Below are 72089 nucleotides of genomic sequence, written 5' to 3'. Positions count from 1 at the left end.
GAAGAGGACATGAATACTTGGTGATGAACAAATTTTTCCAAACCATCTTTATTTGGTTCTTTGGTGTATGGAGGTCTCACATTGTGATGCTTTTGGTAAACTTCATAGATGAAAAACTTGCAGATTGCTACATGTGGATCTTGTGTAGCTCCCTACCAAAATATGTTCTCTTCCAAGGTGTTGGCAGTGATAAGAACCTTGGTCTATTGTCCACTTATGTGATAAACTTTTTACAACACCTTTAGATTACAGGTAGAGGCATGACTCAAGCTCTTCTAAATGATGAGTGTCATGGAGTTTTTGACTTGATAGGCATGCCCAGGATGAATAACTTTTATGAGCTAGAGTTCAGAGATATGGTCACTGAAGCTCTTGAAGGTCGTAGTAGATACATCAACTTTACCCAAGAGAAAGAGCAACCTATCTTTTATGTCACATTCATAGTGGTGGAAGCAATTATGGACATCAATATGGCTACAAGTTTCTTCAACTGAATTCAATAAGTGATTCCATACTATACATCTCTCTCTGGGAAAGAAATTTCAAGATCTTTGATCTTGGGGGGTGCTTATGGAAACTTTCTTGATGGAGGAGGTTTACTCAGCCACTTAATTACATCATGTTGTTGGCTCTAGAGAGAGCCTTTCACGGCACACAAGGTTTTCTAATCATACAACAAAGGTTCTTCAAAGGTGAAAGCAGACAAAGACAGACGTTACAAGATCTACATGTTATGCGATGGGATAAATGGTACATGAATGTACCATTATCTGGGGGGGGGGGGCTAATGATAGCCATTTTTTGGCTCTCTGTAATTGCCATAGTAAACTACCTCACCCTATCAAAATCACTCAAACACTGTGGTTATCCTCACCCTTTCATTGTACATAGGTGTGTGTGAGTTAGGGACTTTCTCCATATCTCCTTAAAACCCTCAGCTAGCTAGTAATTGGGCTAGTTGAACCAAATAAATAAATAAAAATATATTATGGCCCATTTGTGTGTAAGTATTTCATTTTATATAGGGCCTAAATATAGGCAATTTCTATTATAATTATTTTGGTATTTATTTAATTTTTTTGCCTAGGTGTGTGTTAATTACCTAAGTACGCTATGAACATTTACTTACCATTATCATGATCTTTCTTACCATGTCTTCTATAAAAAATTATTTCATGCAAGCTTCTTTTATTTTTGGTGTGAATCCACTCCAAGAAAAAACCTCAAAAATACCTTTCCCCATCAGTCATTGCCACTAAAATTCTTAATTCCTACAGGTATTATTTCTTACCTCTTGTAAATAGATATACATCAATAAAAATAAATGATATCCCTCCTCATTTGATTCCCTATATTTTCATATATTTATTTTTTATATACATAGCGCACATTATTTTAAATTCTATGGATTGTTTATATATACTAGCCTGTTTTTTTTCATCATATCCATATATTGTATTTATGCATAATCCACAACCATGCATATTTTCAAACCCCTAAGAATCTATTAGGTCATGCTCTAATGCAAGGGGAGGGGCTCACTTTGTAGTCTTATGAAAATTCAACAAAAACGGGCCCACTGAAGACTTTTTATGCATTTTGGTGAGATTTTTTACGTCCACTTGCACTTTGAATTTGAGGAAGTGACCAAAAAGGAAAATTTAGCTCACAAGCTGAATAATCACCTCAAACTTTTTCTTAATTTTTGGAGTTGCCACCGGTGAGATATGATTATTTGGGTGGACCCCAGTTTGCCCACTTTTTCTCACAAGTCACCCATACTGTGAGAAAACGATCGCAATTTTGGACATAGTTTTGACTTTTCCCTAACCAAAGTACTTCAACATATTGGTCCAACTCTTCTTACATAAAGCTAGAGTTATTAAGCCCAGAGATTATGTTCTCTTTAGAGTTAAACTCAGCTTATATAAGCTTCAGGATCCTAGCAATAGAGGAGCATCCACCTATAATGGATCTTCCAAACTTGAAGTTGATAAAGACCAAGCTTGTTGAGAGATTTTGGATAACATGTCATGAGAGTGAAGGATTGTATAGATACATTGACGACAGTGAGGTCAACCTATACAGGTGCTTAGAGCCATACCCAGAAGAGCTGATAGATTACAAGTTCTTGTATGTCTATACATACGGAGGCGACTATCAATGGAAGTCTATAATTTATTGACAAGTATGGACAAGAGTAGAGAGATGTAGAAAGCACAAAACCATGGATTTCATTAGACATAGGTGGATATTTGGTCAATGAAAAACCACAGATACCTCCACCAAACATGAGAATTCCTACAAGATTTTCAAAAAGGGAGCCACATGGATTCTCTTCTAGATTGATAACGAGAGATGAAATGATCACAGAGATGGCAGACATGCCTTCTCAAGGACCAATCTCCAACAGAATGACTATAATCCATTCGAGTAAGAACCTTGCATAGCAGAAGGCTTGCAGCGTGAGAAGGATCGGGAGAGTCTATGGTTAGACTTGTAGACAATTGGCGAGTTAGACCATCCCAGATCTAGAAATGGGTAAACAAGAAATACGACGGAGATAAAGATCCGAGAGATCACGTAGAGATTTTCAGAAGAGTAATTAAAGCAGAGGAAGTTTTGGATTTTGCAACACAGTTTGCGGGATTTGGACTAACCCTGGAAGATGATGCGGCTATGTGGTTCGACTCAGCGGGGAAAGATGTGATTTTGAGACTTTAGATGAGCTGTTTGAGGAATTCATCGAAGGATTCTCGTAGAAAGGCATAGCTCACAACACGGTCTCACAAATCCACAAGTTCAAATAGAAAGAGGGTGAATTGGTACACAAAGCCACATTACGGCTCAAGAGATATGTCAAGTTCTGTCCGAGCGAAACTTCCTACGCAAGCACGGTTAATGTTAATCTTTATTCAAGGAACGAGACATGCGAGCCTTCAAAAGGATCTGCATATGATAAGGAGCCTGACGCTAAACAAATTGATCAAAGAAGCTCTTTATCTGGTGGATAACTGTGATAAATATAAAGAAAATGATTGTAAGAGTCAAGAGGACGACACATCCTCTCAGCACACCTATCGATCAACATTTATTAACAAAATGGTCAAGAGGTTAGCTCCTCTTGTAAATTCTAATTTGAGGGAGCCTAAGTGGTGTGAAATTGAGAGAAAATGGACAAACCATACAAGAGAAGAGTGTTACTATGGCATGGAATATGCTAGGGAAAGATATGTACAACATGTACCAATAGCACCTACTCCACTTAGATACATTACGGGGAATGCATCGGGTCCATTAGGAGTTTCAATGCCACAACCTGTCTTAGGACAACAACCTACACTGCTAGGTGCTAGTATACCTGTAGACATGAGATATACACCGATAATGGAAGCATCCAGAAAACAAGCGCTAGTACCAGATACAATGTATTATAACAACCAAAGTGGGTATGGCCCTTCGAAGCAAGAGAAGATGAGAGAAACACATGGAGTGGTGAGGCTAGTATAACCTCCACCTCCTGCATTTTGACCTGAAGAAAGACGGTATGAGATGGATGAAAGGACATTGCGGTTCATTGTGAATAGAGGCTTAGCTAGGTCAAAGCCTGCTTACAGCCAAGAGGAATTGCAAGATGAAGCTCCTCAATCAGAGGTAGATTGTCACAAAAGCCGTGACAACCACTGGGTCAAACAATGTCCTCAGACGGAGATCACACAAGTAAATGCCTATTGTCTTGACTGTGGTGTCACTCACTTGATCCCCGATTGTCCAAAAAACCCGAATCGAGTCAAAAAGATCACAACGAACGTCTCAGGAATCGTTTAGCTACCTAATAGCTCAAAAAATGAGAACATCGTACCATTTCAAGCAGTTACGAGAGCGCAAGCTCAAAAGGAAGCTGATGAGAATCCAGAGACAAAGAAAGCAAAAACTGACACGAGTCCAAAGACAAGTGAGCCAAAGATCGACGCACCTAGTCAAAAAACCAAGAGCAAACAGAATAGATGGAAAGCTAGAAAGGCTAGGATGAAAGCACATAGGAAACGAGAGCAGAAATACCTAGCTGAGGAGCTTACCCAAGATAAAGAGAAGATAAGAAAATATGAGGAAATGGTTGCACCTTCTCTTACGCAGATGTCTCAACCTCCAAAAGAACCATCAACAAAAAGTGAGGGCAAAAGTGCTAGCTCAGGAGGATCAATATTGGTAGAGAAGGTTAATGAGCCATTAGATGCCCACTTGAAAGCCTATGAAACATGGCTCAAAACTAACTAAACCCAAGAACACAGATGGATGACATATCCATACACGAAACTAGAAAAGGACAGGCTTGAAAGGTGCAAGAAAATCATTCAAGCAACCTAAGCTTTACTAGAACCACCAGTTGGAAAACCTGAAGGTGTGATCTTTGTCCCACCTACACCACTAATCCCACCAAGCCAGGAACAAAAAGAGCCAAATTCCAGTAACGAGCATGGACAAAAGCTCAAGGACTCCTCATCGTATCCAAGGATAGTGTTGAATATTACAGATAACTCTTCCGAGGGATTTCACATACCTATACTTGAGAGTTGTAAATAAATAGATGGTCTTAACGAATTGTGGAAACAAGTCAGAGAGGCCAATGAATTGAGTGAGCTAAGTAGACGAGTAAACCAAACGGGTGATGGAAGAGGAGTGTCTCTTCCACCAATAGAGGAATTTTAGGTTGGATCTCAAATCAATCTAGAAGTGGAATCGTACTAGGGAGCAAAGGATATGTACAGTCTATGGATAGTCAACCCCATTCGCTAAGAACACTACCGTCCTATACGGAAGAGTAGGAGGCCAATTCAGATTTTGTTGCAGTCCCATCACAGAGACTGTCTTCCAACAAGGTCATCGATTCAAAAGGATTGATAGAAATTTTGTCGACACCAATCACATGTACGATAAAGTTAGCCGAGTTGCTCACAATACGACCAAACATGTGGGTTGTTGTGGGAAAATGCCTAGAGAAATTTGGTGTAAAAAAACCAATGACTCAAATCGGGGAAGGGAACAAAGAGCTAGAAATGCCTCAGCTAAACACTCGGCCAGTGCCACTAAACAAGGTAGGCGAGTACTATAAGGGAGAAGATGGGAACACCACTCTTCCTATGGAATTCCAAGGTATAAAGACCATGGCAATCCTTGATAGTGGAGCTGGAGTTGCCATTGGAACAAAATAAGTCTAGAAAAAATGGAAAAACCAACGAATGAGGGCTACCAAGATGAAACTAGATCTTTCAGACGAACACATGGAAAGGCATGGCCGTAGGACTGCTAGAAAAAACGGTTTTTACTTCTTGTGGCATTGAATATGAGCAAACATTTTCTATTGTCGATTTTGGCAAGAAGAACAACTATGATATCATTCTAGGAAAACCATTTATGCGACAATTGAAAATGGTCCAAGACTGGGGTTATGACTATATCTAACTGAGACATATGGAAACCACAATAAGGATAAATCTGAAGGACATAGTTACAAGGATGTGATGAGAACACCTATGGAGGAGTTTGATTCCGCTATTGTAGCAAGATCAGAACTTCCAGCATGGTTGGGTAAGCCTAAAGAACCGTGGATGTGTGGAGCTTTGCAATGTGGAAGCTTAAAGCAAGAGGAAGGCATCCTAGAAAGGACAATTGAAGATAAGGATTATGTCCCAGAACCCTTTCTTGAAGAAGCTTTAGAGCCACTTGAATGGGAACACATATTAGCTACTCTGGATGCGTGCACTATTCAAGACGATCCAACAACAAAATTTTGTGATGAAAATGGCTATAATGTCGTTCCTTATTTTGCAGTGAGTGTAATCCTTACTTTGCAGTGAGTGTAATCCAAGGAAACAAAGACGAAGAAGAAGACAAATTCTATGACTCCATAGAACACTTGGAGCTTCAAGAAGATACCGACAACAGAAATCCAGACAACCCAGCACGTGACATGAACAACACTTTAACAAATGCACGATTTTATGATTGTCTAGATCAAAAACCGAGGAACCAATGTCATCGCTACAAGAATAAAGTGCATCAGAAGTGGATTCTAAAATCTTTGATGGTGAAAATGAAAACGCAACAAGCATTCTCATATGTGGCTCCCATACATGAAGAAAAGACTCAGCCAAGAAGAACACAAGCCATGTCAACAAGGTACCAATGCTCTAATCAAGTGGATAGAAATTCCCTCCCGGATACAACAACCCAAGAGCAAGCAAATAGTAACTTTCCATAACCAATCAAACCACGAAGGGAAAGTGCTAGAATGCAACCTTAGCTGAGGATAGTAGTGACAGTGATAATTCTTTTGACATCCCCTACCAAATACTCAGGTCATCACGATCACTAGTAGCTTCCGTGACAACCAAGGAAAGCCAAAAGAAAAGAATGAGTCAGAACCAAAAAGTTCGACAAATATGGATACCAAAGAGCCAGATTGGCCAAAAGCAGGTATGGATCAAGAAGACGAAGATCTCTAATGAAAAATCACAAGATCCAACACACACAAAAAAATCAGTCGTTGTGTATGCATAATAGGGCTACATTACAAGGCCTGCATAGGCACATTTTTTTATTGCCCAAGCACAACACATACCCTTGGCGATACCCTGTTGTCAAGGAGGAATCCAAATAAGAGGGGGGAGGCATTCTAAATGCGAACCTAATATATGAATATTAGAGGGCAATGTTTTGTGAGTTGTATTGAATTTTTGCATTTAATTGTGACATTTTTTGACAAAATTCAGAGTATATGCCCTCATAATAGCGTTACAAGAGGAGTACGGGAACAAAAGCCATTTATGAGCCCCTAGGGACATGTGTATAGTGTACATAGCGTTCAGAATTCTATTAGAATGATTTTGCTTTTTGTTCACTTGATTTTGGTTTTATTTTGTTATTTTTGTGATTTTAAAAAAAAGGGAAAAAAATCCATAATTCATATGAAGAAAAGACTAAAGAGATGCCCCGCCATACAAAACGAAGAAGGTCCAAGAAAATGATAACACTTCACGAAGCATGTTTCAAAAGCCATACGCACACTAGGTAATGTCAGAGGGAAGAAAAGAACGTCGGTCAACCTCGACTATATTAGAATGGTCATAAAACTCCGGGATGGACTACAAGGACAAAGAAAGTTGGTGATGCGACTAAACGAAAGCACCCATCGTGTAAAGTTGCCTATCAAAAATTTCATGCAACTACAAGGCCGTATACAGGAAGCAGATCTTTATACTATAAATCTTCTATCTTGTATGTGACTTAATGAAGCTTAGCAAACAAAAAGGGACTAATAGTAGTGACAAGAACAAAAGGGGCAGAGATGACAGTTCAATCATCTTTCGTAATAAATGTCTGCAGGAGCAACCAATTGTCAAGTCAAGTTTTGATCATCATCATTGGTTCTACATGTGTTTGGTAGGCAGAAGGTGCCAGAGATGTCCATCAGTCATTTTCAAGACTAAATTCCAAAAAGTTAAGCCAAATACAAGTCAAAATCAAGCCAAACTTTGTTAGGAGGCTATGCATAGAGAGTACAAGCTAAGGGTTTCAAAAAAAAAAAAAAAAGGTAGTCTAACCCCTAGCCAAAGCTGCAATGTTTTCAAATATGAATCCATGATAGACATCTACATACCATGTACATCATGTATATGAGTTTTGGGGATAAATGGACAACAATGATAGCTCATAGATGGTCATCTATCACCCATGATGTCGAAAAAGCCCTTTTTTGAAGCAAGTTACTAACCTGGGGAATTAATTGGGGTTTGTCAGGCTTTGATTAAGTCATGTATCGAGTAGAAGCAGTATAATGATTTACACGACACACAAAAGCTAACAATGGCAAATGCGGCTTTGATCACCTTGATGCAGGAACAAAGAAGTCCCCAATGAAGAAGAGCAGACATAGACGTAATCAGAGGATCTCAAAAGATTGCCCTTGATGAGGCGGATTGAATGCTAGACATGGGTTTTGAACCTCAAGTCAAAAAAAATCATCTCCCAGATTCGGCCTGACATAAAGACTTTGCATTGGAATGCAACTTGGCCTAAATTAGTTGAAGATTTAGCCATATAAATTCTACACAATCCTTACAAAGTTTTCATTGGCTCACAAGATCTGAAAGCCAATCACTCAATTCTACAGATTGTAGAAGTTGTTTCTGGGAATCACAAATACTTAGAATTGACAGATTTTTTGGAGCAAGTGATGGATGGAGCTTTCTCTATCCATGATGATAAGAGTCAAGCTGAATGACATTGGGTTCTTTTTGAATTTAGATAGACCTATAATGACAAAAACAGATGCTGCAACTCGGAGCATGGATGTAAAGGACAAAAGTTCGTCATCCATTATGATTTTCATGGATCATAGTTCTTGTTATGGTTTGACAAAAGTACAAGCAATGGAGCACAAAAAAGCAAAACGACAACAAAGACCACACCGACATTGACAACCAGGTCATGTCAGGGATGACCTAAATTCGGAGAGGGGAAGTCCTAGGTAAACAACACGACATAACTCAACAAAGCCTTATTCTTTGAGAGTAATGAAATGTTGCGGATTATGGTTAGAAACTTCATTTGTAATAAGTAGTTAGTCTAGTTGTAGAAGTCGGGATACAATGGCACTTCCAGATTGTACATACAAAGCCATTTTACCCCTAGAACTCTATTTTAGGTTTAACATATAGTATACTGCCTTAGTATATAAGGTACCTAGGTCATTTTGTAAAGGAAACTTTTATCATAATCAAGTCTTAAGATGCCGTCAACTGTGTGTGATAGAGAAAGAGAGAGAGCGTGAGCTTCATCCTGGCGCTACTCCCTGCTCGTTCATCATGTTGGAGATCCGAAAACACCATTGTGCTAGGCTCGGTGAGAGCTACGCGACAACGCCAAGCATTCCACGCGAGACGGAGCACGCGGGCTAACAGATCTACAAGCCATTTGTGGTCGTAAGTGTATCCAACGATATCTATTTTCTACTTGCAAGTAGTCATTAGAATCGTGGCGACAAGCTACCCATAGGTACTCATAGATTTCAGATTCGGGCTCTTCCAAAATACTGCTCTATCTTCATACGCGTTTTCCGCAGATGGGTTTAGAGTTAGGATTTTGAGTGTAGAGGCTTAGGGACAAGTGTATCCTAGTGAGGGGATGGTGTTCCTTGAGTTTCATACAATTCTGGTATGATTTAGTGAGTTTCCTTTCATTTATGTGCATGTGGGTTGGGTGGCGTAGTTGAGAGCAGTGAGATTCTAGATCGTGGTTTAGTTAGCCTTCCAGAGTGTTGTATGTGTGGGATGGTCTCATCCTGACAAGCTAAAGAGATTTCCTCGGTGCGCCTATCGTGTCATCTATGTCCTCGATTGATGTGCTCCTTGCCGCACTGTCGAAGCAAGGGACTTGCCGATACACCGTGTGCGAGCCGCAGACAGCTCCAAGCACACAACAAGCCTAAACTAGCAAGCTCAAGAGAGAAAAGGGTGTGTCACTCACCGCTCTACGCTCGCCTTCGTGGTGGATTCCTCGCCGCGATGAAGAAGAATCTGCAGTCGTGCCGCGCTCAACCGCTTCGCCGCCGGCGTGCCTTCGCAATGCTTGATCGCACACACACTCTCCCTCTCTCTCTCTCACACACACACACACACACACACACAAGGAGGTGAAGAAGAAGAAGATGGAGATGGAGATGGAGCAAGAGCACTCTTCTATTGCACAAATGAGAGAATGAGTGAATTTTAGGTTTAGTTGGCTTTTATATGAGCTCACCCCATTCACACTTGGGCGCCCATGCTTAGCCAACTAATCCCTTGAATGTCCCAGTTAGAGTGCGCCTCTCATCGGCGATCACTCTTACCCTTTTCCTATTGGACCGACAAGCCCGGTACCTGACTCTAAATAATACAACGTTTATAGATCATAGGGTGTCCGTGTGCCGTGAGGGTTAACATGCCCCCCTTCCTTATGTAGATTCCGTCCTCGGAAGCTATTGAGTTGAAGCTGGTTCGTCGAGGTGGAAGAGCATTTGAGATGAATGTCCTTAGCCTTCTTCAGTCACTGCAAAATCAAACAACATTGGCACAGTAATTGCATTCTCTTAAAAAGCATATGCAGTTTTAGGTAGACAAATTGATTGGTAAAAGAATTTCAAACAATTTGTTAGCAATGAACATTAAATTGCAATGTAATCAAATGCATAAACAGATGTAAAGGTAAAAAATTAAACAAGTCTGGGGTCGCTAATTTGATGGTCGAAAAGCACTAGAGATCGAATATTAATACCATGGGTAAGCTTCTTAATTTTCAGTGGTCAATTAAGTTGTTTAATCGCGAGAGCCAAGTATTCATGTTCGAGGGCTGACTAGAGGCTATATCTAGAAGACCTTGTAGTTAAGCTACCATAAAAGGAATTTCTCATGAAATCATCGCTTGACTGATTACTTTTTCTTTGACCCCCCAAAGTCTTTTCACATTGATTCAATTATGATGTGTGTGCTTATTTTGTATGCCTTGGGTTTTTTGCTTTTCAAGGAAAAGCGCCCACACTGGGAACCTCTAGGGCTCTAGTACCATAGGCGATACATGTGAGTGAAGTACCAATTTAAGCAGGGATTTCTCTTCCAGCTTAAAATTTTACATTGTGGCACTTTGATTTTTTGTTTGTTCATTTTCAGCATTTTAATTTTGTAACTTTGGGGGGTCATATAACACTGTTACCCTCCCCAGGCTCATCACATTAGTAAACTCCCTTTATAATACTTAAGCTAAAGGTCACTAGGGTTAAGCCCACTAGAAAGCCCTAGTACATTTCATACAATGCTGCCTAAATCGGATTAAGAACCTAAGTAACCATTGCTTATTAGGAAGGCATTCCCCATGGTATTAAGAGAAGATTTCTAACACCTAACTTGGTCAAACTAGCTTAGTCGGACCGCTTGAGTTTTAAACCTAGACAAGTGATTATGACAAAACATTACATTGAATTAAATGTTTGATACTAAGCCAATGCGCTGAATATTATGCTACCAATCACAATCAAAGCAGACAAACATGGATGCAAAAAGATAAGGGCAATGCTAATGGACATAAAACACCTGTTTGTGTCGATGGTCGCGCTTGATTTGAAGAGTGAGTCGAGATAAAGATTCCATGAAGGTCCAAATCCTATCAATAACAACACGTTCCTGTGCACACTAGGAAACAAAAGGAATACCTCCAAGAGGCACATTAGTGGGAAAAGAGAACTTTGCTAATCTCTCAACTCTAAAACAGAAACACTCCTATCATACTAATCTTACCTACCCTCCATCACTCAAGTGATGAGGATCAAAGGTGTTTTATGGCATAGGTTTCTGTTTCACTGTACCAGATGTGACATGTGTAGGTCTGGGTCAATGTTTTGACTTTTAATGTGCATACTCGTTTGCTAATTGCTCTTGCTCTTTATTATTTTTTTGTTTTTTGTGAGTATAAAGCTTTATATGTACATTCCCTAAGATCGGAGATTAAGAGGTCAGGGAAAAAGGTTGAGAGGGAAACAAATGAATGAGGACTGTCAGCAAACACTCCCCCCTTCCTTGGGTAGATCATACCGTTTGAAATGATCTTGCCACCCTTTGAAACCAATTGTTCGAGTTGGTAATAGGTGAGGATTTTTGCCAGTAGTTTTCTATTACCCTAGGTGCCTCGTCAAGCTGCAAGGGTGGTAAGGTACTCTCCCAGGATCGAACTTGAAGTGGTTCATCAGGTGATTCTTGAACACTCGAAGGTGTGGATTCTTTTGTAGCTTCATGGAGGTCCACTACTATAGATGGAGGCTGTGTAGAAGCTTTTACCTCTATGGATGTATTACATGAGGAGCTAGAAGCTTCATGGGACTCCCCCCTTCCTGAGCTAGGTGGACCAAATCGTTCTTTCTTTGGTACCCAAACTAGCTCGGGAGCGGGTGTGTAGCATTCTGTGATTTTTTTCTTTCCACGATCATTGATTCGTTTTGGAGATACGGGATTGGGCTCACTTGGGTCAGGTGATAGGTAAGAGCACAATCTACGTTTTGGCACCCAGATTTAATCATTTCCTTGATAGTAGCCTTGGGCTTCCAATAGTCGTTTAGGGATCCATCACAACATTTTCTTATTTTTCTTGGAGCGAGTGGTACGTTTCTTACAAGGCTTCTATTTTTTTGCACTAGCTATAGTCACTAAGGAAGCTTTAGGGACCCACTTGTATGTTTTCTTTGTTACCTTAGGATGAGTCTTGTCGGAAGCGATATGCATTGCTTGTAGCATATTTAAGGGTAAAGGCATTTCATCCCCCTCAGGTGTTACCCAGGTCGTCCCCCTATTTCCCCAAGTGTCTATGGTTGCTGCTAGGTGGACCCAATTCACATTGTCCGACTCAGTCATCCCAGGTAGGATATCCATATAAGGAGAATCTTGGCCAATGTCTGTATCCTTCTTACAAGTGTAACAATATTGTAGTGGGGCCGAGTGAACTGTGGTGTCAGAGCGATGATCAATAATGGTTTTACTCCCTAAGGGGTGTACCTTACCAGTCACCAAATCCACTCTAAGGACAGAGTCTTGGAATTGCAAATAGACATGATTTTTAGACCAATCATGAACCATTTGTGCTTCCCTCATGAATGGTCGTCCTAAAATCATTTCATATGACATAAGGTGTTTAGAGAAATCCATTACAATGAACGTATGTCGTACCTTGTGTCCTAGAACTTTGATCTTAAGATCCTTGAGCATCCCCATAGGTTTGGCTATGGTACCATTTGCCATCTTTACCACAATGTTAGTAACACTGAGGCGGGGTTTTCCCATGGATTCCCAAAAATCTTTTGTAACGATGCTAACTCTTGCACCACCATCAAGAATTCCCTTTATAGTTAATCCCTTGGTAGTGATGGGAAGGGTCGCATTAGACTCGTCGCCTTCAAAATACTGCCCTAATTCGTTAATGGGTACCTCGATCACGGACTCGTGTCCATCTAAGTCAAGTGATTGCACATGATTCTCCTCATCAATCATAATCGAGTCAGGCCTATTTGGTTGCGCAAACTGCGGTAATCCCGTTCGTAGCTCTCCATTAAGGAATGCTCGAAGTGCAAGGAATAACTCAGGATCTCCATACAGCTTTGCTATGATCGTGGTTCGAACCTCAGAAGACATGAAGTCCACTAGTTTGGCAACATTCATTGGCATTTTACAGGGTGTAGGTCCTTGACTAGGAACTGGTGAGGATGGAATCTCATATTCCTCAATGGGATCAGGTATTCCTTCGTTAAACATCCTTTCCAACAAGAAAGGTGTATGCTCACTTTCTGATGCCCCGTCCTCACTCCCTTCTTGGATGATACTAGATATGGCTAACGGTCTATGGTTCATGTGGGGTGGATGAACTTGCGTGGGAAACACTGTGTCATGAATTTTGACATGCATGGGTTCTGGTTCTAGTTTCCTTTGAGTCTCCTCCACTAAACCTCTTAGATGTTTCACCTGCTCAATCTCGTCTACTGGGTTTGGGTACGTCCCAATCTTCTTTTTACGATTCTTCCCTTTTTGCCCCTGCGGTTTATCTTGGGGGTCTTGGATTGGATTTGGAAACACTTGTGGTGTTTTCAGAGGCTCTTTATGGTTTTCTCTTATTCGGTTTTCATTTGGTTCCATGTTACGGTTTTCTTTGTCGGTCTTTCCCTTTGTGGTATTGGTTCTAGTCTCCATTCTCTCGATTGAATCTGAATCATCCTCGAGGTCATTCATATACACGGGGTCATCTCCTGTTCCTATGTTTGTTTTGGAACTTGGCTTTGAATTTCCCGTATTCTGCGACCTCGTCCTTCGTGTCTTCTTTTTCTTTGCTTGGATAACTGACGCGGTATCTCTCTCTTCGAGGATATGGCCTGGCCCTTGAAGCATGGACCGTGTAATCGCATAAGCGGGTGCGACGGGTGGTATTGGCGATGTCACACTAGCAATTTTGACCAAATTTAGGGGTGTGATTTTAGGCGCATTTGGGTCATTGGGCAATCAAGTGATCTATGCCACAATGATTACATGTGAGTATTGGCATTGCAGACGTGCTCCCTGGATTCATTTGCATCTGTGTAGCATTCTTTTGCAGCCTAATAGGGCACTCCGGTGCCCGATGTGGTCCACCACACTCGTAGCATTGAAGAGGTGGCCTCCTAGCCTGGGTGTTGATATTTTGACCTCTGGATGCGAGAGCAGCAGCTTGATAAACCGGCTTGACTTGTCCCCAACAATCTTCCATGTAGTATATAGGACACTCTTCCAATGTATCAAGTCCGTAGGCAATACTAGTGTCTATTTCCTCCTCACAGCCATCTGCATAAGCATTAGATGGCTCGCAACCCACTTGGTTCATAGGGGCGACTCTTGGATGCGGGGGCTGCGGTCCTAGCACAGGAGGTGGTAGCGGTGTAGCTTGTACAACATTTTGAGATCTAGGGACCATGTGTTGCGGTAGTTGCTCAACAGGTGGAGCAGGCATCAATACAGGAGCTCGAGGTGCATCCGTCCAGGCTACAGGTGGTCTATTTGCCATCATACGTTTGATCATTAAACAATCCTTAGCTTGGTGACCATACCTACCACATGCGTTGCAAGTTCCATTAAATTTTACTCTAAACGTAGGGCACTCACTAGTGCTATGTGGACCTAAGCAAATGGAACACCATTGTTGCTCCCTTCTTGGATACATGTGACTATTTTGAGGGGGTCGATTATCCTTAAGAGACTCTTGGATTGCCTTGGTGAGGTCTGTCAAGAATGTCTCAAATACCTTTGGCTCATTGGCAATGGGCTTTGCAGTCATGGGTTCATACTCAATGGCTTGTGAGCTAGTGGATCTCGTGTCAGTAGACACCCTCATGCCTGCTATCATCAAGTTGTCCTCTAATTGGATTGCATTGGCAGTGACATCTTCCTAGGTTGTGATACCTCTAATCACTAGTCCATTATGGATTCCTTCATTCCTCAACCCTCGGATGAATCGATCAAGCAGTTGGTTATTGTTGAAGCGCTCATTTACAGGGCAGTGAGAGTTTAAGTGCTTTAGACGACTAATGAAGTCCCTTACTGACTCTCCTTCCTTACGTTCGGCCTTCTGTAGCTGAGATGCTACACCCCAAAGCACACCTTCTCGTATGTACTCCTTTAGAAACAACCTTCGAAGGGTAGGGTAGATTGTTTTCTCGTCCACCCTTAGGGTCCTACACCAATCTCCAGCCTTCCCACTTAAGGTCAAGCTTAAGGCATTGCACTTATGTAGTTCGTTGCGTTCCCCTAAGGAATCACATACTTGTTCAAACACTTCAATGTGTTTTCTAGCATCTTTGTCCCCATTGAATTTTTGCGTGAGTTTGGCAATTTGTACTGCCTTACTTCTAGGCTCTCTATCAGATGCATGACGCATATTTTCCGCGATAGATCGACCTATGGTTTGAGCAAACGCTGCCAAGTCACCTATGTGAGGAGGTAGGGCCGGTGGAGGTACTCTTGGAATCATATGTGGGAGAGGGATGGGTACCGGTCTTGGCATATGTGTGGATGATACAGGATATGGAACATAACCGGGCATAGGTCCACTCGGATAAGGGCTAGGGAGCGGCACTCGAGGAGCATAAGCAAGTGGTACAATTGGAGGTGTGGGGGCCATGTGTGCATAAGGGACTAGAGGCACATACGGTCGAGGCCCCATATTAGGTACTACGACACTAGGTAGTGGCACTGCGCTAATCGTAGATGTCATCGGTACATTCTCTGTCAGGCTTATCCCTGGAGTGAGCACTGTGTTTTCCTTAATAGAGGGTTGAGCCAAGTTAGGGAAGCTAAAGTTGTCGCTCGGAGGCTCAGATTGCATAGAGACCCCAGGTGAAATGACGTAAGATGGGTCCATGGGACTCATTAGAGGAGTCTCCATTTGTGATAGAGTGGGCTGTTGAGCCTTGCTCGTATCCAGAAATCTCATGGGGCCAGTTGAGAGTATATTTACCCCTCGGTTTTGCCTTTCTGATTGAATAATGCCATGGATAACATTACAGATCATTTTCTGTTGATCTTCGATGCTCGTGGCACTAGAGGTGGATTGTACAATCTCTATCCATCCTACATGGTAGGCGTGGCCAGAGTGTAGATCCGTCAACACCTCAGTGTGGAGGTCGTATGTCCAATGATCATTAATGAACAATCCTTCTAGAGTCGACGTGTTAACGGTTTCTTGTGAGGTAGAAGCAATGTTGCTCCCCGTGGTTTTACTTGTCAGCAACGGTACTCTAGAGGGAACTTCTGAAGGAGGTAGCTCAACAGGGCCTTCTTGGTAAGAAGTTGGCAGGATATCCACATGGACACTCTTTGGGGGTGTGGGGTCCACGTGCGATGTGAAAGGAGAGTCCACTTCCCCACCCCCTTCGTGTGCTTCATTTGCATCAGGTTCCGAGCGAGTAGCTCTACCTAATGTTTCCATGAAACGGCTAAACATACTAATACTAGGCTGTGGAGCTTCGGGAGGTGCATGGCCTTCTCTCTCAGTGTTTTGGGTAGGGTATGCTTCCATGATTTCTAAGTCGGAGGAGGAGTCACTAGCGGCTATTTTAGGGTCTTGGGTGGTGCTACCTTGTGTCCCCGCTGAGGGTCTAGAGCCTATCGTGGATGGGTAATGGGTGTCCGTATGAACAGAGGCACCCTCAATATGCTCGTGTTCTAGCACCCGCCCGGAGCGTAAGTGCATGTGCTTTTGATACCCTAAGGTGTCAGTGAGTGCCCGTGAAGGCTGCTCACCTAGTATTTTTGGGTGTTTTGCAACCCAAGTCTTTCCTTAATTTGACTTTTTGGTCCTTTTTTTCTGACCCGGCTATAGAATAGAGCGTATGATAGCTCAAAACGAGCGTCTCGGTCAGAGGGTCGTGCCGTGCTTTACAGCCCTCCGTTTGGTCACTCTATGCCCTCGGAATCCCTAACTAAAACTGTCAATTTCCAGTAGGGAACTAGGCCCAAACTAGAAAGTCTAAGGGTGCAAGTGGAAAGAGAAGGGAGGAGAGTGGAGGACTTGTCCCACATGCTCTCATTCTCTCTTGAGGGAATAGGGTATACATATAAGAGTGAGTCTAGTATATATCATAGGACTGAGGCCTGGGCCTGGGCTTGGGCTTGGGCTTGGGCTTGGGCTTGGGGAAATGATCCCGATCCTGATCTATCTTTTATACAAACCAACCCGTCCGTTTTTAAACTCACGTTTTTTTATTTTCGAAAATTTAACCGCCCACTCACTCGCGTTTTTATTTTTCGGATTTTTTTTATTTTATTTTTTTTAAAATTTGATGCAGAAAATGCAGAAATTGAAAATGCAGAAATGCAGAAATTGAAAAAACGCAAGAAATGCAGAAATTTGAAAAAGCACAAAAAATGCAGAAAATTGCAGAAATTGGAACTTGACAGAAAATTTAACACAGAAAACGCAAAAAATGCAGAAAATGCAGAAATTGAAACTTGACAGAACCAGAAAATGCAGAAAATGCAAAAACGCAAGAAATGCTAACTGTGCAGTGTAAACCAGAAAACGTAGAAAACGCAAAAAACAGAAATCTCCACACAACTACACACACTCATTCCCTGCCTTTCCTATGATAGAAATTGCACCACAAGAAAGCGTAAAGTGCTAACCGAGCTTAGTGTAGGGCATATCCCCGGCAACGGCGCCAAAAATGTGCGCTCCTTGCCGCACTGTCGAAGCAAGGGACTTGCCGATACACCGTGTGCGAGCCGCAGACGGCTCTAAGTACACAACAAGCCTAAACTAGCAAGCTCAAGAGAGCAAAGGGTGTGTCACTCACCGCTCTACGCTCGCCTTCGTGGTGGATTCCTCGTCGCGATGAAGAAGAAGCTGTAGTCGTGCCGCGCTCAACCGCTTCGCCGCCGTCGTGCCTTCGCAATGCTCGATCGCACACACACTCTCCCTCTCTCTCTCTCTCTCTCTCTCTCTCTCTCTCTCACACACACACACACACACACACACACACACACACACAAGGAGGTGAAGAAGAAGAAGATGGAGATGGAGATGGAGCAAGAGCACTCTTCTATTGCACAAATGAGAGAATGAGTGAATTTTAGGTTTAGTTGGCTTTTATATGAGCTCACCCCATTCACACTTGGGCGCCCGTGCTTAGCCAACTAATCCCTTGAATGTCCCAGTTAGAGTGCGCCTCTCATCGGCGATCACTCTTACCCTTTTCCTATTGGACCGACAAGCCCGGTACCTGACTCTAAATAATACAACGTTTATAGATCATAGGGTGTCCGTGTGCCGTGAGGGTTAACAATTGACATTATGCTGTTCTAGGTTGTGTTGCATGCACTTTATGGGTGGTGTGATTCGCTCCCGCAACACCTAGGTTATCTCAAAATCATATTTCTTTGGAGAAATTAGTCGTTCAACACAATCACATTTTGCTAGAGACCTTATCTTGGAGTTTAGCATGACATATTTTTCTCAGGAAAATGTAGTCTCTAAACCATGCTTTATTGAAGACAATCATGTTCAATTCCTTCTCTAAACCATGCTTTGTTGAAGACATTCAAGTTTCAGTTCCTTTTAATTGTCGATTCGTATTAGATTCATTATTTATATCATGTGAAACCTAAAAATATTTTTGTTGCAAATAATAAGAAACAATTTCCAAAGATATTATTCCTTGTTCTCTTTAATTGTCAAGTCCTACTAGATCCATTATTTATAGCATGTGAAACATAGAAACTTTTTTGCTGCAAATAATAAGAAATAATTTCCAAATATATTATTTCTTCAAAATTTAGTTTGCCACCTTTGATATTTTATACAAATATCAAGTAAATTTCACATATAGAGTCCCAACTTGTTAGCTCAAGGGTTTTAGCTCGGGAAATGGCAACCCCCCCCCCCCCCCCCCCCCCCAAAAGGAAATAGAATGAAGGCCAAATGCATCTAGAAACCCACAATAGTTCACCTTTATACTTATATGCAAAGTTCAAATTTCTCATATATTAAGGCTTGGCAAATTCAGTATATTCCGAGAAAAACGGTAATGAAAATACTCATCAGGAAAGAAATGAACCTTTATGATTGCATAAGTTACATGATAAATGAAAATTTGATGTTTTATGTATTATCAAGTGTTTGGTTGCCTAAAAAGGATTGGGGCCCAAGGAGTAAGTAAGAGACGTGGTCTCACTTCTATTTAGCGACATTAGTCAGATTTGGGTCACCTTAGGGACAGTGGGGGTAAAGTGGGGATAAAAAGCTAGTAGTTTAATTTACTGTAAAAGTTTCTTTTAAAAATTTATATTGCTTTTCAAGAACTCCTAGTACTCGTGAAACTGGAGGAGTTAGGCATACTTTCCTACTCTTTAGCACATTTTATTTTTCCCTACAATATAGCAAGAATTTTTCTCCCATAGAATGGGTTTTTCTTCCTTCTAATTCCCCCCATTGGCCTTCAGTCTGACACAAACTTAATTTTGATGTATAAATTCATTTGTGTGTCTGATCACTTGTTGAATAATAAATGCCATTGGTCGCATGTTTCATTTTTAGGTGTTTCCTCCATTTCTGCATGTTTCTTTTCTAATTTATTTTTTTTCCTTTGCAGAAGAATTGTATAGCTGTTTTTTATTTGTTTTAACTCCCATGTAAAAGTAATGCAAAGAAAAAGCTGCGTACGAAGGTTATTACCAAGTTTAAGAGCCTATCCACTCAAAATTGTTTGGCATATATGTCAAAATTTGGTGACAAACATGACTTATATACACTACATGTAAGCAAGCAAGTAGCAAAAGTGAATAACTAGTCTCGTCTTTCACTTGTCGATTTATCAAGGGAGTAACATTGCAAAGGAAGAACCACATTCAATGTGAGAGATTTGGCAAGCCTCATCCCGAGTACCTTATAGTTGTAATGATCTTTCCTCGTGTCTCCCCATTCTATGAAGCTTGGATTGATCTAGTAGTTTATGGTAGCAATAAGATCATGGTTTATTAATAACTAGAGGATGAGTAACAGAATGTGTGACCCACTACTGAACAGGAAAACAAAAGTAAAAATCGTCGTCAACTCTCACTCACACTCGCCCCCATATATATATAAGACTATGCTCAAGAAAAAAGAAGACAATAGGTTTGCCATCATAAACTTGCCCAGTGGCACTAATCGACAAGCTTTATCAAACGGTCCACAATTTCTCCTAAGAGTTCCATGCTTTATCAATGCCCTCTACAGCCAAAAAAATACAAACCATCACTGTATATACTACTAAGGACATCCCCAATTAGAAGTTTGAATGTCATTCCTAAGTCGTAAAGTCTTGAAACAAGACAAATAGTCAGTATTCAAAAACACAACAAGATCCTGAAGACAAACCACTTGGCACATAGAAAAGAGGATTATTGGCATGGTGATACAAATGTAAGACGATAGCTAGAAAGATACGCAGAACATTTACAAAACTGCAGCATCTTGATTTGTTAGCACTTTGTAAAACAAGCTATGTATACATGTGTGAACAAAGACGCATTAAGGGCTTGCAGTGGTTGATAGCACCTCATCAAGTAACGCTTTGAGCTTTTTCGCATTCATAGCGCCTTCCTTCCGGCTATTCGGAACTTCTTTGCCATCCTTGAACACAATAAGAGTAGGCAATCCATACACGTCATACTCTTTCACTAAATTTGGGCTTGTATCTACATCAATCTTCACAGCTTTCAAAGACCCATTGAAATCCTGTGGCAAAAAAGGGTTGTTAAAATCTCTGATTGAAAGCTAATCTTTAACATACGCAAAATAAAACAGCATGCCGGCACTGATCATGATAAATGAAATGACAAGTTTGAAGATTTAATGGAGTGGCTGCTCACATATGCATAGCACATAAGTATAACTCTACAGTGTCAATGAGCAAGCAGTGGCAGGGAAAAACTGTGAGCAGGTCATCTCATATGAGTTACAGCCGAGGCTGGATAGGCTGGCACGTCTCCCATGGGAGGGTGCCCACTGCCTATTTTCTGGGAATTTACTGAGTCACCTAATTTGGTCACAAGAAAATTTCTCTCTCGTGGTTGGAAGTTTGGTAGCTAGCCCAAATCCCCCCCCGCCCCCCCCCCCAAAAAAAAAACCACCACCACCACCAAACACACACACACAAAGATTGATAAATCCTATAATTGGGCACACGGACACACACATTAGAGCATGGGGTCATGGCATAGTGGGAGCCTCCTCTTAGAATTTTAAAAGATCAAGCTGATAATCAATCGAGCCAAGTGCCGTGATGCTTGGTCTATTACCCATGCAGTCTAGCGGCAGCGTCTCATCACCCTTGAGTAGGGGTTTGGAGAAGCGTGTGTGTGTGTGTGTGTGTGTGTGTGTGTGTGTGTGTGTGTGTGTGTGTGTGTGAAATGAAATGAAATGTTATATTAAACGTCTTCAAAGGCCAAAATCACCTATGAGACCAAACTGATACAATCTTGGTGGATCTACAATGTCTGGGTACAAAAATAAAACGAAGTAAAGTGAAAAACTAAAATCTTAAACTACTAGATGTGAACTAAGCAGCTAGCTGGAACTGTGTAGGATATGAGTAGGGGGGTGAAAGTAGTGAGTGGGGGATTACAGCACAATGTGGGTGTGGGTGTGGGAATATAATGGGTGAGAGTTGATACAAAGGCTGATACAAGATGAGCAGGGTGTACAATCCTCAAAAGAGCTAAATCACAGGAGATCCATCATCGGATGCTGGCGGATCTCATTAATCTCCTCCATGGTCAGTAGTTTGACCGGGCGTCATGCATGTCGAGCCAAAGTGATCCGAATCCTTTGATGCAACCTCCGTTGATGCTGTGTAGTCCTCCGCAGTCGTGGGCATTTGGATCTCCCTACCTCGGTCGCTCGATCGATCAACGTGCCTCTGGTGTGAGGAGAATGTGACTCTAAACAAGTCTGTGATCCGTCTCTAAGACTGGCTAGACTCTCCTCTCATCAAGCTCTCTCTGTGTCTGTGCATCTCAACAAAAAACAGACCCAGACATCTCTGGTCCTCATACCCCATGACTCTAGAGAGTGGTCCAAATCCCTCTCTTAACAGGCAGAGAAAGCTGCCCCATCTCTCATAGTAAACTGGGCAGGTGGCATGTGTAGTGCAACTCTGTCTCAGGCTCCATGTGACATAGGGGACATGTCCTGGCCTCTGCTGGTACTCCGTTGTATCTACCAGTCTCGATCCGAAGCTGGTGTGAAGATGTGCATATCTAGCAAATAGCACATCGTATCCCACGAGATAAGTGGGTGTCCATGATCTGGGCCTCGTCACAAAACCATCCTCAGTAAGCTGGAGAAGATGCTCTCTATAGAAAAGTGATCTCGGAATGTGTAATAGTCAAAGGGGGTACATCCAATGAGTACTGCAAGGGGGGCAATCTGTCCATGCTGAACCCATGTACCTGAAACCATGATGTCATCCCCCCATACCAGAATGTTGTATCTCCTTGCATAGCTAACTATCGAGAGGACTCAAGTGCTAGGCGGGCATATCTATCTATGCGGAGGTCCCACAAGCGGTGTATAAAGGAGACTGATTTGGTAAGCGCCTCAACCTGTCACAAGGCGGGCACCACGTGCCAATAGAAAAGAACAAACTGAGCAGACTTTTAGCACTTCAAATAACAACTGAACTGAAATGGAGAGAGAGAGACGACACACGACACGGAGTGGCGGAATTCCACCCCAGAGAGTATTGGCCCCAAACCTTGGCGCCCCTTTCGATATTTCTTTATATTGCATCAACACAGTACAAGCCGGTACTCCAGACTCTGCACCTTCGTACTGAAGCACGCCAGAGAATGAGCCCTAGCCTCATATTTAAAGGCCCTTGGCCTGAAAAGCAGTTCTAGTAAAAAGCCTTTAAAACTCAAAAGCTTCCGGTTCAAAAGCAAAGCCAGAAAGCTGCCAGCGCAATTTACGAAAATCCGTACAGCCTGCCACGTCATCAGCCAGCACAAAACGCGGAAATCCGTACAACCTACCACGTCATCATGTCAACGCAATTTTCGGAATTTGTCTGCTGCCTTAGGGTTAGGGTTAGGGTTTCTGGCAGAAATTAGGGTTTGCAGGTTTTAGGGTTAGGGTTTTCAGAATTAGGGTTTAGGCAGTTAGGGTTTCTGGCAGACATTAGGGTTTAGGCCCCTCGGCCACATCTGTACGTTGCCTCCATTCTTTAGGCTTTGACACGTCAACAGTTTGTTACATCTCCCCTTCTTGAAAGAGAGTAATCGTCCGCGATTACAGCATACCTACAAAACAACTCAAGTTAGCTCAAAAATTTACGAGGGTCATTCCAAGGAACAATCAGTTTGCTCTTTTTATTAAGGAGTTAGCTTCTCCTTTTTGCTCTTTTGATCAAGGAGTTAGCTGCTCCTATCGGCTGTTTTGATCAAGGAGTTAGCTTCTCCTTTCGTCTAGACCGGAACTCTTGATATTCCGGCGTAGTAAAATTAGCCATCACACCCAAATCGTACTGATCTTCCTCGGGTGTCTTGATGCACTAAAATTACATACCCAGGCAATCTCATCCAATTAGGAATATTCAGTGGTTGGCACATCACAATGCAACACAAATGCTCACATATGCATGTTACAAGACATAGAAACATAACGCCGCCGATGAACACTCCTCCCGCATAACCTAACAAGGTCCGGGCCGGGAGATATTCAACGACTCCCTCATCACTCCTCCCGCATAACCTAAAAAGGTCCGGGCCGGGAGATATAGAGGCCTTTTACAACCAAACGCCCCCCAGACCGCAGCCTGCGTCGTTTGGAAATGCTGAGATTAACCACTGCTCAAACTTCTTAATACTCCTCCCGCATAACCATCCAGGTCCGGGCCGGGAGTCACAACAACAATTATTTTACAAGCATACAACCAAACGCTCCCCAGGCATCGGCCTGCGTCGTTCGGAGGTTCAAACAATACCAAAACAGTATTTATCACTTCTCCACCCGGGAGTAAAATCACCAATCATTGAAACCGGTATCAAACCAAAGTCAAACAATTCAAATCGGCACCAAAACAGGTTCAAAACAGATACCATCCATTTCAAACACATTCCAAACAGGATCACCAAACAAGCTCAAACAGAACTCAAACTAAAAAAGCAATCTCGACATCAGTCGAGCTCGAAAAGTCGAATGACTTTCCATCCTGAAACCTGCACCAAAAATGTAGGGTTAGGTTTCTTCCATAAGGTCGTAGCCGAGCACAGCATGGTCCATCAGCTCTTCGACAAACAGTGTTTCTTTGGCGGCGATGGTAGTCCCAAGATAGCAATCGCACTCGGTCTCCAAGTTCATCTGCTCATGAAGAGACATCTACTGGGAGATGTCGAGAAACTTCAACTTATAATCTCCTAGGGTTTCCATGGCAAGCATTTCAGGATACCCCACTCTGCCAGAAGTTGCACTCCGAAGGAAGATGTCAGAAACCATATAACTTCGGACAAAAATTTTCTTGAAAGCTTGCCAAGTACTTGGAGTATGCTGCTTGGTAGCTATAGACATCAACATCTGCATAGCACTGCTTCTGAGAAACACAGTGACTTGAAACAAATCTGGATCCTTCTCTTGCAAGTGATCTTAATTGGCTTATGCCCTGTAAGGCACTGCGGTGAAGACGGGAGCACGTCCGATGCACGATGAAGTAAGGGTGGGAGTGGCTAATAAGTCCGGGTTGGAGGGCGAAGATATGTCGAATCAAATTCCAATAGCTCTGTCTACTCTTTTGTAGGACCGGTATGTTTTTAGAAAAGCACACACCTGATGCTCTGATACCACTGTCACAAGGCAGGCACCACGTGCCAATAGAAAAGAACCAATTGAGCAGACTTTTAGCACTTCAAATAACAACTGAACTGAAATGGAGAGAGAGACGACACGCGACACGGAGTGGCGGAATTCCACCCCAGAGAGTATTGGCCCCAAACCTTGGCGCCCCTATCGGTATTTCTTTATATTGCATCAACACAGTACAAGCCGGTACTCCAGACTCTGCACCTTCATACTGAAGCATGCCAGAGAATGAGCCCTAGCCTCAAAAGCAGTTATAGTAAAAAGCCTTAAAAACACAAAAGCTTCCGGTTCAAAAGCAAAGCCAAAAAGCTGCCAGCGCAATTTAGGGAAATCTGTACAGCCTGCCACGTCATCAGCCAACGCAAAACGCGAAAATCCGTACAACCTGCCACGTCATCATGTCAGCGCAATTTTCGGAATTTGTCTGCTGCCTTAGGGTTAGGGTTAGGGTTTTTGGCAAAAATTAGGGTTTGCACGTTTTAGGGTTAGGGTTTTCAGAATTAGGGTTTCAGCAATTAGGGTTTTTGGCAGACATTAGGGTTTAGGCCCCTCGGCCACATCTGTACGTTGCCTCCATTCTTTAGGCTTTGACACGTCAACAGTTTGTTACATCTCCCCTTCTTGAAAGAGAGTAATCGTCCGCAATTAGAGCATACCTACAAAACAACTCAAGTTAGCTCAAAAATTTACGAGGGTCATTCCGAGGGACAATCAGTTTGCTCTTTTTATTAAGGAGTTAGCTTCTCCTTTTTGCTCTTTTGATCAAGGAGTTAGCTGCTCCTATCGACTGTTTTGATCAAGGAGTTAGCTTCTCCTTTCGTCCAGATCGGAACTCTTGATATTCCGGCGTAGTAAAATTAGCCATCACACCCAGATCGTACTAATCTTCCTCGGGTGTCTTGATGCACTAAAATTACATACCCAGGCAATCTCATCCAATTAGGAATATTCAGTGGTTGGCACATCACAATGCAACACATGCTCACATATGCATGTTACAAGACATAGAAACATAACGCCACCGATGAACACTCCTCCCGCATAACCTAACAAGGTCCGGGCCGGGAGATATTCAACGACTCCCTCATCACTCCTCCCACATAACCTAAAAAGTTCCGGGCCGGGAGATATAGAGGCCTTTTACAACCAAACGCCCCCAAGATCGCATCCTGCGTCGTTTGGAGGTGCTGAGAGTAACCACTGCTCAGACTTCTTAATACTCCTCCCGCATAACCATCCAGGTCCGGGCCAGGAGTCACAACAACAATTATTTTACAAGCATACAACCAAACACTCCCCAGGCATCGACCTGCATCGTTCGGAGGTTCTAACAATACCAAAACAGTATTTATCACTTCTCCACCCGGGAGTAAAATCACCAATCATTGAAACCGGTATCAAACCAGAGTCACACAATTCAAATCGGCACCAAAACAGGTTCAAAACAGATACCATCCATTTCAAACAAATTGCAAACAGGATCACCAAACAAGCTCAAACAGAACTCAAACTTAAAAAGCAATCTCGACATCAATCGAGCTCGAAAAGTCGACTGACTTTCCATCCTGAAACCTGCACCAAAAATGTAGGGTTAGGTTTCTTCCATAAGGTCGTAGCCGAGCACAGCATGGTCCATCAGCTCTTCGACAAACAGTGTTTCTTTGGCGGCGATGGTAGTCCCAAGATAGCAATCACACTCGTCTCCAAGTTCATCTGCTCGTGAAGAGACATCTACTGGGAGATGTCGAGAAACTTCAAGTTCTAATCTGCTAGGGTTTCCATGGCAAGCATTTCAGGATACCCCACTCTGCCAAAAGTTGCACTCCGAAGGAAGATGTCAGAAACCATATATAACTTCGGGAAAAAAATTTCATGAAAGCTTGCCAAGTACTTGGAATATACTGCTTGGTAGCTATAGACATCAACATCTGCATAGCAGTGCTTCTGAGAAAAACAGTGACTTGAAACAAATCTGGATCCTTCTCTTGCAAGTGATATTAATTGGCTTATGCCCTGTAAGACACTGGGGTGAAGACGGGAGCGCGCCCAATGCGCGATGAAGTAAGGGTGGGAGTGGCTAATAAGTCCGGGTTGGAGGGCATAGATACCTCGAATCAAATTCTAATAGCTCTGTCTGCCCTTTTGTAGGACCGGTATGCTTTTAGAAAAGCACACGTCTGATGCTCTGATACCACTGTCACAAGGCGGGCACCACGTGCCAATAGAAAAGAACAAAGTGAGCAGACTTTTAGCACTTCAAATAACAACTGAACTGAAATGGAGAGAGAGAGAGAGACGACACGCGACACGGAGTGGCGGAATTTCACCCTAGAGAGTATTGGCCCCAAACCTTGGCGCCTCTTTCGGTAGTTCTTTATATTGCATCAACACAGTACAAGTCGGTACTCCAGACTCTGCACCTTGTTACTGAAGCATGCCAGAGAATGAGCCCTAGCCTCATATTTAAAGGCCCTTTGCCTGAAAGCAGTTCTAGTAAAAAGCCTTTAAAACTCAAAAGCTTCTGGTTCAAAAGCAAAGCCAAAAAGCTGCCAGCGCAATTTACGAAAATCCGTACAGCCTGCCACGTCATCATGTCAACGCAAGTTTCGGAATTTGTCTGCTGCCTTAGGGTTAGGGTTAGGGTTTCTGGCAGAAATTAGGGTTTGCAGATTTTAGGGTTAGGGTTTTCAAAATTAGGGTTTCTGGCAGACATTAGGGTTTAGGCCCCTCGGCCACATCTGTACGTTGACTCCATTCTTTAGGCTTTGACACGTCAACAGTTTGTTACATCTCCCCTTCTTGAAAGAGAGTAATTGTCCGCGATTACAGCATACCTACAAAACAACTCAAGTTAGCTCAAAAATTTACGAGGGTCATTCTGAGGGACAATCAGTTTGCTCTTTTTATTAAGGAGTTAGCTTCTCCTTTCTGCTCTTTTGATCAAGGAGTTAGCTGCTCCTATCGGCTGTTTTGATCAAGGAGTTAGCTTCTCCTTTCGTCTAGATCGGAACTCTTGATATTCCGACCTAGTAAAATTAGCCATCACACCCAGACCGTACTGATCTTCCTCGGCTGTCTTGATGCACTAAAATTACATACCCAGGCAATCTCATCCAATTAGGAATATTCAGTGGTTGGCACATCACAATGCAACACAAATGCTCACATATGCATGTTACAAGACATAGAAACATAACGCCGCCGATGAACACTCCTCCCGCATAACCTAACAAGGTCCGGGCCGGGAGATATTCAACGACTCCCTCGTCACTCCTCCCGCATAACCTAAAAAGGTCCGGGCCGGGAGATATAGAGGCCTTTTACAACCAAACGCCCCCTAGACCGCAGCCTGCATCGTTTGGAGGTGCTGAGAGTAACCACTGCTCAGACTTCTTAATACTCCTCCTGCATAACCATCTAGGTCCGGGCCGGGAGTCACAACAACAATTATTTTACAAGCATACAACCAAACGCTCCCCAGGCATCGGCCTGCGTCGTTCGGAGGTTCAAACAATACCAAAACAGTATTTATCACTTCTCCACCCGGGAGTAAAATCACCAATCATTGAAACCGGTATCAAACCAGAGTCAAACAATTCAAATCGGCACCAAAACAGGTTCAAAACAGATACCATCCATTTCAAACAAATTCCAAACAAGATCACCAAACAAGCTCAAACAGAACTCAAACTTAAAAAGCAATCTCGACATGAGTCGAGCTCGAAAAGTCGACTGACTTTCCATCCTGAAACCTGCACCAAAAATGTAGGGTTATGTTTCTTCCATAAGGTCGTAGCCGAGCACAGCATGGTCCATCAGCTCTTCGACAAACAGTGTTTCTTTGGCGGCGATAGTAGTCCCAAGATAGCAATCGCACTCGGTCACCAAGTTCATCTGCTCGTGAAGAGACATCTACTGGGAGATGTCGAGAAACTTCAACTTATAATCTCCTAGAGTTTCCATGGCAAGCATTTCAGGATACCCCACTCTGCCAGAAGTTGCACTCTGAAGGAAGATGTCAGAAACCATATAACTTCGGACAAAAATTTTCTTGAAAGTTTGCGAAGTACTTGGAGTATGCTGCTTGCTAGCTATAGACATCAACATCTGCATAGCACTGCTTCTGAGAAACACAGTGACTTGAAACAAATCTGGATCCTTCTCTTGCAAGTGATCTTAATTGGCTTATGCCCTATAAGACACTGCGGTGAAGACGGGAGCGCGCCCGATGCGCGATGAAGTAAGGGTGGGAGTGGCTAATAAGTCTGGGTTGGAGGGCGAAGATATGTCGAATCAAATTCCAATAGCTCTGTCTGCTCTTTTGTATGACCGGTATGCTTTTAGAAAAGCACACGCCTAATGCTCTGATACCACTGTCACAAGGCGGGCACCACGTGCCAATAGAAAAGAACAAACTGAGCAGACTTTTAGCACTTCAAATAACAACTGAACTGAAATGGAGAGAGAGACGACACGCGACACGGAGTGGCGGAATTCCACCCCAGAGAGTATTGGCCCCAAACCTTGGCGCCCCTTTCGGTATTTCTTTATATTGCATCAACACAATACAAGCCGGTACTCCAGACTCTGTACCTTCGTATTGAAGCATGCCAGAGAATGAGCCCTAGCCTCATATTTAAAGGCCCTTGGCCTGAAAAGCAGTTATAGTAAAAAGCCTTTAAAACTCAAAAGCTTCCGGTTCAAAAGCAAAGCCAAAAAGCTGCCAACGCAATTTACGGAAATCCGTACAGCTTGCCACGTCATCATGTCAGCACAATTTTTGGAATTTGTTTGCTGCCTTAGGGTTAGGGTTAGGGTTTCTGGCAAAAATTAGGGTTTGCAAGGTTTAGGGTTAGGTTTATTAGAATTAGGGTTTCAGCAGTTAGGGTTTTTGGCAGACATTAGGGTTTAGGCCCCTCGGCCACATCTGTACGTTGACTCCATTCTTTAGGCTTTGACACGTCAGCAGTTTGTTACACAACCGATAGTGGGGGGGGGAGGGGGGGCAGCTAGATTTACTCAAATAATGGCATGTGGTACTTAAGCTTTGGCTCTAATAAGCAGCGAGATTATAGAGACTAGAGGCTTCTCCATGTCTCCCCATCCATCAGTGCGACCCAACGTCCTGCGATGGTCCAATGAAGGCCCCCATATCTGAACTCCATAGAGCAATGTGGAAGTCACGAGAGTGTCAAAGAGCCTGAGTTTCATCCGAGGCTCCCGAAACTGAATCAGTGAACACATCCTCTCCAATCCACCCAATGCTGCATGTGCTCTTGTCAGTCCAATGTCTGCTCCTCAATGAAAATGTTGGTCCACTAAAGACCACCCCAAGGTAGGTGTAAGCATCTGTATACTCCACCGTCTCATGGCCGTATGTGAATGTAGGTCCATTGTGGGGTGGTGTTAAACACCATAATCTTGGTTTTACCAAGATTGACACACAAACCACTGCCGTGGGCAAACCTATGCAAAGCATCCAAGTGACGTTGCATCCGATTCGGAGAGTCGAAGATCAACACAATATCATCAGCATATTACAATAGTGGAATCCATGTCATTGCAAGCTATGCACCTGTATCACCCTCTCTCTCAAAATAGTCGGAAACCTCATCCACATACATACCAAATAGAGTAGGAGAGAGCGGGCAGCCCTGTTTCACCCTGATAGTGGAGTGAACTAATGTAGATAACCCCTAAGGAGTGCGTACATGACCCACTACTGACTTGTATAATGCCATAATCCCCCAAATCAGCTCTGTGGGTACTCCCATCTCTTGTAGTCTGTACATCAATCTAGCTCTGGGCACTGTGTCAAATGCTTTGCGGAAGTCCACAAAGCTACAATAGATCCGTCTCATATGTGATCTGCCCTTCCTCAATAATGGCTCTGAGTGTTACAATGTGGTCAAGAGTAGAAAAACCCCTCCTGAACCCTGCCTGCCCGCCTGCGCGTATACCCTCCCTCTCTACCCATCTACTCAGCTGCTGCTCAAGAATGGATGCATACAACCGTGCCAATGTGTGTCCAATCACGATAGTGAGATAATTCCCAAGCTCAATAGTGTCCTTGACTTGAAGATGGTACAATAGTAGATAAACTCCAAGTATCAGGCAAACCCTCACACATGGCACGGTTGGACATCACTGCAAGAAGCTCTATGAGCAAATCCCTAGCATGTATAAAATGCTCAGCCACTAAGCCATCATGATTCATGATCATAGGCTCTCCTAGTCCTCATCCTATCAATGGCCTTCTTCACTATCTCAGCGGTGAAACAAGCACATGTGTGTGGGCATGGCTCGGGGGGGTCGGGAAGAGGCGACTATCCAGGAAATGTGTACAGAGATGACTCATACTTGCCCCAGGCCTCTGTAGAAGTAATGGCAAGAGGGGGGGGAGTGCTCATAAATAGTCGCCATGCTGCACCTAAGTCCTGAATCAAGAATAGCTGATATGGATCCTACTCTAGTCGAGCCAAAAATGCCCTCTTCTTCCGCCGCACTAGGCGTCAGAAGGCAATTTGTGATTTGTCTATGAGTGATGTCCCCTAAAAGCACCTCCCTCTGAAGGCTAGCTCTCGTCTAGCGGCACTCCTCATCATACCAGCCGTTTAGGGCATGCTCCCAGAACGCAGTCTCTGCTCAAGCTGGGTGTGTGGGCATGCCTCTGCTACTGCATCATGCAATGTTTGTGTCAGTATAGTCGTAAGCTCCTCCAGAGGTCACCTTGGCTCCTCACTGCAAGGGCGTCTGTAGATCCCATCTATGTAGAAAAAGTCTGTCTCCCGTGTAAAGGTGTAGCGAGTAGGGGCTGCTATTCGTGGTATGTGTGCTACACTAAACTAGAAAGAGATGGTCATTGACACAAGGGCATGATCTACTGCCACACCAACACGTCTAGGTCCAACTATGAGGTCCTGGATACTAGAGATAAAGCTTGGTTGTGCCATGACATAATCTACTGTGCTGGCTCCATGTCTGTGTGGAAAGCATGTAAAACCTCCCACAGCATGAGAGAGAGAGAGAGAGAGAGAGAGAGAGAGAGAGAGCTTGAGCCTCTGCAGGAGTGTAAAGAGCATGAGACTCTCAGCAACGTCATGTATCACTAATATCAGAGACAACAGCAGAGCTACCGTTTCGTATACTGAGGCCATTGTTCCCCTATGGCTAGTGCCGATTCATCTATACCTTAAGGCTCCCACTAAGCCATGACCCCATGCTCAAATGTGTGCGTCCATGTGCCCATTTATAGAATATATCACATGCCAATGTGTGCGTGCCCGTGTGCCCAATTATAGGACATCAATTTTCATGTTACTAAAGCTTACGAAAAAACTGGAAAATTCCGATAATTTGGTCCAAGATAGTCAAATTGTAGAGCTCATTGATACTCAATCTCTTCCTCATGAGCCTCACAAAATACTAGACACTCGAGAAAAGAGAACCAAACATGCCATATACAAGGCGTGTTTGGTTAAGTAGAAAGATTCTTCTGAAGAGAGCTCTATATGGGAGTAAGAAAGCACTCTTCAAAAAAGATTTCCCAACTTTAGGACTGTTCTTTTTAAAAAAAACTCAAGGACGAAAACTCTCTTTGAGGGGGAAAGAATACAATATATCCTTTAACAAGGCACACGGATGCACACACATTGGACCATGGGCGTGCGCACTGCACTTGCGCCACGTGGACAACCTTTTGCTACAGTCTAGCGCCAATCTTAGCTTAGGACCTACCTTGGCACCCTTATGAGCCTCTAGCAGGACATGCATGTAAAAGCCGGTCATGGTTGCATACTCTCTTGCACAATACCACATTTCAGCATTTAGGCAATTTAACGCGTGTGAACCACCTCTTAGCCTGGTTCCAGGGTCTTGGGGGCTGATTTGAGCTTGCTCGACCCAATTGATTGCCACCTATAAAGGCAGCCTATGGGCGCTAGTAGCCCTTGGCGTTTTCTCACCAGCGTTTTCAGCCTAGAAGGACCAGCGTTTTCAGCCAGAACAGCCAGCAGATTTCAGCCCGTCGTCGTCCTCAGCGATGGCATTCAGCCCTTAGCCTCGTCATGGTTACAGATTCCACCATCGACTTCACTACCATCTTCGGAATTCAGCCGTAGCTTCGTCGTCATCGTCGTCGACACAGTACCCGAGCACCTAGTATCCCTTGTGTTCGCCTTGGCTCCTGCCTAGCTCAGCATAGGGACCATCAATACCATCAGTACCTCATCGTCCTCGTCGTCGTAGAACCCATCAGTACCTCGTCGTCGATTGTCCTCTCGACACAGAACCCATCAGTACCTCAACACCTCTCAGTACCCCGCAGTACTCTTCAGTATCTCGATAGTACCCAGCATCAGTAGCATCATTATCCATTAGCATCAACATCTCACATTTAGTCATTGTATCAGCATTGTGCAAGAAATAAAGAAAGTACTTACTTTGGCAACAGAGCAAGGGGACCCTTGAGGGTTTAGGACCCAACATTCGGTGTCGTCTCTTTTCTCTCTCTTTCATTCAATTCAATTCAGTTTAGTTCCTTCAAGTGAAGTAAAGTGTCCCTTGTGTTTCTACGGAGTACTAGATCCAGGGTAAATCTTTAAACACTTCCATTGCACCTGACATTGGTATCGGAGCTCTGTGTGTGCTTCGGTTTTGCGAACTCAAGGGAAGAACCCCAAGTACCTAAGTATCCCAAGGACACCAAGAACAAAGAACCCAAGAACCAAGAACCTGAAAAATCTCTCCTTGTTTTTTTTTCCTTGAAAGAATCTTGGAGTCCCGATTCCAAACTTAGTAGCTTCCGTCTTCATCGCCATGTCCTTGAACGAAGATCCACATTGGATACACGAAAATCCAAATCTTACTTGCCAGCGCGTTTTGCAGGATTCCGTACTACTGACAGCTAGCCTGTCCGTACAGCTCTTTGCCACGTCATCAAGTCTGCTCGGATGGTCATGCCACATCATCACTTTGTGACATACCCCCCTCTTGAAAGAATTGTAATCGCCCTCGATTACGCCTGCAAAATCAGATATAAGCCATAAACCAGTTCAGTAGACACTGACTCTACGTACCGACGCACTAGAAGACACAAATCCAGCACTTGTACAAAGACGACAGTCACGTCACATCACATTCAGATCACAGTCATATCTCATTCAAATCGCATCACAAGACATCTCATGACACATCAAATCAATCACAAAAAAATTCATTCCAAATCTCAGACCATGATTGCCAGCAACATATTTAGTAATCGCATCTACAACCATCCCGGACCTCACTGATGTCGAATTAACTAATCCTTATTGCGATCATGTCTATAAAGATTTCACTGTCTAAGCGAGTAATCATTTGCCTCAAGCACTATCGTGTACGAGCAATCATTCGCCTCAAGCACTGTCACGTGTGATTAATCATTTCCGGGGATCCCAATCCATCACTAAGTTCATACTAAACAGAGTGGTTCAATCATTCAGTTCTAGCTGTGTGGCCATCTCATCCCGCAGGAACTCTTGATGCGCTCACTTCATGATTCGCTATCAGGTTCATTTGGGAGTTGTCACTACTCCAAATTCATCATCATCTCATTCTTAATTCTGCTATAGCTCACAAATAGCACGTTCTTTCAAAAAATATTAGTTTCATTCAAAATTCAAAATCATGTTCCAAAAATCCTTATTTCATAAATTCATGAAGCAAAAACAATGTTAATTCATCCATTATTTTTTATCTAAAATCTGTTCTGGAACGAGTATCGCCTTGTCTTGTTGTCCTTTCAATCTGTCAATTGTCCTAATTCTTGTGTCGATATGTCCTTGTTCTCCACATTCAAAACACTTTCCCGCTTTGAAATATTCATCTCTCTGGTCTTCTGTCAATGGAGGTCGTCTATCCCTCCGCCGTTTGTTTTTGTTATGACTTGTTGAAGGTTCATCTGATGGGTGAGTCAAGTTACCCGAATGTATAGCAAATCCCCGCTTCGCATGTCCCATCGCCTGTTGTATAGACTCGGACTACTTTTCAAGACAGTAGTCTCGAGTCTCTTTACGAAGTCCACAGCAGAACCGTTCAGTCTGTTCCTTACAATTGATCTTCTTAAAGGATGATCAGGTAGAAAAGTATCCCAAAATCTTTCATAATAGGTATCCAAAGATTCGGCCTTGACCATCCGAATATGATTCCAGTCAGTAATCACGTCTCGTTCGTATTCTTGAGTGAGCCATGAAGAATTAAAGAGTTTCTAAAATTTTAGCCCGCTTGTCGGTGCTTCTTTTCTTAACAAGAGAGTGGACCACCATGTCCGTGCATTGCCTTTTCAAAAGGATGATACCCGTCTTATCTTGGAGTGCTCGGCATAGCAGCCTCCCAAAAATGCGATGTCAAACTGCTGATAAAGGCTATCTCTAAACCCTGAAAAGTACTCAAACTTTACTACTTGTCCTCCCTCTTTGAATTCTTTGGCCTTTTTGCACTTGTCGTCGAGGTACTGATTGGCTCTGTAAAAGTGCTTCCTCTTTGCATAAAGCATATGATCTTTTTGTCGTTTCTTCTCATCACTCGAGTCAAAAGAAGATGAATTGTCCGAGCTATTAGAAGAAGATGAGGACGAACTGGGCAATCCTTTGAAGCATTCACGCTTCTTTTGTTTTCTGGCGTTTTCAAAAGAGGATTTTTGGCCCAAGTAACTAGGAAAAACAATTCCCTTGTTACGTTTCTTCAATTGCTTTTCTGTTGACCCCAATAGTTGGTTGACTCGTTTTTCAACAATGTCCTAGAGTTCGTCTTCAGTAAACATCCGTCGACCAGGAGGCTACTTGAGGGCTGACTTGAATGGGGAATCGATGGCTTTCTACCAATGAGTGTGCACCTCGTCAATCGGGTGCCGCGTCAAAAACTTGGCATTACCTGTATTCGTGTTCTACTAATCCATTCAAATTTTCGGTACCGCCTCTCGTTTCAAAAATGTCAGCAGGGTTTGTTTGATGCTTGCGGGATTGTCATTGAATCTATGTGTCGCAGTAAGAGGATCAGATTTCCCGGTAGAAGAGAAATCGGCCGTGCTTTGATACCACTGTCACAAACTTGGTCACCCTCAAGACGAGATCGGACATGACACATGAGAGAATCACTTAAAAATACTTCAGAAATTCAAAATCACAGTTCAATTTGGTCGACACGACTCGGCGTAGTTCCGTGCCCAGAGAGAATGGCCCCAAAGACTGGCGCCCCTTTTAAAATTTCTTCTATATAAATCCTTGATCAAAGTACAACTCCCGCAGGTCCTCGGCTCTCAAACTCTGCGTCTAGATGCTCTGAGGAGCGAAGGCAATGTCGGCCATTGCCGAATCTCTTACAAAGGACCTTTCTCCAGCCATTCAGACTTTGAAGACTGCCAACGATATGGTGGTTCAAGCTCGGAGGAGTGTTTGATAGGGATTCTACGATGCGAGCAGCCACCCTTCTTGGACATTTATTTGTCATCGAGTTGCCACGAGGAAGTTCCATGCAATCATTTCTTATGAAGGCTAAAGTTATTCATGATCGACTATCGGCTATGAAAAGAGCCATGACGGGTACTCAATTAGCTGCTTTGGTTCTCACGAAGTTGCCTAAGGAGTATGAAACGGTGTCTAGGACACTTTGGCTACAAGTCACGAAGGAAAAGATGGAATTTGATGATCTCAGCTCTTTTCTCATTGAGAAGGAAGCAGTGTTGATTACTCAAGGCAAAATTCAGATTTTGAGACAGGTGGAGAAGCACTTGCTGCTTTGGATTCCAGAAAGAGGACCAAGAACCGTTGTTACAATTGTGGAAAACGTATACAGTTGGCCAAGGATTGCAGATCCAAAGGCAAAGACAGAGATTTTACAAAGGACAAAGGTAAAAGCAAGCATCAGGAGGAAAGAAGTGATAGTGACTCGGGGAAGGACAGCAAAGAGGCTACTGGTGTGGTGGCGACTAGGAAAAAGCAAGCATGAGGAGAAAAGCAGTGATAGTGACTTAAGGAAGGACAGCAAAGAGGCTAATGTTGTGGTGGTGACTCCATTGGCAAGATCTCCCATCTTCTAGTCTGTAAAACAGACTTGGACACTCCAAGTCAAGAATCAATCACGACAGCACCAAATAACCACTTCAAAACAATTCACAGATCACAATAGATTTGCACTAGCCCGGCGGAGTTCCGTGCCTAGAGATATTGGCCCCAAAGACTGGCGCCCCTTTCGGTTTTCTTTATGTATTAAATCAATGTCAAAGTACAAGAGAGCGGTTAGGGTTTCACTCTCAGACTCTGCGTCCAGATGCTCTGCAGAGTGAGCCCTCACCGCTTATTTAAAGTTTACAAGGGATGCCCAAAAGCAGAGCCCCAAAAGCTTCCAAAACAAAAGCAGAATCTCTATCACATAAGCTCTCTTGAGCTCTTAACCAAAAATAAGGCAAAATCTTTTTCTCTCTCTCTCACACAGTTTGCGTGGAGAAAAAGCTGAAATCTGCGTCGATTATGCTGAAAATCAACGTTCGTACAACCTGCCGCAAAACCTGGAAATCGTACTATTGCCACGTGGCATTTTTGCCGCCAGTTCTAGGGTTTCAACCACCTTTAGGGTTTCAGCCAGCAGTTAGGGTTAGGGTTTCCAAAAATTAGGGTTTGTGGCAAAAATTAGGGTTTGCAGGAATTAGGGTTTCTGGCAGAAATTAGGGTTTATGTTCTCGATAGCCACGTCATCACTTTGTGACATACCCCTCTCTTGAAAGCATTATAATCGCCCTCGATTACGCCTGCAAAACAAACAGAAGCCATACACCGTCTTAGCAGACACTGACTGTTAGTACCTACGTACTAGGAACACACATCTAGCACACGTACCAATCGACAGTCACATCACACGACATCACAGGACATCACTAGACATCACATGACATTCAACATTCATTCGGATCTTGGACCATGATTTATCGGCAATGTAGCTAGCAATCGCATCTAGATCCAATCGAGACCTCATAGATGTCCGATTGACTAACCCCTATTGCAACCATGTCTATTCGAGATCAATCAGACCAAAATACTGCAATCATTTCGTCTATCAGTTCCTGCACTTAAGAGAAGTCAAGAACAAATCAGTATCATAATCAGGAATTCCATTTCATAAAGTCATACAACAAAATACTGTCAACTTTTAGTATCCCTGAAGCTCAAAGTGACATCAGTGCCTCTAGTATCTAAATCAAGGCATCTGTTGACAAAGGAGCGGAGTGACTCCCCTCTTGTGCATCCCACTGCACCAGATCTCCGGCCAAGCTGAATTTTGGGTTCCATTTGGAGTAGACTATGCTAAACCAAGAGCATTGAGGTAAAGTTTCACAATCTGAGGAGTATCTGCTAGGTCCTCCTCCTCCATCCACTTCGCATCCAATGCAGGATAGTTCTTGAACTTCAGCAAGAACCGCCTTCGGACTCTACCTTTATTCTTCGTATCCTTATGTGCCAAAATCTGCTCAGGAACGAGGATCTCCTCGTTTTCTTCCACTTCGGGTTGCTCATCAGGCTCCCCATCATCAAGCACATCACCCTTAAAAGGTTTCAAGAGACTCACATGAAATGCATTGTGAATCCTCCAAGTATCTGGCAGTTTCAATCGGAAGGAGATATCATTTATCTTTTCAGTGATCTGGAAAGGTCCGTAGTATCACATACTAAGCTTTGGAAAAAGCCTCTCCTTTCCCTTTTTCTTTCTCAGGCGTGCTCTACGTTCTTACCGTTCTTACTGTTATGTGTGTTCTGAGAATTCTGAGATGTCCCTTGAGAAGAATTCTCCTTAGGCTTTCCCTTGTTGTGCTTCATCTCTTGGGCGAGAGCGATTGCTACCGCCTTGTTGAGATCCGCGGGGTCAAAGACTTCAACATCAAACTTGATGTATTCGTCTAACCCAAAGAGAAAAGCCTCTTTGCGCTCATCATCCGACTTACGTAGTTGAGTGCCTACCTGCAAAACACGGTTAGAAAAAGACATGACTGGCATACCGTGTTGCTTGAGATTACGCCAATCCTCTTCCAAACGTGCAAGATACTAAGGTGGCATAAACCGCGCCTTGAGCTTGTCTTGGAAATCAACCCAACTAAAAGAGGGGCGTGAAATCGTCAGCTGCCTCTAGGTGCGCGGCTAGCTGTGCCTCTTGCCATGCATGGTACCAATTGATGACATCACCGGCAAGGTACATAGCTGCCGTCAAAACTTTGCTATTTCCTGTTTTCTTAGTTGTCGCAAAATAAGCATTAAATTGATGCAACCAAGAATGAATAACTGTAGCATCCATCTTACCGTCATACTTACTAAAAGTTAACTTTTATGTGATAGGATGATTAGAATCCGCGTCGTGGCTTGCGCCACTCGACGAACTTCCCCGATCTTTGGGTGGATCGGTCTTCGAGGCTAGGACTAGGGCAAGAAATTCTTGATTGCGAAGCTCCCTTTGAGCTTCACGATCGGCCTCCATAGCCAATCTATGCGCAGCACGATCGGCCTCCAATGCTGCGTTTCTTGTTGCGGCTTCTTCCTTCCTTAGTTCCTTTCTTTCTTTTCTTGCGTCGCGTCCGCGTTCCAAAGCAAGGCGCTTGTCGTCCTATCGATCCATCATGGCTATCATTTGCTTCATCATTGCCTCCATAAGGTCTGGCGTAGATGGCGAAGGGGGAGGGTTGGGAAAACCTCCTGGTGGGGAGAATCCTTCGTCGCCTCTCTCATGCTCATCACCTGAAGGCAAAGTATCCATGCCACTTCGGGTGACGACCATGCACTATGATCTTGGGGTCTTAAGCTCGCGAGGAACTTGGTTCTTGAGGGTCTTGAGGTTCTTGAGGTCCTTCATTCGTGAGAATCTTGGGTTCTTGAGGTTCTTGAGGGTTTCTTTTGCTTGCAAATCGTGTTGGAGAAGGATCTTCTCTTCACCCGAGTTTTACCCTTTTCTGCGGGCGCACCCCTTGGCGGCCTTGCGCTCACACCAAGGTTGCTTTTTCCCACCTCACGTCGATTGGCCGGCCGCTAAGTGCACGGTCCGCTCTCAATGAGTGAAAAGAGACACAAGGGGAGGCTAGACAAGCCCTTCTTTCTTGGGATTCCTGTCACTCTTCAACAAAACACAATTAGGAATCGCCACGCCCAAGTAAACTTGGGTTCGTGCGATCGCAACAAGCAAAAAAATTCTTGTGGTTCTTGTGGTTCTTTCCTTGAGTAATGCAGAACACTTCCAAAGCTTTGATACCAATGTTAGGTGCAGCGGAATGAATGTTGTATTTTCTCAAGATTAGTGATCTTTACTGCTCAAGGTTCCTTTTAGTTCTTAGGGAAAGAGAGAGCTTTCCGTCTTATAGAGAGTGTGGTGATCACGAACAAAGTGAGTGGATTTAGTGCATGCAAATGAATGAGACTGAGAGAAGGAGAGAAGAGATACGACACCGAGGGGTTGTAAAACCCTCCTCCAAAGGCCCCACTCTCGTTGGCGACAGTGGTCTACTTGATTGCACGAAAGAGTACAATGCGAATGCAAAGGACTGATGCTGTTGGACTATGCCGATGACGACGATGGTTACGACGACGGCTTCGTGGCTGGAACTGGGACTCTTTTGTGGCTGATCTGGACTGTTTCCTATTGCTGAACTGATGAAGAATTCGCTGGTATAGCTGCTGACAGAAAACGCTAGTTTTTAGGGTTTGCTGCGTTTTTAGGGTTTTCTGTAAATCTGAGTTCTGCTGCGTTTCAGGGCTGGTTCTGGCTGTCGACAGACTGGCTGGAAACGCTGCCACAACAGGTTATATGGGCTGAAAAAACCCTGTCAAGGTTGCTGATTCTCTGGCGTTAGTGAATGGCAAAACGCTGATGCTGTCACTGAAAAACGCTGACCTTTTTGCTACCTGCTGGCGATCTTTGCATGTGAGGAAAACGCTATGGGCAGCCAAGAAGATGGCAATTGCAGATCTTGTAAACACCGGCAAGGAGAAGATGCTCTATGCTGAAAACGCTATGCTTGATGGTCTAGCCTCGCCAAGGGAATGGGGAGGTTCTTGCTGAGAGGGAGGGAACACCTGCTGCTTGGGGAAGCCTGTTGTGCTCTCTGCTCATCTGCCAATTTGTGCTAACTTGGGTTTGCTTATAATTTAACTTACCCAATTTGCCCTACTGACTACCCAACAAAAGTCACTTAATAAATAAGTGAAAAATGTCAAAAAATAGAGAATAATGGGATAAAGTCCTCTGAAAAATCCCCAAACTGACTCTGATGGAATCTGATGGAAATGCTTATGCTTGTGCTTATGCAATCAGAGGATATGCACCTACACTGAGTGACTGGGCATGCACGGTCTACGAATAGACTCACAAAAGTGCCAGTTCACTCCTAATCTAACTTGACTAGACTTTGACGAAAACCCTGCTATGGTGTAGCTTGTCCACGGACACATAGGGTTGGGATGTGTCACGTGACAGGTGGTGTGCTTCCAAGTATCAGATCAATGGTATGATCTTCAGGACGAGCGGTGGTAACTCGCCTGGTAGTCCTTCTAAGAAGCAATCGGCGTGAGAGTGGAGAAAATCTTGGCGTTCTTTATCAAGTTTAGACATATTTGTCCTATCCTTATCGCTCAATTCTTTCATAAAAAAAAAGTAAACAAACAGACTGGATTTCATTAATTTTGAAATGGCCGAAGCCGATACAATAGGGACAAACTCGCCCTTCAGTTTAATATCAAGTACAATGGTTCTGCCCTTCTCTGTAGTCAATGTCGCTCTCCTCGCCTGATAATCGACCACAGCGTTGTTCTTGTGGTACCAGAGAATCACATCACAACCCTCCAAAGGCATTATGAAGAAGTCCTCATGCCCCAAATACCCCTGACAATGCAGCCAAAGTTTGCCAATGACAGGTGTAATGGCTACGTCTTTGCCAGGTGCCGCTAGAACTGCCTCCGCAAGTGGTCCCATCCGATCGGGAGTGATCTCGAGCCGCGCCGCCAATTCCGGTGAAATGAAGTTGGCCTTGGCTCCTCCGTCAAAGAAGATCAGGGCCTCTTGAACTTTCACTTTGCCCCAAGCTCGACAAAGTTCTGTACTCTCGTCCATGGTGTTGGGATCAGTATCCACACAATCTGAAACCAATCCTGTTTTCATCTTGCCTTTTCGTCCACGTTCCTCAGCTGCTCTCAAACTCTCAGGCCTGTCATCGTCCTTATCATTCTGTTCTTTCTGTGCCTTTTTAGGACACTTCGCGGAGATATGTCCATGTTCCCCGCATCCAAAGCACTTCCCCTCCTTGATGAAGCGAGCTCGCTCCTGAGGAGTAAGCTTGGGTCGTGCATCCTTCTTCTCTGGGTTGCTCTTTCTCTTTCTACTTTCATTCCCAGAAGTCTGTTCGGCTCGTTGTGTCATGGCCTCAACGGTGGGTTAGGTCAGACTGCCAAAAGAATGGCAGAGCCCCGCTTCGCATGACTCATCAACTCCTAAATAAAAGCTGACTTCTGCTCCAAGCAGTGATCTCGGATCTCTGTAGGTAGACCCAAGGTGAACCGCTCAATCTGTTCTCTGAATGAGATCTTCTTGAATGAAGAGGCGGGTAGGAAAGAGCTCCAGAATCTCTCACAGTAAGCATTTATTGTATCTCTCTTGGTCATCCGAAGATGGTTCCAAGCAGCTCGTATATCGCGTTCATACTCTTGCGTCAACCAAGAAGAAATAAAAAGCTTCTTAAATTTCAGCCACTTAATTGGCGCAGTCTTGTTTAAAAGAAGCGTAGACCACCAAGTGCGAGCATTCCCCTTAAAGTAAGAGGTAACTCTCCGAATCTTGGAGTGCTCTAAGTAGCGTCCTCCCGCGAAAGCGATGTCAAACCTATATAAAAGACAAAGCCTTCGAAGCATCTGAGTGTCCTGAAAATGTGTCAAATTTGATCGAGTGTCCACCTTCCTTAAACTCTCCGACTTTCTTGCTTTTATCTTCCAAAAAGCCATACTGGTTGGCTTTATAAAAATTCTCCTCGTTCGCATAAAAGTTTCCGTCATCGGAGTCTGAATCGTCTATAGACAAGTCCTCACTAGAACTGTCAGTCACTGGGCGAGATTTAGGCTTCTTTGCCTTTTCCTTGCCCTTTTCGAAGCGTTGTTTCTTGCTTCGCTTTTTGCCTTTTCTGTCTTCTTCGCTCGAATCTGAAGAGCTAGAAGAACTATCAGAAGAAGAAGAAGAAGAAGAATTGAGTACTCCTTCAAAGTGAACACGCTTCTTTTGTTTCTTTGCTTTGTCAAATGTCGACTGACGACCCAAATAACCCGAGAAGTCAGTGCCTGTCTTCTGCTTTTTGCCGTGCTTTTTAGCTTTCTTTTGTGCGTCAAAAAGCTGAGCAATCCGTGCATCAACCACCTCTTCTAGTTCCTTCTCTGAATACTGTTTGCGATCTGAAGGTTTCTTGAGAGCGGGTTTCAGGGGTGGTGTAGTGGTTTTCTGCCACTGCGCAAGCACTTCCTGAAAAGAAGCCTCGCTCATATATTTTGCCAGTTTGGAATCCTTCGCAAAACTGAGCATCATCTTTGTTGCATCGCCGATCAATTGACGACGCTTCATCTCTCTTTGCTCCGCCTGAGTTGGTCGAGGCGACCATACTCTTTGCCGGAATCTTCGTTGTGATCCCTACCCGCATCTCCACATGCAGAGGGAGTCGACTAATCCTTGCGTGAAGCCATAGGTGCCGCGGAAAAAAAAATTGGAGATCGGATTTCCCGTAGAAGAGAAATCGGTCGTGCTCTGATACCACTGTAACAGACTTGGACACTCAAGTCAAGAATCAATCACGACAGTACCAAATAACCACTTCAAAACAATTCACAGATCACAATAGATTTGCACTGGCCCAATGGAGTTCCGTGCCTAGAGATATTGGCCCCAAAGACTAGTGCCCCTTTCCGTATTTCTTTATGTATTAAATCAATGTCAAAGTACAAGAGAGCCGTTAGGGTTTCACTCTCAGACTCTGCGTCTAGATGCTCTGTAGAGTGAGCCCTCACCACTTATTTAAAGTTTACTACAAGGGATGCCCAAAAGCAGAGCCCCAAAAGCCATAGTTACCAGGAACGGGAAACCGGAACGGGAACGGGGAACGAGATCGCGGAACAAAATGCCATTCCCTGTTACGGGTACTCACGTTTGAAACACGGAACGGGGATTCGGAACGGGAACTTGGAATGGGAACGGGGAACGGAGACCTGAAAACGGCCATTCCCTGTTACTATGCCAAAAGCTCCTCTCTCTCTCTCTCTCTCTCTCTCTCTCTCTCTCTCTCTCTCTCTCTCTCTCTCTCTCTCTCTCTCTCTAATGTCCTGTCTCTTTCTACCTCAATGATCTCTCTACTCCACGAGTGCATTGTTCATGTGTCTGGCATTGCAGGTGTTCTAGATCGGAATCAAGGTGTCCACCGGATCACGAGCCAGTTCTTGTCTTCATTGCATCTTCTTCTCCCACCTCTGACAAAGAAGTCTCGATCTTGGTGCTTTGAACCCCTCCTTTCCAAACCGTTGAGGCTTCTATGAAATTGCCTCCAAAAAAGGCAATATCAAACTGTTGTATGAAAGACAGAACTTGATGGGTATCCTTATGACCAGAAAAAGTGTCAAACTTGACGATTTGACCCATCCTTGAATTCCTTATTTCCCCTTCTCCGTGCAATTTCGTACATAGGTTCTTGAATCATGGGATTCCTCTTCTGTCAAAGACATCTCCAAAAATGTAGGAATCAAAATCATTAAAGAGGTAGTGTCAATGTCTGAGCTTCGGAAACTCTTCCTGCCCCAACTGGATCTGGACTTCTGATATTTCCACTTCCTCGACTCCTGCTGATCTAGCCCCAAAATACTATTTCTATTTTAATCACAAGCACTAAGTGTGCAGATTACAAGAATTCACCCAAAAGTGTGAGGGTTGAGCTTTGAACACAAAGACTATGTGTTCATATTGAGGCGCATTGCTAGTTCAAAGAATCTAAAAGCAAGGGATCCCAATCATCACCCACTTGGAGTGTTTTGAGTGAGCGAGTCCTGGTAGAAAGCTGCACTTTTCCCCGGAATTCAAACGCTTTTGCTTTGACTGAAAAGTCCGTCCTTGCTTTTGTTTTGACTCACTCCTGGAGCTTGGACATGCTGCGATTTGCTGCTTTTTGGATGCTCTGCTGGCTGCCAGTGCTGGCACATCAGTATGACGCAAGGCATGTCAGCAGCTGACCCACTACAGGATTGCAACTAATGACACCCACACATGCACATGAAAGAGTCAGGTAGGAAATGCAAGCAAAATAGAATCAGAAACTCGAGCCTGCAAAAAAAAAATGCCAAAAACGAAAAAAAGGGGCAAGGCATGCATTAAGGCCGCACCTGCAGACACCTCCCCGATGCCAACCGTTGACAATGACATGGATGACATGAGGCCTGCAGTAGGAACTTGACTTAGCTGGATACTAGGAGGACTTGGATACAGCCGGCACAGGAGTTGGGCATGAAGACGCCCATGATGGGAGACTTCAGGGAGGGGAGGCTGGTGTGTGTATGTGTGCTGCGCATGCACATGCGTGACATGAATGTACTCTGTGAGGGTAGTGGTGCTCTGTGGAGCCAGAAAGGAAGAAAGAAAAACGACATACCTTGGCAACAGAATCGATGACAGGGCCAATGAGCTTGCAGGGACCACACCAATCAGCACAGAAGCCAACAAGAACGGGGCATTCAGATTTGAGAACTTCATCAGGAAAACTATCCTGGGTAATGTTGGGAACCTTGCAGACAACAGCGGGAGAGGCACGGCACGCGGAAAATTTCTGCCAAGAAAAAGACAAACACGATGACTTGCTTGCGCTGAAAAGCCATTCGCTACGCCGGCATATCCTCGATGGCGAGCTCGAAGGTCGTCTTTTGCACAACGATGAGGGAAATGCTCTTGCCACTGTTGTCGTAGTAGTAGCTGTTGAGGACGATGGCGATGGATATAGCGAGGCCTGCATCATGGCCTGCTTGGGTTGAACAATGCGCGATCACTGACCGGATGTCAAAAGAGAGGAGAGGGAAGCTTCATCTTGCTATTACAATTGTGTCCTTACATTTGCGTGTGTATTGATTAAATTCGGTTTTTCTCGCAATCTAGTGCACCACGGCGGGGAAAAAAAAAAAACCGACACTCTGCAGCTTGCACCTAGAGAATGCTGCGCTTTGATTGGCAGAGAGAGAGAGAGAGAAGAAGAAGAAGAGAGTTTTAACCTCTTAGGAAACTATCGAGAGAGAGAGAGAGAGAGAGAGAGAGAGAGAGAGAGCGATCTCTTGATGCTTTGGCAGTGCTGATGAGAGAGAGAGAGAGATAGAGAGAAAGATACGCTATTTTTATTAGTAAACCTAAAAGAATGCCTAAAAATGTGTACACGACTTGGCTGCAAGCAGACAGTGCCAACAAACATAGATTCCTAGCTAGATTCTCTCTCCGGAAGGTAAATCGGTTCTTTCTCTCTCTCTCTCTCTCTCTCTCTCTCTCTCTCTCTCTCTCTCTCTCTCTCTCTCTCTCTAAGCTAAGGCAACCTTAGATTGAGGAGTTGTTGCGGTTATTTACGAACGTCTGGTTAGTGTGGAGGGAGTCGAGTGGGGGGGGTGGACGCACAGGCGCATAGAGTGTAGAGGGGGAGCAGGGTGTGGCGTGCAGCGACATTTACAGGGGGGGAATATAAAGCAACACATTTCAGGAGGGGGGAGTAATTAATGAATTTATTTTCGCGTGAGCCATTATGTGTCCTATATCACTAGTGTAGGGGTACTAGCTTTTGAAAATTCAAAAAATCGAGCATTAGTAGAATAGATTCTCTTTGTTGGTACTGCCTTTCGACGAAAGGGAGGGTAAATGCGAGGGAATTTCAATCTGTGTACAACGGAGCACCCTTTTTGGACGGTTATTTTTCTCCTCTTTAATTTATAGTCTCTCTTCTTCTTCTTTTCCTTCTCTCTTTCGTGCCCTCTCCTTCTTTCTCTCTTTCTTCAATCGTAGTGAAAGGCAGTGCTAATGTCTACCTCCTTAGATACTACAGTCATAGTCACACTTTTTATTCTTGGCTATCCAGTTGTGAAGACCATCGCCAGTTGAGATTCGAGAGAGTTCAAGAGGAAAGTATTCCTTTGGAAGACAAGGGGCGTGGATGCAAGGTAGATGTAGTTTAGGATTTTGAGGCATGCACATGCACACACCCAATGGCACCGACTTTAGATGGAGTTGCTTGGATGCAAACCAATAGTTGAGTAGTCTAGAATGTGGAAGGTGGAGAACAACCTAGGGAGAGAATTTGTGAGGACAAGGGTGAGAGAATTTCATAAAATAGGCCTTGCGCAGGACATCCACATGTGAGAGAATGCTAGACAAAGGCTCGTGTAGGGAGGGGAGATTGCTCGATGCAATCGGCGATTTTCATCAGGGAGTTGACGCAAAAGAGAGATGTTGAGGGAGACCGGCTAGCACGGGGTGGGGAGTTGAGTCGCTAGCATAGGGTGGAGAGCTCATCGGCTGATAGGGGGTGGGGGAGCAAATTGGGGGATGTTGAGGGAGAGGAGGGGCCTTGAGAAGGGTGGGAGGCAAAGGCACACGCATGGGGGGTATATAGGGAATATGTGAACTAATGCATTTTATTTTATATCCTCCCAGTAGGCACCATTATCCTCTTGGTAGTATGTAGGTACCCGTTTAGAAAATAGAAAAGAGAGGAAAATCTGTGTATATTCGAGCCCCTCCCTCTATTATTGAAGCTCTCTTTCTCTCTCTGTGTATGGACTATGTGTCTTTGTATGCTACTCTCTCTCTCTCTCTCTCTCTCTCTCTCTCTCTCTCTCTATATATATATATATATATATATATATATATATATATATATATATATATATATATATATATATATATATATATATATATATATATATATATATATATATATATATATATATATATATATGTATATGTATATATAGGTCCCCCATGTATCTCCACATTCGAAAGTGGCGTTCAAGGTTGTGGCTACAAGGCATGACTTTTGACAAGGAAGGTGGGGGAGCGGCAGCCAATCATGGGCAAGGGTCTACAACACCTATGCTTGGGAGTGTTACCATATACATGTGGTAGTGATGTGTGTGAACACACTAGGACCGCCGGGGCATTTTTTCCCTCTTTATGAGGTTTTTTCCCCCGTGCATTGTATATAGGCCCATCACTCTAGGGCTATCTATCTTTCCATTGCACACTAAGTAATACAATCTCTATTGTGTGCCTTGAGCTTCCTTCGTCTTCTCCAAACTGTGTGTGTTTCTCTGCAACCCTAATTCCAACAGGGAGTACACGGCAAGGGCAGGTCAGAGGGCGAGAAATAACAGAGAGGACCATGAGCAAGTTCTAAGATGGGTAGCCATGGCATAGGCGGTGGCCTTGTGCGCAGGAGAGGTAGGTGGAGAGAGGGCAGAGGGGGCAAGCAGGTGGAGAGGGGCGAAGGAAGGATTCTTTCATTATAATGATTTCTTTTAAAGTTGACCCAATAATCACTATTGTTAATTGTTGAAAGTAAATCACAATTTTAGCGGCTTCAAATTTGGCAAAAAACCTGTTTATTTTGCATGTATGCATGCCTCCCATTTTTTGTGCCTCTCTCTCTCTCTCTCTCTCTCTCTCTCTCTCTCTCTCTCTCTCTTTGTCAAATTTGGTGTTCTTTTTGCATGCATGCATGCCTCCATTTTTTGTGCCTCTCTTGCAGTGCACACATGAGTCGTTCTCGGTGCTATCGTTGGCACCATGAACGTTGTCGAGAAGTTTGCGGTCTTCTAGGAAAGCTCTGGGCTTCTTACTGTGAGAATTTGTGAGGTAACTCCAAAAACTATATGAAGGAGTTATGCCATAGACTCCATGAAATCTAGAATTTGATAGGGAGTGCAATCAAAGAAGTCCCATTCTCTCTCTCTCTCGCACTCACACACACAAAGAAAGAACACAAAAGAGAGAATCAAAACAACACAAAGATGAAAAAGGTCAAGGCTTTGGTCATATCTTATTAGGGGTAGGATGAAAAGGTTAATAGATGAGTTAATGGAATTCAACCTTTGCCGACCAAACAAGCTACGACTTGTTCTTTGGAACTGTACTTTTGTGCTTACTATGATATATATGTTTTGTTTAGTGATTGGGATTAATTGTGTATACAAATCCTCTTGGTTCATATCAAAATAACTACACTTAAATCAAAAGAGAAATTATAGTCTAAAAGGGGTAGAATGATGGGATCCGGTGAAAGAAGTATTTCATTGAGTCTTTCTGGGCCAAAGAGAAACACTATACATTGTTGGAAGTGTATTTTATGGATAATCCATACGTTAATTGTAATAGATCGCACAAAGTAAAAACGATAGAAATTCACATCATGTGGATTATTCATCTAAGATAATTCTAGTATGTGTAAAATGTAGATATGAAAAAAGTGAAGAGAATAAAATTTTCCCTCCCAAACCCTATTCTTGCCCGTAGGCAATAATGATATTCTTGGGAGAGATGTACATGTAGCAAGGAGAACTTAGAGTTTGTAGAGAGAATAAGATTCTAAGAGTGAGAGAGATTTGTAAGAGTGTAAAGATATGGCTACTCACCTTGTGCACATTAGCATAGCTCTCCAAGAAGGTTGATCATAGATTTGGCGGAATGTTGTAGCTTGAAAACCTTCAGTAATTAGGACACAAGAGAGATGGAAATAGGGATAGAGATAGATGTAGAGATAGAGGTAAGGTTGGGCTAGAGATTCTAAGAGTGAGAGAGATGTCATGGTCTAATGGTCAAACCGAAGTCACTGATCGCACCATCATTGACTTGTTAAAAGCTTATGTTTCTTCTCAACCCAAGAAATGGAATGATTACTTTCATATTCTATAGTTTGCATATAACAACACCACTCACACTGCCACAGGTAAATCTGCATTTGAAATTGTTTATGGTCATTCTCTGTCTACTCCTGCTTCACATCTTTCCAATATTGTGCATGCAGCTGATGATTTTACTGCTAATTTTCATGATATTTATGCAAGTGTTCATTCTTCCATTCAATACTCACAAGAACTTTACACTAAGCATGCTAACAAGCACCACAAGGCACACCAATTCAAAGAAGGTGATTATGTTATGCTTCGCATTGAAAAAAGAAGTATCAAAAGTGTTGATACTAATGTTTTTGTTAAACTTGCTCCTCGTTTTTACGATCTGTTCAAAATTTTTGTTGTGATTAATGATGTTTCCTTCCGTTTAGACCTACCTTCACATTGTCACATTCACAATGCTTTCCACATTAGTCTTTTAAGACCTTTCAGAGGACCTCTACCTACACATCACATTTATGAGGATCCACCTTCACTTGTGGACCAAGAAGAACAACTCATCCCTGCACAAATAGTTGATCATGAGACCACCACCACGCACTGGCATGGTTTATAACCACTATCTTTTGACCTTCAAAGGCCACCCTCAAGAGGATGCCAAATGGATGCTTGAATTTTTTTTCCTCACCTTCACAGATCTTCTCCACACTTTCCATCGTTCACGGTCCAGTTGATTCTTTAGTGAGCAACTGGGGACACTTGCTATCCCTGGTGGGAGGGATGTTACGAGACTGAGCACCCTCCTATTGCATGTGGTTAACTGCAATTGGGATAGCTGGCTTAATGGTTAATTATGTGCTGTCTATTTGAATTTTACTAACAATGAGTGCATGATGGTTTGTGGATCAGAACTCTGAGAGTTGAGGAGGAGACGTCGGCAAATAATAATTCTCTCAGTTGTTTTATCCTAGCACAATATTTTAGAAATAAGCTACTATGGCTCCTTTGTAAATAGGATAGTGAGAACTCACCCTAAGAGGGCCATGCAATAAGTAGTGTGCACCACTCATAACTAAAGTGGGACTAAAGTGTAAAAGAGGGGCCTCTAATTTTTAGGACCAATAATAGATCAAAATATCAAATACCAAACTCCACAAGAGGTGCCGTGGAGTTTGGGGCTATGATTTTTAGGCCTTTCTTGTGTAGATGCTCTCAATTTCCTATTTCCCCTCTCTTAAGCTATTCTGTGTTTGTTGTGTGCTCCCTAATTAAGTCTACATCTTCTCTTCATGTTCTTACACCCTCTTACAGCTTGTCTCTGTCAATTCTATGCTCTTAGTGTGTGTAGGTGTGTGTGTGTGCGTGCGCATGCACACGCTTGGAAATTGGAGAAAGAGGTTGAAAGATTTTGATGGTGATGTCTGTGAGCAAGTGTTGAATTGTTCTAAGCAACCGGTCTCCCCCTTCTCCCAACAGCCGACTGGGAGTTTTTGGGTTTTGACCAGGTTTTGGAATGCGGTGCACTTAATAGGGCAATAAGTAGTCAAGGAGCATTTCATCCGGAATGTCATCTCATGCAATGCTTGGTTGGCAGTAATGGAGCTTGACGGCAATGTCTTGGTTGATATGTACATAAAAAATTATGTCTGGTAGTATTTGGGGTTGAAATGTATGCTAAGTGAAGCTTTTACGAAGCTCGGACAATTCTGAAGGGCTCCCATTGGATTGTTGACATTTGGAATGCATTGCTAGCGAAGATGGTCAGGGGAATGCCGAAGGAAGAAACAGTGTTTGGTAGTGCTTTGGTCTAATTTGTATGAGCGGAAACTCTATTGGCAAAGCATGTTATGCTTGACGAGGTTTAGCCAATGTGCAAGCCATGGGGTACTTTCAAGATAGCTGCCCATAAGGGCCACAATAAAGAGCGCCCAATTGATTAGGAGGGGGACGATTAGAGAAAGATATCATGCTTGGCAGTGCTTTAGTTGAATTTGCTTGCGGACTGGCTGATGGGACACAAATGCCATGCTTAATACTACCTTGGTCGGCATGTCAACCAAATGTGGTGCCCTTAAGAAATCAAAGGAGGGCCGCCCATGACCTCAAGGGCATTGGCCACCCATTAGGTAAAACAAGGATTTATGAAGTATGAAGGGAAACGGGTAAAAGACGAGGGCGATGGAACAAGCAGTGAGCAAGGAGGGAAGGAGAAGATTGTGAGACTTGTGGAGACTAGGGTGGACATCAAACGGGGCCAAGCAAGAAGCGAAGACGAACCGGCATGTTGGGGTGCCTATTTCGGTGCTATTCTCAAGCAATTTGGCACTGCTCCTCCCAAGCCGGCTGCCATGTCATCAACTTGTTACACACGCCCATAGCAATGATGGTGCCATCATTGCTTAGGGAGAGGGGAGCATTTTTTCAAAAATGGATAAGGAAGGAAAATAGTGGGATACGAAGTGTGAGGGAGAATGGGCGTGAAGGTAGCTCGAGTCCAATCTCTCAAGCTCTCTCTTGATCTCTCTCTTGAGTAAGCTCATTCTCTCTCTCTCTCTCTCTCTCTCTCTCTCTCTCTCTCTCTCTCTCTCTCTCTCTCTCTCTCTCTCTCTCTCTCTCTCTCTCGGATTAGGATGCAGGCTAAGGAGAAGGGGTGCACCCTCTCAAGATCCCTAGCTCTTGACTACGGGAAACCATGAGCAGGAAAAGGGGATAACAAAGGGAAACAAAGCTGGAAAGGAGAAGCGAAGGGCGAAGCTGGAGCTCGACTCCAATCTCTTGCTCTCACCATTAATAAGAGCATCAAGAATGTCGTGAAGCAAGGGTACAAGGATGAGGAGGTGAAAGGGATCAAAGGAGGAATGCAGAGGAGGAAGGAGAAGAGCTTGGCAATACGAAGTGGGAGCTCAGAAGCTCGCTCTTTTTCTCTCGATTAAGGCCGGAAGCTTTCTCTTTCTCTCACTCAAACTTGACAAAGGGGTAGGGAGAGCTCGGCTTCGAGGTCATGTGCTCTCACTCACTTGAATTAAGAAGCAATTAAAGGATAAAAATCTCGAGGTGGAGATTGCTCTTGCTCTCTATTGCATAGGCTATGGGCAATGGAAGTCTTGGCTTCTTTCTATTTGACCTAAGCAGAGTGCATCTGGCCTATTATTTTTCCCACAGCGAGAAGCCATGTGCTGATCTCGCTCACCTCGCGAACCCATTATCCCCGACATGGCCATGGCGAGTGGAGCTAGTGGTGAGTCTCTAAGCCTATCTAGAGCATGCATGTATATGCAAAACACTAACACACTAACCAAGAACGGGGTCTAGACACCGCAATTAGAGACAAGGTCACTACCATCACATGGGACCACCAAAATAAACATACATAACATCAAAATGACTAGTAGGGAGTGAGATTACACAAATACTAGCCAATCATGCCCAATTACTAGGTGTTAGCTACCACGGTTGCTGCCACCTAGGCCTAAATCATGCATCAATGGAATCCAAAGGTGCATTTCATCGAAAGGAACCTAGGGATTCCAACCCCATCCAAACTGGACCACCAAACACTTCCAGACATGTAAAAGTGCAATAGACAACCAAAAAATAGATCCATTGACCAATTGCAGGTCCATATAAGAGGTCATAGCCTACAATAGACAACCAAAAACTAGATCCATTGACATTGCAAGTCCATATAACAGGTCATAGCCTACAATGACCATCGAGTCATGGGGAAGGCACCTATATAATTTCATGAAAAACAGGCATAGAAGGCAGCTACCACGGTTGCTGCCACCCCACCCCAATCTGGCAAGAAAAGTTCCCAACAGGTTCCCCTAGCCAAAATAAGCCCCTAGGTACAAAGCATGGTGAAACTAACCACCAGATCCTCACACAAAGACAAGTTTGGGGCATATCAATCTGAAAGGTCGAAAAAGGGCTATAAATTGGCAAGGATTAGTGCAAAGTCGGGAATTTTGACACTAAAATCTCAAGCACCCTTAGTGACACCTAGTGTAACCTAAAATCGGGCAAAAAGATGGCCAAAATTCAGGATAAGGAAAAATGTGTGTTTTTTGTGCGTTTCTCACCAAACAAGTCACGATCGACTAGATCATGAGCCCATGGACAAAAATTCCTTCATGGGAAGACCCAAGGAACATGTATACAAGAGTTGAAGTTGATTAGAAAACCCAAGGCTACCATAACCAGGCCAAAAAGCCTTCAAGAAGAGGAAAAATTAGGTAAGGGACCAAGACCCAACTCACAAAGATGGTGCATAGCATAAGAATCTACACATCAAGAGGAATCAACAGAGACCGATTTTACGTGGATTGGACACAAATGGCAGCTATTGCGATTGTTGCCACATGAGGATTTCAGGAAATCTGGGAATACCAATGTGATGAACAACCTCGAGGTAGTCCAAAAATGCTATGTAGACATGATTGCAAAGTACATAACTAGAGAAACCAAATGGTACCACTCTTGCCCAGTTTGGACACAGATGTCAGCTATCGTGGTTGCTACCCCATGAGACCTGTTTTGGGAAACAGAAGCACCAATTGATCTTAGAAACATATCGAGTGTGTAGTTCAGAGAACCAAAAAGACAAGACAAAGTCGGATACTATTACAGGTTCACACAACCTATTGGGTGAAAGATGATAGTGATGGCCACCAAGGATGCTACCAGACTGACAAATAGTGACAATGGAAAGGATCATTGGGTAGTGCTCAATCAAGGGACTCCAGGGATACCTAGATTGCACAAATTTGACCTTCTAACACACAGGAACTTGACATAACTCACTAAGAGGGAAAAATTGACCCTAACCAGACTTACCCTGAATCAAAGTCTTGCACTAAACTGTGAAATTTTTCTTTTGACTCGTAGGTTCAAGCAATCTTAAGAAGATGAGGCATCGAAGCATACACAAACTAGAAGAGAAAGACACTTACCAAGTGGATATGGAGAACATCTCTGGTTCGATGGCATGTTTTGTCGACGAATCCATCTAGCAACAACATGGCCATAGAGTGTTCGATCATCATGAACAAGGAAGAGGATGGGAGGCACCTCAAATGCCTAAAGACTCCAACACCATTGCATATGCGCCACAAAATGCAGACAGGGCTATCACATAATAGGTGTCAATGACTTCCTTGCAAAGCCCATAGTCAGAGTATAGACTATAAACAAGCCCATGAGCTCATCACGACACTACAAAAGGTAGATGAATAAAAAGTGACATATACACTAACAAATACCAAGGGGGAAAAGAATACAACAGATATAACCCTGGATACATTGGCGGAGATCACCAAGTTGCCGAGAGGGGAGCCAGTGAAACCTCAAGGATATGCAGACAAAGATATTAGCACAGTGAAACTCGCAACCTTTAGCAGCATCAAAGAAAAGAGGACCTCACATCTCATGAGGGTCCTACATGAGCACATGCACTTTGACCGGCAAACCAGGTATACAAGGCCTGAAAGAAATCTAGTGTCTACACTACACAAGCTAGTACCCCAACACAGGAATGTGCCAATTGATTTGGCTAAGTGGGGGTTCAACCGACTGGTAGTAGTGGTGGCCTAGAAGAAATAGTGGGAAAAACAGTCAGGCATCCCACACTTGGGAGGCACACAGTTCCTAGCTAAGATAGCAGCTTGCCTTGTCAAAGGAAGAGATGCATTAAAGGATGCTCCCAATCAAACAAGTGGGTGGAATGATTAGGCAACCCAAGGGAAGAAAACGGACCGGATCTTCTACACCAACAAGGCCCACCAAGGCAAAAAAGAAAACGCAACCTGAATATGTCAGAGATCAAGGGGCCACTAGCTATGAATGTGTTGGATCAGAGACGTATGAAGAATAAGTGTAACTCCAATAGGTGGACCCGATCATTCAAGATAGGAAGCCAGCATTTGTATATGCCCAAAGAATAGAACAAAGGGAGAGGAGGATTAAGGAAGAGCATGAGCGAAAGCAACGGGCCGAGGAAGAACGATTGTAGAAGCAAAGGGAGACCGCCCAAGAAAGAAGGAATATGTAACGACTTAGGAAAGAAGAAAAAGCTCAAAGCTTGCTAGAGATTATGAGGGAAAGATCAGAGAGCAAACTGGTTTGACATCAAAGAGACCAGTTGAAGAAAAAGCACAAAGAGAGGAGGCAAAAAGGACTAAGATCCAAGAGCACCATGAAGAGAGTTCCTCCTCCAAGGAATTAAGGACCAAAAGAAGACTTGATCGTCAACAGAATACCACTACTATAGATGAGGAATCTCTTGACAAATCACAGGAAGACAACGTGATCGAGATGATGGAAAGGATCTACCAACAAGAGAAGCAGGCAAAGCAAGAGAAAGGACAACAATAAGAAACACATATTGAAGAAATCAAAATACCAAGTCCAGTACATAGCTCCTTGATCCACATGGAATACGAGGCCTTTGAAGCAAAAATACATCTTGAGAAAACAAGCTAGTGCATGGAGGAAATTAAGAGGAATGAGATCACAACCTCACAACTCACAATGAGGAGATGGCTAAGAAGTTAATCAAGGACCTAAGGCCACCGGATACAGTCTGGAGGAGGCCCATGCTGCGGCGGAATTGCCAATGTCATTCATAAAAGAGCCCAGCCATGAGCCAAAAACACAAGGACAGCCCGTAGATCCAAATGATCAGTCAAAGGACTTGCCAAAAACGCAAGAAAACCCCATGACGGCTAATCAAGAACAAAAAGATGATATAGAACATGTACCGAGAGAAATAGACCATCTTGAAGGCTTGATAAGAATGCAAGAAAACCTCAGGATGATTGGTGTACCTCTCTCGTCAGAATCACCAGATCAACAAATCTTATCAGCATTGTCAAAAATACAAGAAATGTGGAGGATATATCAGAAGGTGGGATTAAAATCCTTGCCCAGGCAGTCTCAAAAAGATGCTCCACACAAGGAAAAATCAGAACAAAGATCTACAATGCCTTCTGAACTGGCTATCACACTTACTAAAATAGAGGATATCAAAGAAACCAACTCAAGCAGCCACAAAAAAGGCTACAACAGAAGCGGCCCAAGGACCAACCATTCAAGAACCAATGTCAAATTTGGTGAGGGAAGCTATTATATGAAGGTTAGCTGAGGAGATGAACATAGAGATTACGAAGATAACACTCAAGTACGAACAAGAGCAACAAAATAATGTAGACCTAAGTCTAACAATGGTAAGTATCAAGCAGGAGATGAACAAGACAAAGGCTGAGAACAAGGAATTGAACACAACCAACACCACCCTAGTGGAGGATCTACAACGGAGAGATGCTTAAATAGAGCACATTAGTGGAGAGCTTACAAAGTAGAGACAACTCTATGAGAAAGAAGTAATGGCCAGGCAGGTGCAAGAAAGCATAGTCCAAAGTAGCAAGTTGGACTTAGAACAAAAAGAAAAGAAGTATCAACATGCTCATCAAAGTGCCAAAGAGTCAGCCACACTCGCTCAAAAGCAAAGGGTGTCTATTGAGGTACTCAACGACCGGATAGCTAATCAAAATCGATAGCTGCAGGCATTCATTGAGGACCCCATGCTTATTCCTGCAAGTAACTTTAAACAAATGACGCATATAAGAAGCAAATTGCTGACTTGCAGGCCCTCAAAGTTTTGCAACAGACAACAAGGACAAATTTAGAAGAGGCACTTCAAAATAAAAGCAAAGCCATGACAGATGAAGGTTATAATAAAGATGACATTATCAGAATGCTCATGAAGGAGGTAAAGGAGTTGAGAACTTAGCTCTCAAAGATAGAAAAAATTCAGAACCTCCTCCTAGAGAGCAAGGACCCTTAGAGATAGAATCCAATGCAAGTGTTGTTTACCCTTGTCAATCGTGTTTGCCGTTGCTGGCTTTGTTCTTGTTACTTTAGTTAATGGAACTATTTGACTCTCGTTTACATTCCAAATTCGCACCAGATCGAACTTTCAATCGATTTGAACATTGCACTTCCTTTGCCATGGTTATCCTAGCAATAATTGGTGTTGATCTTGTTGATCTTCTACCACATAAAAGCAGTGTGGGTAAACATATTGATTGATTTGAAAAAATAAGGTTACCCACCCTAGTGTTTTGATTTGATGGTCAATATAGCTATGTAGTTCTTGTTGTGTGGTTTGAAGTTTTGCTCCTTGACCAAGCTATGTATATAAGCTGAGGGAAATGAAATTTCCTTGGGCTCATGTATCGTGTAGAGTGGTGGTTTCTACTTGATTGTTGCCGATCTTGACCTTGATCACTGGTTCCATCCTATCTTCTTTGAATTCATTTATGGAAATAGCATTGATCTGCAATTGTCTCCCATGTTGTTGATGGTGTCGTAGGAGCCTTCATTTAGCCATTCCTTCCTTAACCTTTGCTTGTGCTTCTTCAACAATCGGTTTCTTTTCTTTTGCTTGTTGTTTTTCTATATGAATTTTTTGTAGCATTTCTTTGGTTAGTGGCTTGAGCCTGCATCCACTTATCCAGTTAGGAATTTCTTCTCCTTCTAATGTCACAAGCTTGATGGCCCCACTTGGTGATAGATCTTGGATCACAATGGGTTCCATCCTTCGTCTTTTGAGTTTCTAGCATTTTTTTCAGGGTAAACACCAATACGTAGTCCTCTATTTTGAGCTCTGTTGACCGCACATGCTTATCAAAGAACTCTTTTTGTTTCCTTTCCTTAGCCTAGATAGATGCCATCTCTTGAAGACATAGCTCGTCTAGCTTCTCTAAATCGTCTAATCTTGACGACAACTCATGACTTATCCACTCTAATTGTTTAGCTACTCTCAAGGTTGGGATCAAGAATTTGATGGGCAGTATGACATTAAGACCAAACACCATATTATAATGTGTTGTTCAAATGGATGTGTTATAGGCCACTCTGTATGCCCATAAAGAAAAATGTAACTTTTGGTCCCAATCCGTTCGTGAATCTATCACAATTTTTGTCAATACTGTACAAAGTTTTTAATTAGTAGCCTCGGCCTCTGACCATTGGCTTGTGGGTGATATGGGGCGGACTTCTTATGAATAATCATGAATTCCTCGAGAATATTTTCAATAACTTTGTTTATGAAATGTGTGCCTCTATCACTGACAATTTCTATGGATAATCCATATCTTGCAAAGACATTGTCATGTAGATACTGTGCAGTGGTTCTGGCATCTGCTTTTTGTGTGGCTTTTGCTTCAGCCTATTTTGTGAGATAGTCAGTGCAACAATAATATATTGGGCATGAGATCTGTAAGTTGGTGGTGAAATTGGTCCCACACTAAATCTAATTTCCACTTAGCAAATGCCCTTGCTCCCATCATTGGCCGTAATGGCATCTCGTCTCTTTTTATAGGTGCTTTGGTATGATGACAATCTTCACACCGTTTAACATATTCTTCCACATCCATGTGCAATGTTGGCCACCATAATCCAGTAGTTAAGACAATTCTAGTTGTCTTCTCTTTGGAGAAATGGCCTTCATTAATTCCCCCGTATGCGTGCTCTAGGATAGGCAAATATTCATTTTCTTTTGCACATATTCTGAGCCGGTTGTCCTTCCCTCTTTTGTAAAGTTGATTTTCAATTAAGGTGAAGTCTCTGTTACCATATACATGTGGTAGTGATGTGTGTGGACACACTTAGGACCGCCGGGGCACTTTTTTCCTCACTAGGAAGTTTTTCCCTGGTGCATTGTATATACGCCCATCACTCTAGGGCTATCTATCTTTCCATTGCACACTAAGTAATACACTCTCTGTTGTGTGCCTTGAGCTTCCTTCATCTTCTCCAAGCTGTGTGTGTTTTTTTGCAACCTTAATTCCAACAATTGGTATCAAAGCAGGTTGCATCCTCTCGGGCTTAGTCGCCATCAGCTCCAGCACACGCCTGCTCACTTTCTCCGATTTTGGTGAGCTTTGGCAAGTGTCAACACATCAAAAAATATAGGCCTCCGTTTCCACTATAGGCAGTAATGCGTAGGCTAATTTGTCCTTTCGTGTAGAATTTCTGTCAGTGTTGTTTTCTGCATAACATGCCCCTTACAGCTTCTACAGTTTGTGCTATATTGCATGTGTTGTTGCCGCTTTGTTTCTCCTCTTTTTGGGCAATTTTCACATCAGGTGCATGCATGGATGTGTTCAAGATGTTTGTTGCTGAGGACAGATTGGATGGGGACAATTACCCTATGTGGACTTACATGATGCAACATGTCCTTGTGTCAAAGGACGTTTAGAACATTGTACCTAAAGTCACGATTTTTTTCTCCGAACTAACTCTCACCTTCCTACCCATTGCACATATGCCTAGTCTCTTTGGACTAGCACTACGTGCCAACAAGGAGGTGGTCACATCTGTGAGATAGTGCGATTGCGTACAACGCACCAAAACTCTGTAAAAGATGGATCATGCTCACATAAGCCACACAATGTTCCAAGAACTCATTCTTGAAGGCTGTGAATCTTAATTCATTAATTTATGGCATGCAACTAAGTGCATCCGCCACTGCATTGTATTTACCTCTCATATAATGTATTTGAATGCAAACTCCTATAGGATCTCTACCCACTGAGATTTTATTTCCTTCAATTCATTTTGACTTGAAAGCCATTTTTGACTTTCATGGTCCATCCGAACCTCAAAAGTGGCACCATATAAAAAGTGTCTCCACTTTTTAAGTGCACATACTATAGCTAATAACTCTCGCTCATAGATCGAGTAGTTACGTTGGGCATGATCTAACCTTTTACTTTCAAATGCAATAGGGTGTCCCCTTTGCATAAGTGCGGCTCCACCAACGACCTCATTACCTGTGTTTGTCTCCAAGACAAATGGCTCATTCTGATCAACTACAGTCAATATAGATATAGGTGTTATGGCCACCTTAAGATTTTCAAAGATTTTGTGTTGGAGATCCCTCAACTTATACATTTACCTTTTGACCTCACACATTGTCGGTAGAACCCCGATATAGCAAAAAATTTGCAATTCTTTGAGATTTCTTGCTGCTAGCCACCTAAGAATAGCCTCCAGTTTCTCGAATTCCATCCACATTCCCTCTGCAAATATAATGTGACCAAGATAATGAATCTCAATCTCAAAGAAATCACATTTCCTCCCCTTCGTAAATTGTTTATGTTTTCTCAATAATTTGAACACTAGACATGATGAATGTTCTTTTTGAGGTTTATTAAAGACAAGTATATCATCTAGGAAAACTACTATGAATTTTCATAAGCACATACGTAAAATAATATCCATAAGCATCATAAATGTTGTTGGTGCATTGGGTAGCCCAAATGGAATAACCAAGAACTCAAAATATCCGAAACGGATCCTTAATGTCTTTGCAACATCTTCTAGTCTAATTCTAACCCGATGATAACCAAATCTCAGGTCTATCTTTGAAAATCAATTTGACCCAAAGAAACGATCTAACAACTCATCCATACACGACATCGGGTACTTGTTCTTAAGTGTTATTGATTAGGATCCCTATAATCCATGCACATCTGCATCCTAGATCAATTCTTCTTCTTAATCAAAAGGATAGGCAATGCCCACAAACTAGAACTAGGCCTAAGAAAGTCTTTGTTCAAGTATTTTGTTAATTGTTTTTCCACTTCTTGTGCCTTGGAGTGGCTTAATCTATAAGTAGGTTTACTTATAGTTTTTATACCTGGCATAACATTGATGTTGTGGTCTACTTTTCAAGATGGCAGGAAGCCATCTAGTAAATCACCAAGAAATACATCTCGAAACTCCTCTAATAAATTTATTAAAGCATCTACGTACTTCTTCTTAAGTGTGTCTTTTGCCTTGGATTTTTTTGTTTTAGAATCGCATGCATGCCAAACAGGATTCTCAAATAGTGGGTCTTGTCCAAGCCCATCCTTTTTGTTGTGCTTATCTACACAAACATTACTTACAGATTTACTCCCAATTCTCAAAAGGTGGGTCTTGTCTAACCATCTATTTTATTGTGCTTGTCTACGCAAACATTACATACAATTTTACTCTACAAAAACATTCTTATTACTTTCATTTTTGACAATAGAATTTGACTCCATGGAAGAAATGAGAGGGGTCGAGGGGCACTACGGTCTCTTTGTATGGTGATGACCCTACCACCATGCTCAAACTGTAGCGTGTTGTGAAAATAACTCCAAACTAAACTAGGAACCAGGCTATACAACCACTCCTTGCCTAAATACACGTCTCCTCTAGCCAAGTGCATGACCTGAAAGTCAACAACACCTCATAGTCCTACATGGCTAATGGAACTCCCAAGACTACGGTATTCCATACCATCTTATCATAACTGTTGTCCAACGCAACAATATACTCATGATCGCTCGCGGTCTCAATCAACCTTAACTTCTTAACTAATGAGTAGTTTGAGAAGTTATGGCTAGCTCCACCGTCTATGAAAATGAAAACAATGACTCTATGGCCACCTATGATGCCTTACATGCACACCATACCATTTAGTTCAATGACCACCTTGACTCCCCTGGTCCGTCCTCTCCCCATGTCTCTCACTAATACGAAACCCTTTTCTTTTAAACCTTGACCCCTTTTTCTTTTTTTTTTTCCCAACCCTACCAGCCCTATCTCTCATGCACCATGTTGCTTATAGTCATCATAAATTTGTGCATATTTGATTGCCTTGGATAAGTCTTTTGATTCAACTTTTGTGCAACACGTGTAGAAATAAAATCATGTGTGCTTTCATCATCATGTAATAACTTAAAATCATCATCACCAATCTTAACTTATATACGTAAGAGACTATGTAGTTGAAAAGTAGGAGTACCTATGTGATATTGGTAGTTTGAGTGACCTTGAGGTTCTTTATTGCTATCATCAAAAGTGTTGGCAATGTCGACATCCATCTCCATGTTGTGCACTTGATGGTCATTATCAAAGTTAATTCCCTCAATAAAGTGTGGGGAAGGTGCTGACTTGCTTTCACAATGTTTGTTAGCTATATATCCCATCTTGTGACAAGTGTAGCAAAGAACAATCTTCAAGTTTTCCTTCACTTTTGTTGCCATTATTGTAGTAGTTGTGACTATGTGGAGCCTTGTTCTATGACTTCAAGAAATAAATAGATGGAGGTTTAAAAGCATTACTTGAACCATTGTTATTTACCTTCCTTTTTCCAAAACCATTTTGGTTGGAATTTCTTGATTGTGGTTGACATTGATTGTAATGTTACATCACTGTTGTCCAATGGTGCCATTGGTCCTTGGTTGAAGAGTAGTAGTATTTGTATGTTACGGTGGTAAAAGAGAAGGATAACTCTTTTTGATTGGTGGCCCTTTTGGAATTGGATATGTACCTTTCTAGCTTGAATATCATGAGCTAAAGAAATAGCTCTTTTCAATGTATGCGGATGAAATTTGTTGACCTAAGCACACAAATTATACTCCAAGATGGCAATATATTTGTGTTTGAACGTAGAGCAAGAAGCTTTTTCTATATTTTGAAGACCTAGTAGAATTTGCCAAAATTGGTCTGTGTACTATGTGATAATTTTCCATGTTCCAGATTGAAGAGTATCCCATGGATGTTTAGCTTTCTCTTTGTATTGAGAAGGGAGAAATTATTTCATTATCATTATTTGAAATTTCTTCCAAGTTCATGATCATCATACAAGTCACATTCCACTAAAGAGAGGTATGTTTTGTCATGTAGTTTGTTGCACACTTGATTTTATATCGTTTGCTAAACTTTTCTCCTTGAAAGTATTCATCCAAGGATTATAACCAACGAGAAGCATACATTCATCCTTTTTCATCATACTTCATAAAAGTAAATGCCTTTTCAGAGATCTTGTTTTGCTTTGTCTTAACTTGGGCATCCAAAGTATGTTGAATCACTTTGATAAGCCGCTTGTCTTTATTGTCATCTTCATGATTATGCTTGTAAAAACTCTAATTTTGCATCTTCTCAAGATTTTGATAAAGTAGATTACGTATAGTTTCTTCCTTTTTAAGCCCTTCAAAAAAAGCATCAATGTTTTGATCCATAACAAAAGAATCTTGGGTGGTCATAGTTGGTTAACTCAAGCAAAAAAAAAAAGTAAAAATATATGCAAGAGCTAAATGAAAAATGAAAAAATAACATAAGAAAATGAATAAGATGATATCTGTGTATGTTGAACGAGCCAATAAAATTCCAAGAAGACATCCAATGAACATGCAAAGCCTTTGAACAATCCAAACAGTAAATAAAAGTAGTTGAGAGAGTATCTTCTTGTTTTTTTGATGATTGCAGGCACTTTGATTGATGTTAAAATTGATTTTCAACACTTTGTGATTGCCCCTTGAGAGTGTAAGCGATGCATGAATTGCCTTTGTTTCTTTTCTTCAATTGCTTGCATTGTTGTGATTGAATCTATTGAGATGAGGAAATTTTTTATTCTTACATCTTTAGCAAAGAGAGAGGAGCCTTTCAAATGCGATATTTTTGAGACTTTTCATAACAAAATTTAGCTTCTACACAGTGTCTGGAGCATTTTCAATAAAACAATTGATTGAATAGTCACAAAATATATAGAGAACAACATAAACAAGAATCAAAACATAAGACACCATACTGGGTACCAACCATCACCCTCGATCAATATGATTGAGTTTTTCATTCCAACTCTTTATTTATCTCATGGAGCATGAATTACAATAAGATAAATATATGAAAGATAAGAGAGCATGAGCTACATAATCAAGAGAGTATATGCCATGACTAAGATAAAAAATTCACTATAAAAGAGAGCGAAAGTGTATCTTTTGCAACTTTTCTCTATAGCACAAATCATCTTCTTGACCCTCCACAAGGAAGACAAGGGCTCCAAAAGTATCCTAACCAAGCGACTTGGTATTTTACCCCACTTCAAGAGCACTTGTCTCTTCCTTAATGGAGGGTCAACAAGATGATTCTTGCCAAAAAAAAGTGCAATGCATGCAAAGATGCGATTTTGAGATTCTCTTTCTCTCTTCATCCTTGCATGCATGCATCCAAAACAGAAGTGGTTGCTTCTCACTTAAACTCTCAAAATTGTATATAAAGTAGAGTTCTATTTATGTTGCTTCTTTTGAATGGGTTTTGAGAATAAAACATTAGGAAAATTGATAAAATGGCCAAAAGTAGTAGGAGTAGTAAGGTTTTATCTCTCTCATTAATTGAGATCATAGCTACACCTTCCAAGTATGGAACATTCACCTCCCTTTTATAAATCTTTGATGCAGTTTTGTTGAAGTAGGGGATTCATGTAGAGATGGGAATGTATTGTGGTTTGATCATGCCTTATGGTTTATGCTACATAATATTTTCTTTGCACACTCTATGAAGAGATCCACTCTGAAATTTCTAAAGTGGATTGCTACACAAGGATAAGGAGAAATAAAGGACCTACTCATTCATTTATTATACAAAGACAAGTTTAGAGTTTATGTCAAACATGTTCCTTATACCGATATTTTCTGCCTAGCTCTCCCATTGGAGAACTAGAAGCCTCCTTGTAGAAGGTTGTCTTTCCTATCTCAAAAAAAAAGTTCATACTCCACAACTAAATGAAGAATGGAACATGGTAGAGATTGTAGAAAATCCAAGGCACAAAAAATGTAGATACCTAAACCATAGATAGTAAAGCCAAGAGGACCCCTCTTGCTTCACCCTTAGATTCCTCTACTAGCTGCTCTACGATCAATCATATTCCTAGCATGCAAAATTGAACTCCTCCTTCTTACTAACTTAAAAACAAATTCTTCTACATCTCTACCTATCTCACGTACCAAGCATGTTCTCACCCCTAGATGTAAACAATGTTAAAAGTTTATTATCTTTTTGTTTATAGGAGGAAGTGCTGAGAAATGAAGTTGGTAGGAGATTTCTATTCTCCTCACCAAATATTAGGACCACCTTATTTTACCCTTTGACCTACAAAAATGTTATGTTGTGGATGTGAACTCGATGCATCTATTTTCTGGACAATTCCTTTTGGGCTTGATATCCTTTCTAACACTATTAGGGGTAATTTATCCTTTGGATGGTCTTTTTTAGAAATTGTCAAATTGAAGTGATGTAATTGGAAGTTTTTCTATTTAAATTAGAGCATCTAAGTGCTTATGTGTTTTCAATTCTTTTGTGTTTGATCCATATATCAATCATGTTCTTCTTTATGATCTTACATCTTTATTTGAGGAAAGAAAAATCAAAACTATACTATCTAAGGATCTTAATCATGTTACCACTCAACCCTTCTATTTATAGATAACCACTGAAGAACTATGGCTCTACTTAAACAATTTGATTAGTGACAAGATCGTTAATCTCTCTAAGCACTTCAACTTAAAAGTCCTACTACAAGTTTTAACTATGGCTCTACTTAAACAATTTGATTAGTGACAAGATCGTTAATCTCTCTAAGCACTTCGACTTAAAAGTCCTACTAAAAGTTTTATTTTGGAGGTATTATGAGGTACATTTTACCTCAAAGGGCTCTAGTGAAGGATTTTACTTCATTGATAGAGGAGCTAGTGGTAGTCCATACCGACAAGAGCTACAAGGGTTTTTTGCATAGGATCTAGAGACTTGCTTTATAGAGATGCACCTATTTTAGGAGGAGGACTTCATGTATGCTTATTCGCACCATGAGGTTAAGGTAAAGACTAGTAGTAGTATTTACTTGGAAAATGAATCTAGCAAGGAGAACAAGGAGGAAAGAGATACACACTTACTGTACACATGCCTAGTAGAGGGAATTATGGGTACTCCAACCTAAGAGAGGCCTTTCTCATGGGAGCCTTCAATGGGTGTGGACACATAGCAGGTAATGCAAGTCCTTTATGATTTTGAGGAGTCTGAGATGCTACACCTTTTGGATGGGGTGGCAGTAAAGAGCACTTCAATAGACAGGATGCCCCCTCACCTCCAATAGGCACCACCTAGTTTGGTTAGGGTCATAGTACTACAACTTTGTTTACAACAAGATGTCTCAGTGGTCCAACTCAACAGAATTGACATGCATCCACCATTAGTCTCCAAGGGGGGCAACACAATGGACTACATAATTGGATCTAGAGAAGCCAACACTTGATCACCTCTCTCAACATCCCATCAATTCCCACTTTCCTCTCTTCTACATATATTAGCCATTAGTACCTTCCCCCACCATACACAAGAGTTTTTGCACCATTTGAGACTATTGGTATGATGATGAGTGTAGATAGCTTATATGACAAGAGGAGGATGAGGAAGATGACCGATTGGAAGACCAAAACACCTACGAGAAACTGAGCAACAATTAATATTAGGGGGTTATAAGGTATGAAAAAACTCAGCATACTTACCAAACATGATTTGCTTCACGATACGCCCTGAGTGGTCAGGTACGTCGGAATAATACTCAAAGAGATGTGTTGATATGATAGCAAGGCATGCAGGAAGAAGGCAGCTCCACATACCCTGAATGACAAGTTGGCGGGTCCTTTCCCGAGCGGAAAACTCCTGGGCCTTCCCTTTACCTGAGACCTTCTTATAGGTCTAGACAAACGGAATGCAAATAAATCTACCGAGGGTGATAAGGCCCTCTGGGACAGCTTGCCTTGTGCACCATTCAAAGTGTATGATATCCGGGTGACCCACAACCCAGTGTCACACTTGGTTATCCACGTCAGCAAGATGATCTTCTAGCGGTCCACATCAGTAAGGAAGGCGGACCCGCCCTTCTTACTTTTACTGGCCTCTTTAAGGACAACAAGAATTTGATGAACATCATTGATAGTGGCTTGGTCCATAACATACTTAAAGGCATCGAGTAACCCAAAGAGTTGGGCTAGTGACTGAAAGAAAGAAACCATTCGAGAGATCCCTCCATTAATAGATTGAACAATACGACCAAGATAGGTTTGGGGATGATGAACCCCCGTGATTTTCGATGGCGCTCAGCGTGGGTTGTTTTGGATGAGGTACGAATAGAAGAGAAAGGCAATAGCAAGGAAAGAAGGTGGCGTCGTGTTTGTTTGTTTTAGGCCCATACAAAAGGTGAATATAAGGTTGTTAAAGAGAGAAGGGGGGAGGGGGAGGGGGTTGATAGTGTTGATCGTGTCGATAGCTTTAAGCATTTCAAGAGTTTTTTTTTTAGTTTTTTTTTTTTTTGGGGGGGGGGGGGGGGGGGGGGGGGGGGTTGGGTCAAGCTTTGCATTCCAACGGGATTTGACAGCATTAAAAGAAAAAACTCATGGGAGGCGAGTATACAAGAGTTAAGCAACCCGTTGTGGTATAGGCTATGTGGGTTTTCCAACAGAGACTCCTCTTCTGGCCTCCCATAGTAAAACTTTGTCTGGGAGGGAAGATAGACCAGGCTCTTGGAGGCCACCTTATCATGAAAAAGGGCGAGTTCTCAAAGGATTGGGTGTCCCAATACCTTCCTCTTGAATTCAATGAGGTTAGTGGATGGGGGACGTTTGGTGTGCCTCAATCCTTGATGAAATAGCACCCATCTGACTAGTCAAGCTGGCCCCATTGAGGCCAGAGTAAAGGGTCCGTTTCAGGAGGGGCTTGGGACACTCGTCTCCCCACTTGTCCATAACAATAAGGTTAGTGGATGGGGATGTTTGCTGTGCCTCAATGCTCGATGAAATAGCACCCATCTGACTAGTCAAGCTGGCCCCTTTTAGGCCAAAGTAAAGGGTCTGTTTCAAGAGGGGCTTGGGACACTCGTCTCCCCACTTGTCCATAACAAAGGGCTAGAAGGACCTGGACTAGTAGGCCTCCCATGTATTGGGTGCCTTAGTCTGGCCCATCAGGCTAGCATAGATGCTGGTGTGGCACATCACCATGTCAACCTCATCCAAGGTAAGTTCACCGGGGAGAACAAGCTAATAGATCACCCGTTGAATGACCCTCTTAAGATCGTGTCTTAGGGTGGCTAGGGTGGCTACACCAAAGCCATTCTTTGGCATGAGTCACGAGTAACTGGGAAGCTCTACGTATGAGGTGGTAAAGAGGTGTTGCACGGGGCATCTACGGTGGAAATATGGGCGGTTTGCCGAGCTAAATAAGCGAAAGGGTAGGTAACATGTGCTGGTTATAGACTTGCTCTCTTCATTAAGGAGATTCACAAGCTCTTTGTATCAAGAGGGGGTGGCAACCAACCTTGATAACCCGCCCAACTTGCCGATATAGGATAGGGCAGGTCGACCAAGGTGGTACTAGGCAATAGGCATGGCAACCCATAACTCGTTCATGTGGGGGCCTTATCCGCTTGGAAATAAGATTCCCCACCAGTTCCTTTATGCCATCCCTTACCTTGATGTGAGACACTGCCCATTGAACAATATTGTCCTTCGTCCATATCTCCTTCCCGTGATAAGCCTCCCCAAGCTCCAAATACTGCTCTAAGAATATCCTGGTCTTCTCCTCTTCGGGGCGGGTTAGTTGATTCTCCAGAGGCTTGCTTTCATTGCCTCTCACCATTGGTTCTTCTTCCAAGATTGGCTCCCCCTTGCATCGGATAGATGGCACCCTCTTGTTTTGTGCACATCATCCTCTCCTTCCACGTATTCCCTACTGTAAAAAATCTCAAAACTATCGGCACTATTGAAACTATCGACATTGTCCATGCCTACAACATTGTCGACCGTCTTGTAGCCCCCTCGTTCCCATTCTCCCATGTCCTCCTTAAACCAGAGACAAAAATCCGTTTCCATCAGGTACCGCATCAAACTCGTTATTCTCTTCTTCCTTATGGGTTCCCCATAATCGAGCCTTAGCCCTTGAACTACTCTCCCTGTGAATCTCCTCCTAATAACAACGTCGTGATATCCCTATGACCATATAATGTCATCTAACGCATCCCTGAATTGGGTAAATGGGATCGGTTCTATCCCATTTGCGTCTACAGAGACCCGGGGAGTGGCACCTTCTTTGCTCCTAGTGGGATTTTGGCCCCTAGGTCATACCTCACTTTTTTTAGTTACCCACTCTATCAGCCTTGAGTAGTCCACCCTACCTCTGATTAACTTGTTAAGGACTTCTACACTGTGACCTATCCGAGTCTTGTCGGGCAACATTCCTCAGGGCCAGGTCACTAGCCCATTGCCACCCCCCTTGAGCCTTTCAATAAGAAATGGATTGCGGCGTGTCACCGTTTTGGGTGTCTGTATAAAGAAGAAGCATCTGGTCCCCCCGCTAGATCGATCCACGTCGGGCCACCTTCAATCGGTCGTAATAAGGAGTGGGCATTGGGCTTAGCCTACATAGCGGGCCTCCCTTTAGACTCTAATGTTATCCTCTTGTTGGAGAACAACTTTTTTAATATGTTGATGGCCGCATTACTCGGTTGTTGAGTCACGTATCCAGGAAGAGTAGCAAGCTCTTTCCTTCTACAAGTGTGAGCTCAAATCGATTGGCTGCAAGAGTAGCAAGTTCTTTCCTTCTACAAGTGTCAGCCCAAATCAATTGGCTATCCTGATCACATCCAAGGTCTCGCACCTTTTCCCTAGAATGTACTTCAAAAGCTCCGTTAGGGTCGACTTCCCCATGGCTCTGGGACCCCCATAGAAAGAGACTGAACTGCTCTTGTGTATCTAATGTGAAGACTAGCCTAAGGAATGCTCTCAACAGGTTTAGCTTTAAGACATCTCCATCCATCAAAGTAAGGAGGAAGCTTTTTTGAATAGGGGTAATTGGTGTACACATACGCAGCTCAATACCTGCATAGCTCGTGCAGACCCACGAGGGGCTAGGTGGGTGTAACTGCAGTCCTGACTCATGAGGAACAAAGACTCAATTGAGAAAGGGGAGCCCTGCATCAACCATCCTTGCCCGCTTAAGGAGACGACACAGGCGCTTCTCCACTAATTTAACAAGATGTTGGGAGCTCATTCTCTTCCTTTGGGGTCGTGTAAACGCGGCCCCCATTACCTTAATCTCCTCCTCTATCATATTGAGCATCTTGTAAGCCCATCCAGGTGGGCTATCCCACCTTTGATTTCTATATTCATACCACTATTCATCTGGAAGTAGGTAGGCCTAGGTATCCTTAAAATGATTGGCTAGCAACGCCCCTACATGGACGTCGAGCTCAAGGTACGACTTGGATATTCCTCTTATCTCCTCACCCCCTGTTCTTCTACTTGCTTTTCAAGGATCCTTAATAGGTTGAGATCCTTTTCCTTCTCAAAAGGGGGGTTGCAAAGATAGCGAGCTTGAAAGAGGAGGGTCTCCTTTTGCATAGCCTGATTAGTCATCACCTGCCTGCTCCACTGGGTACCCTTAAGGATAGGTGCTCTAACCTCATCCACACAGCCCTCTTGGGCGGGTTAGAGAGGACGTGAGAACATGCCTATCCTTGCTGGGGGGGTCTCTTATATACCTCACGGCCCTCTCCCAGGATGGTTATTCTCCCGCTGAGCAAATACTCCACACGGGCGCGTGCTGAACACAAAACCACCCTTAATAAGTTTCTCTCGGAGGGGAATACCTTGCCCCCAAAGATGAAGGCCCGAAGGAGTCCTCTCCTGTATAAAGGGACCATCATCCCCAAGGTAGTTTCTAATCTCACGGGCAACAAAGGGATTTTCCATGTCTATGAGGCAGATTCCATGAGGGAGTGAGCCCACCTCCAACGCTATCGATCCTCTAGGATGTGAAGCCATGACTTCTCAATCTCCCACTAAATCTTCTCTAAGAACCCTCCGCTCTTTCTTTGCTAGGAAATGTTGTTTTCCCTTCTAGAAAAACAGGTGGCACCCGTAGTTTAGAAGGTCAGATCAACTCAAACTCTAAAAACAACAGGGGGATCAAGCATGGAGCCAGTGGCCCCTACTTTGTTCTATAAACAATTAGTCACCTCCCTCCTCCCGTTTTGTGCCCGATTAATGAAATCCCATGCAAAAGGCGGCTGAAAAATGGATGGGCACAATCCTCATGTGCCGCTTAGGATCCCGTTTCTGTGCCCTCCTTTCTGGCATTTTTACATATCGTAAGATCATGAACTCTTGGTCCCCTCAATGCCATTTTCAACCAAAAATATCATTGGGGTGACCAAGGACTTCTCAAGGATCTGGGCCTGTCAGTTTATGTCGAGCGCTTTGAGGTTAGGGCGGTGAAAATGGTCATAGGCCTTAGCTATGCCTCGAAGGCAGAATGTCTTTGGCCACCACTTGGAGCGTGAGTGGCCGTGCTACCACCTGGTGTCATAAACCACAAAAAGGCAGAGCC

General features: G+C 43.0%; 1 protein-coding gene and 1 pseudogene across 3 annotated transcripts; both read right to left on the bottom strand.

The window, feature by feature from the left end:
* Positions 1–20457: 20457 nt before the first annotated feature.
* Positions 20458–46044, bottom strand: LOC147420376 (uncharacterized). Of its 3 annotated transcripts, none has more exons than XM_086503884.1 (3): positions 45608–46040; positions 45342–45395; positions 20458–20814 (listed from the first exon to the last, which is right to left on the bottom strand). In XM_086503884.1, the coding sequence occupies exons 1-3, from the start codon at positions 45965–45967 to the stop codon at positions 20608–20610; spliced, it is 621 nt and encodes a 206-aa protein (XP_086360010.1). In that variant the 5' UTR covers positions 45968–46040; the 3' UTR covers positions 20458–20607. The 3 variants fall into 3 exon arrangements, with proteins under 3 accessions (XP_086360010.1, XP_086360011.1, XP_086360012.1); XM_086503886.1 differs by lacking the exon at positions 20458–20814 and adding an exon at positions 45024–45152 and having other exon boundaries at positions 45608–46044; XM_086503885.1 differs by lacking the exon at positions 45342–45395 and having other exon boundaries at positions 45608–46031.
* Positions 46045–70321: 24277 nt separating this feature from the next.
* Positions 70322–71116, bottom strand: LOC147420375 (uncharacterized; annotated as a pseudogene).
* Positions 71117–72089: the final 973 nt, after the last annotated feature.

This window comes from Adiantum capillus-veneris, chromosome 28 (genome assembly GCF_014529385.1).
Source record: "Adiantum capillus-veneris isolate H3 chromosome 28, ASM1452938v2, whole genome shotgun sequence".
In the NCBI taxonomy this organism is placed as follows: domain Eukaryota; kingdom Viridiplantae; phylum Streptophyta; class Polypodiopsida; order Polypodiales; family Pteridaceae; genus Adiantum; species Adiantum capillus-veneris.
Note: the sequence above shows the minus strand (reverse complement) of the source record. Positions and strands in the feature narration are given on the sequence as shown.

What these genes read in the sequence shown, in the direction of transcription:
- LOC147420376 (XM_086503884.1), bottom strand. Translation starts at nt 45,967, where the DNA reads ATGATGCAGGCCTCGCTATATCCATCGCCATCGTCCTCAACAGCTACT. An exon ending in TCATCGATTCTGTTGCCAAG is followed by an intron (nt 45,396 to 45,607) that starts GTATGTCGTTTT and finishes TTCCTACTGCAG; the next exon opens with GCCTCATGTCATCCATGTCA. An exon ending in CATCGGGGAGGTGTCTGCAG is followed by an intron (nt 20,815 to 45,341) that starts GTGCGGCCTTAA and finishes TTTTTGCCACAG; the next exon opens with GATTTCAATGGGTCTTTGAA.